At 56.7% G+C, this 52,721-nt stretch overlaps 6 protein-coding genes across 15 annotated transcripts; 3 read left to right on the top strand and 3 right to left on the bottom strand.

Moving 5' to 3' along the window:
* The first annotated feature begins 2,259 nt into the window (after positions 1–2,259).
* Positions 2,260–10,397, top strand: RARG (retinoic acid receptor gamma). Its single transcript, XM_058822027.1, has 8 exons — positions 2,260–2,434; positions 4,765–4,910; positions 5,496–5,637; positions 6,001–6,155; positions 6,953–7,129; positions 7,697–7,901; positions 8,583–8,741; positions 9,415–10,397. Exons 1-8 carry the CDS (start codon positions 2,314–2,316, stop codon positions 9,588–9,590), a joined length of 1,281 nt encoding a protein of 426 aa, XP_058678010.1. The 5' UTR covers positions 2,260–2,313; the 3' UTR covers positions 9,591–10,397.
* A 934-nt stretch (positions 10,398–11,331) lies between these two features.
* ZNF740 (zinc finger protein 740) lies at positions 11,332–16,269 on the bottom strand. Of its 4 annotated transcripts, XM_058822153.1 has the most exons (8): positions 16,026–16,269; positions 14,421–14,552; positions 13,161–13,247; positions 12,997–13,056; positions 12,737–12,851; positions 12,499–12,617; positions 12,296–12,417; positions 11,332–12,216 (listed from the first exon to the last, which is right to left on the bottom strand). In XM_058822153.1, the coding sequence occupies exons 1-7, from the start codon at positions 16,032–16,034 to the stop codon at positions 12,325–12,327; spliced, it is 615 nt and encodes a 204-aa protein (XP_058678136.1). In that variant the 5' UTR covers positions 16,035–16,269; the 3' UTR covers positions 11,332–12,216; positions 12,296–12,324. The 4 variants fall into 4 exon arrangements, with proteins under 4 accessions (XP_058678136.1, XP_058678135.1, XP_058678137.1 ...); XM_058822152.1 differs by having other exon boundaries at positions 11,332–12,417; XM_058822154.1 differs by lacking the exon at positions 12,997–13,056 and having other exon boundaries at positions 11,332–12,417.
* A 1,619-nt stretch (positions 16,270–17,888) lies between these two features.
* Positions 17,889–24,433, top strand: LOC131569689 (cysteine sulfinic acid decarboxylase-like). Its single transcript, XM_058821947.1, has 15 exons — positions 17,889–18,084; positions 18,170–18,633; positions 19,420–19,546; positions 20,191–20,281; positions 20,656–20,762; positions 20,865–20,980; positions 21,441–21,520; positions 21,597–21,651; positions 22,207–22,323; positions 22,396–22,460; positions 22,573–22,654; positions 22,739–22,938; positions 23,007–23,058; positions 23,569–23,658; positions 23,765–24,433. The coding sequence occupies exons 2-15, from the start codon at positions 18,490–18,492 to the stop codon at positions 23,936–23,938; spliced, it is 1,500 nt and encodes a 499-aa protein (XP_058677930.1). The 5' UTR covers positions 17,889–18,084; positions 18,170–18,489; the 3' UTR covers positions 23,939–24,433.
* LOC131569690 (uncharacterized) lies at positions 24,077–25,892 on the bottom strand. Of its 4 annotated transcripts, none has more exons than XM_058821948.1 (2): positions 25,775–25,892; positions 24,077–25,188 (listed from the first exon to the last, which is right to left on the bottom strand). In XM_058821948.1, the coding sequence occupies exon 2, from the start codon at positions 25,153–25,155 to the stop codon at positions 24,517–24,519; it is 639 nt and encodes a 212-aa protein (XP_058677931.1). In that variant the 5' UTR covers positions 25,156–25,188; positions 25,775–25,892; the 3' UTR covers positions 24,077–24,516. The 4 variants fall into 4 exon arrangements, with proteins under 4 accessions (XP_058677931.1, XP_058677933.1, XP_058677932.1 ...); XM_058821950.1 differs by having other exon boundaries at positions 24,077–25,191; positions 25,775–25,871; XM_058821949.1 differs by having other exon boundaries at positions 25,742–25,868.
* A 4,159-nt stretch (positions 25,893–30,051) lies between these two features.
* LOC131569685 (cysteine sulfinic acid decarboxylase-like) lies at positions 30,052–47,409 on the top strand. Its single transcript, XM_058821938.1, has 17 exons — positions 30,052–30,262; positions 30,564–30,748; positions 30,834–31,297; positions 32,114–32,240; positions 42,498–42,510; positions 43,185–43,259; positions 43,630–43,736; positions 43,839–43,954; positions 44,416–44,495; positions 44,572–44,626; positions 45,183–45,299; positions 45,372–45,436; positions 45,549–45,630; positions 45,715–45,914; positions 45,983–46,034; positions 46,545–46,634; positions 46,741–47,409. Exons 3-17 carry the CDS (start codon positions 31,154–31,156, stop codon positions 46,912–46,914), a joined length of 1,497 nt encoding a protein of 498 aa, XP_058677921.1. The 5' UTR covers positions 30,052–30,262; positions 30,564–30,748; positions 30,834–31,153; the 3' UTR covers positions 46,915–47,409.
* On the bottom strand, positions 47,066–48,960 carry LOC131569686 (uncharacterized). Of its 4 annotated transcripts, none has more exons than XM_058821940.1 (2): positions 48,718–48,960; positions 47,066–48,164 (listed from the first exon to the last, which is right to left on the bottom strand). In XM_058821940.1, the coding sequence occupies exon 2, from the start codon at positions 48,129–48,131 to the stop codon at positions 47,493–47,495; it is 639 nt and encodes a 212-aa protein (XP_058677923.1). In that variant the 5' UTR covers positions 48,132–48,164; positions 48,718–48,960; the 3' UTR covers positions 47,066–47,492. The 4 variants fall into 4 exon arrangements, with proteins under 4 accessions (XP_058677923.1, XP_058677924.1, XP_058677922.1 ...); XM_058821941.1 differs by having other exon boundaries at positions 47,066–48,167; positions 48,751–48,960; XM_058821939.1 differs by having other exon boundaries at positions 48,751–48,960.
* Positions 48,961–52,721: the final 3,761 nt, after the last annotated feature.

Below are 52,721 nucleotides of genomic sequence, written 5' to 3'. Positions count from 1 at the left end.
GGAGACATGGAGGCAATTGAGGGCAGGGAACATGAGTTTAGGGGCAATGTGGGGACACAGGGACATGGGGGACACACAGGACATGGGGGATGCTCGGGACATGGGGGACATGGGGATGTGCGGGGACATGGGGAACACGGCTGGGGGGACACAGGGGACATAGGGGTGCACAGGGGACATGGGGAACACGGCTGGGGGGAGGAAGGAGTTATGGGACATGCGGCAGCATAAGGGACACGGGGGCCATGGGGAGATACACGGGACACCGGGGACATGAGGAGGTCACAGGGGACACGAAAGACATGGGGCAACACGATTAGGTGGACCCAGAGTAATGGTGACTTGGGGGTCACGGGGATTACGGGGGGATGCTGCTGGGGGGACACGGGCTGAGGACATGTGGGACACGGGGGACACGATTGGGGTTCACAGGGAATTATGGGGGCTGTGGGGAGATGTGGGGGGACAAACGGGAGAGCAAACGGGGGGACACGGGGGTTGGCGAGACACACGGGGGGGTCCCAGCGTGGCAGGGGCAGGGCCGGGGTTGCACAAAGGGGCCATTGAGCTGCACTGGGGGAGGGGCGGGGAGAGGAATTTCCACCCAAAACTTTTTCCATGAGCCCATTCCTGCCCCTCCCCCACTCCAGCCCCTCCCCTCCCGTTTTCCCGGCACGGGGCGGGGGGGGAGAGGCGGGGTGGAGGGGGTTACACGCGTGTCCGGGCATGGGGACACGTGTGTGCATGTGTGTAACGTGCAGGTACACACCCTGCACACGTGTCCTCATGCCCAGACGTGTGTGCTCACTGGAGGCTGGGTAAAGGTGTGTGACACGTGCAGTGACTTGTGACCATCCTGTGTACAGGTGTGTGACACGTGCAGTGACGTGACCATCCCGTGTACAGATGTGTGACACATGCAGTGACATGTGACCATCCTGTGTACAGGTGTGTGACACATGCAGTGACACGTGATCATCCCATGTACAGATGTGTGACACATGCAGTGACATGTGACCATCCTGTGTACAGGTGTGTGACACATGCAGTGACACGTGATCATCCCATGTACAGATGTGTGACACATGTAGTGACACGTGATCATCCCATGTACAGGTGTGTGACATGCCTTTCTTTACATGTGATCAAGCTGTGTGCAGGTGTGTGACACATGCAGTGACCTGTGCAGTGATCCCGTGTACAGGTGTGTGAGCTGTACAATGATCCCGTGTGCAGGTGTGTTACTCCTGCAGAGCCCCAGAAATGCAGTCAGGCAGGCGGTGCTGGCACAGCCCTTGCACACCCAGACACAGCTTTGCACACTCACGCACATCTGTGCACACCTGGACATGCTGGCACACACCTGTCCGCAGTGCACACACTGGGGGAAGTGACAAGGAGATTGGAAGGGACTGGGAAGGACCGGGGAGATGGCGCGGGGGACTGGGAGAACTGGTAGGACTGGGAGGGACTGAGGGGTGACAAGGGGACTGGGAGGGACTGGGAAGGGCTGGGGTAGTGACAGGGAACTGGAAAGGACTGGAAGAACTGGGAGGACTGGGGAGACGGGTGATGACATGAGGACTGGGAGTGCACGGCGTGGAATTGGGAGGGACTGGGGAGGGTGTGACGACGCGGGGACTGGGAGGACTGGGAGGGGCTGGGAGAGACAGGGGGCGGGGCCTGGGTGCCCCCCAGGGAGGGAGAACACACGGAGGGGATAAACACGCCTGATACCGTGTGACACATGTGACACGTGTGTACGCCACACCGCGCGTCCGCGCCCCAGACCGCGCCCTCTGCTCCAGTCCCCGCCCATTCCCCATCCAGCCCCGCCCACCAGTTCCGCCCCTCGCTCAGACCACGCCCCCCTGCGGCGCCCGGGCCCCGCCTCCGCCCCGCCCATCCCTGGGGCCGCGCCTCGTTCCTGCTCAGCCCGGCCGCTCCAGGCCCCGCCCCTTCCAGGCTCCTCCATCTCAACCCCGGCCCTGTTCCCAATTTAACTCCGCCCATTTAAGCCCCGCCCATACTCCATCTCTCACATTCCAAACTACCCCGCCCCACCAGGCCCCGCCCCGTTTCCCCTCGCCGTTCACCACCTCCCACCGAAGCCTCGCCCTCCGCCCAGGCCCCGCCCCATCCCCGCGCGCCTTCCAGCCCCAGCGTGTTCAGGCCCCGCCCCTCGCGCAGGCCCCGCCCCCAGGCCCCGCCCCCGCAGCCGCACCCTCCGGGGCCGCTCGGGGCCGATCGCGACCGGGGCCGATCGCGACCGATCGCGGCGGGGACGGGGGGCCCGGGGGGGCCGGGGTCGCCATGTTCGGCTGCGTGGAGGCGGCGGCGGCGCCGCGGCGGCTGCACGACGTGACGAACCGCGGGGGCTGCGCCCTGCGCAGGGTCCCGGTGCCCGCCGGCTGCGGGGGCCCCGCCCGCAGAGGTACCGGGGGGGCCGGGGGCGAGGGGCGAGGGGGATCGGGAGTGCCCGAGGGGTGGGAGGGTTCGCGAGTGGGTGTGCGGCGGGGGGGGGGGCGGGGAAGCGCGGCCAGGTGTGAACTGAGCGTGCAAACGGGTGTGAGAGGGAATGCGGGCGTGCCGTGGGTGCGTGGGGAGTGTTCGCGTCGCGAGTGGGTGCGAGGGGTGCCGGGGAGACCCTCTGGGCGTGTGAGTGCGTGTGCAAATGAGCGTGAGCGTGCGCTGGCCGTGCCCCCGCGGGGGTGACTGCGCGGGAGGGGCGGGGGTGCGGCTGCGAGTGGGTGTGGGGAGCGTGGGGGGGGGGGTCGGGGCCGTGGGGAGGGGTCTCCGAGAGTGAGCCCGAGTGTGCCAGCGAGTGCCCGTGTGCGGGAGCCGGCGTGTCGGGGCGGGCGTGGGGTTGGCCCCGTGTCCGCGGGTGGGTGCGTGGGTTTGCCGGGAGCGGGGCTGCGAGCGTGTCCCGGGGTGTGAAGGCGCGGGAGGGGGGGTGAGGGTGGCCCGGGAGTGACGCGCGTGGGTGCCGGAGCGGCCTGGGCGTGTGCGGGAATGACGCGAGGGGGTGGCCAGGGGGCGTGCGCGCGGTGGGGGGCGAGTGAGTAAGGGGGGACATCCCCAAATTCCCCCGAGGAGGGACCCGGGGTGGGGGGCGCACAGGGACGCGGGGGGCGCGCTGGGGGAGCCCCTTTGGGGGCTTGAGGGACCTGGAGACTGTTTTTGGGGGAGCTCCGACGTCCCGGAGCCCTTTGGGGGGGCAGAAATGGGGAGCCGGTATTGGAGGGGCACAGGGACACGGACCACACAGGACACTTTTGGGGGCGTCGGGGTCTTGGACCCTGCTTTGGAGGGGCTTGGGGGCCCCGAACCTTGTTCTTTTCGGGGGGTCGCAGACCCCTTTATTAGGGTAGAAAGAGGCACCCGGTTTTGGGGTGGCCCACGAGGGAGGTCCTGGGGGCCCCACAGGAACCCTACCGTGTACATCTGGGCACAGACGGGGTGGGAGGGGACAGAATCCCCTAAAACGCCCCTAATTTCCCCCCTTCCACCTATGCCAGCGGTGCGCTGCCCCCTCCTGTGTCCTCCCCCCTCCCAGTTCCTCGGCCTAACTGGTTCCAGTCGTGGCCGCGCCCGCGTCCCCCCGCGTCCCCCCCGCGCTGCCAATGTGGCACTTTAACCCCTGCGGGGCTGCCCCAAACCCGCCCGAACCCCACTTGGCGCGGGGACGGGGGCGAGGGGGCTCCTCTCGGCAGGGCGAGGGGGGGCGTCACCCCCCGGGTTTTGGGGGGAGCCCCTGTGGCCCCCCCAAATTCCAGCCTGGGCGGAGGAACTTCACCCCCCACCTCCCCCCGTTTAAGGCCCGATGGGAGGCTGCCCCTTGGAGCGCGGAGACCCCAGAAAACCGGGGGGCCCCGCAGAGTCGTGGCCCCCGCCGATGTTTTTGGGGGGCTGTTTTTTGGGGTGTGGATGCTTTAATTTGGGTTCCTCCCCTTTCAAAAATCAAACTTTAAGAGAAAACACGCACGGTGGGGTCCCCCAAATGTGCACCCCGCAAATGAAACCCCCTCCCCACCTCAACCCTCCGCGGGGACTCCGCAGCATTGATGCGGGAAGGGGGTCAGAGCCAGCCCTCTCCAAACCCGGGGTGCGCCGGGGTGGGTCCCCGTGCCGGGGGCCGGAGTGTGCTCCCCAATTTCCGGCCTCGTTTTTAGGGTGGGGTCCTCCCCCGCCCCCTCCCCCGGGTTATTTTGGGGTGCCCGTGGCACGCGCTGGGCGGGGTCCCCCTCGCTCCCCCTTTCCCCCGCGGTTACAAACGCGCCGCTCGAGGCCGGAATTTCCTCAATTTCAGCAATTTTGGTTTTTTTTTAGAAAAACACACAAAACCTACCCAAAAAAAAAAAAAATCTGAAACCAGCCGGCCCTCCCCCTCTGCCGCCCGGGCTGCGCGTCGGGGGGCTCCTCCCTCCCCCCTGTATCACCCCCGGCACTGCGCGGGGGGATTGGAGCCCCCTCCCGGATTTTGGGGTTTGGGGAAGCTGGGTCCGTCCCCACGCCAGGTGTTGGGGATCAGAGGGGAGAGGGTGAACACTGATATGTCCCCCACCCGTGGTGGACCCCCGGATTCCAGCCCCGATTTTGGGGATTTGCAACTCAGATTTTAGGGTGGAGGTGACAGCGAGACCCCCAATATCACACCGAAGCCCCCTGTGCCTCAGTTTCCCCCACCCCCCGTTGTAGGCTGGTGTCTCTTTGGAGAGGGGTTGAGAGGGGCTGTTTAACTCCCAACACCTTTTTCCCCCCCAGCCCTGGAGCCCTCCCCTGGGCGGGTTTTGGGGGACACGGGCCCCCCCTCGCCACCGCCCCCCCCCCGCGTACACAAGCCGTGTTTCGTGTGCAGCGACCGCAGCTCCGGCTACCACTACGGAGTGAGCTCCTGCGAGGGCTGCAAGGTGCGGGGGAGCCGGGGGCACCGGGCAGGGGGACCCCCGAGACACTGGAAACCCTGGGGGGAGAGAATTGGGGACCCCCGAGACAGTGGAAACCCTGGGGGGGGCAGGGCGACCCCCTGAGACACTTGGAAATCTTGGGGGGGGCGCTGGGGACCCCTGAGACACTGGAAACCCTGGGGGTGGGGGCAGTGGGGAGCCTGTGATGGGAGGGGGGGGCAGTGGGGACCCAGCACTTGGAGGAGGGGGGGGGGTCCTGGGGACCTGCCCCAATGAAAGGGACTCGCCGCAGGCAGTGGGGATCCACCTGAGGAATGGTGACCCCTTGGGACAGTGGGAATCCCCCAAGCACTGGGGAGCTGTAATGGGGACACTTGGGGACGTCACGGACGCTGTGGGGTGAGTGCGACCATGCCTGGGGGATGGGGACTCCTTCCTAGGCCAGTGGGCACCCCTGGGGAAGTGGGAGTCCCCCAAGCCCTGTGCCCCACCCTGGGATACTGGGGAGCCTTACTGGGATCCCTGAGGGTGTGATAGTGGTGCCCCCAGTTTGGGGGTGCCCCCTGACCGCCCGTTTTCCCGCTGCAGGGCTTTTTCCGGAGGAGCATCCAGAAGAACATGGTGTACACGTGTCACCGGGAGCGCAACTGCCAGATCGACAAGGTCACCCGCAACCGCTGCCAGTTCTGCCGCCTCCAGAAGTGCTTCCAGGTCGGAATGTCCAAGGAAGGTGCGAGGGGGTCTGGGCTGGGGTCCCTGAAGTTGGGGACCCCCCCCCCCAAACTTTGCTGAGGGGCCCTGGTGGTGTTGTGGTGGGCCTGGGGATGTTCCTGTTCTTGGGAGGAATTGGGGAGGATTTGGGGCCGTGGAGGGGACTGTGGGTGTGAGGCTTTCCCTCCTTGGTCCTGCAGAGGAGTTGCCTAAAATTGAGACCCCCTTCCCCCAAGCTTTGCTGAGGGGTCCCAGGGTTCTGGGGATGCTCATGGTGGGGATGTTCCTGTCCCATGGGGGGATTTTTGGGGGAGGAAACCCCACCTGGGAGGGATCTGAGGGGGCACACCAATGCCCCCAACCCCCAATGCCACCCCCCCAGCTGTGCGGAACGACCGGAACAAGAGGAAGAAGGAGGTGAAGGAGGATTTGGGTGGGGATGAGCTGAGCCCCGAGCTGGCCGAGCTGGTGTGCAGGGTGAGCAGAGCCCACCAGGAGACCTTCCCCTCCCTGGGCCAGCTGGGCAAGTACACCACGGTGAGCAGGGCTGGGGGTCTGGGGGGACCAAGGGGGGGCCCCGACCCTCCCCCAGCCCTCGGATCTGGGGCAGGGTCGCTGCTCCCTCCTGATCCTCCCAAACATGAGCACTGGGGGCAGCTGGGGCTGGGACATGGTCATAGGGAGTGGGGCACCAGGTTTTTGTCCCCAGGGGGTTTTGGGGGTCCCTTTGGGGGTGACCCCAACCCCAGCCCTCACACCTACAGTTGGGTCCCTGTTCCCTCCTGATCCCTCCAAACCCTAAGTGCTGAGCACTGAGGGGGCTGGGTACAAGTTCAGGGGTAGGGGGGCACTGGGACAGCACTGGGGGTCGTGGGTGGTGTTTGGGGGGTTACTTATGGGAGGGACTCTAATGCTGGAGCTCAGAGCGGGGTCTCTGCACGTCCTGACGCCTGAAAACTCAACTGTTGAGTAAGGGGGGCAGCTGGACCTGGGGCTGGGGGTCACTGAGTGCCAGCACTTTCCAGGGAGTCCCAGCAGCTCCTGAACCCCCATAACTGAGCCTATGTCCCTCATAAATTGGGCACTGACCACATGGTGCAGCTGGATCTGGGGCTGGGTTCACTGAGATTGGGGCCTCAGGGAGTCCCAATCCACCCTGAACCCCCATAACTGAGCCCATCCCCCCCCAAAACCTGAGTGCTGACCACTGGGTGCAACTGGACCTGGGGCTGTGGGACAAGTTCAGGGTGCTGGGGTTGGGGTTCCAGAGGTTCCAGGGGGTCCCAGGGGCTCCTGAACATCCCCTAACAGCCGTGGCCCCCCCATGCCCCCAGAACTCAAGCGCTGACCACCGGGTGCAGCTGGACCTGGGGCTGTGGGACAAGTTCAGTGAATTGGCCACCAAGTGCATCATCAAGATCGTGGAGTTTGCCAAGAGGCTCCCGGGCTTCACGGGGCTCAGCATGGCTGACCAGATCACTCTGCTCAAGGCCGCCTGCCTCGACATCCTGGTGAGGCTTGCGGAGGGCTCTGCAGGGGGGTTAGGGGCTGCTTGAAGGGGCTTGGGGTGGCCCACGATGGTCCTGACCTTGCCACCCCACAGACAGATGTCCTGGAGAGGGGCTGGGAGGTCTCCTGGGAGGGCCTGGCTGGGTTTGAGGATCCCTTGGTGGGAAACTTTGGGGGTCCCTTAGGTGCTTTTTGGGACCTTGGGCTATTTTGGGGTGTCCCTGACCCCGACCCCCACCCAGTGCTGTGTCTGTCCTGTGGCAGAGCCAGACCAGGACACGACAATGCTCCAGGATGGGCAGATCCTGGGTGGATTTTGGGGTGTCTGCCTTGCAGATGCTGTGGATCTGCACCTGCTTCATTCCGGGGCAGGACACAGTAATGGGATGGGCTGACCCTGGGTGGATTTTTGGTGTCCCTGGAGGTGTTTTCAGGCCCTTCTGTGGATTTTTGGTGTTCTTCTGTGGATTCTATTGCCCTTGGGTGATTTCGCTGACCCTGGATGGATTTTTGGTGTTCCTGGATGTATTGTGGTGCCCCTTGGTGATTCTGGGGTCCTTGCCCTGCAGATGCTGCGGATCTGCACCCGCTACACACCGGAGCAGGACACGATGACGTTCTCGGACGGGCTGACGCTGACCCGGACCCAGATGCACAATGCGGGGTTTGGGCCCCTCACCGACCTCGTGTTTGCCTTTGCGGGGCAGCTGCTGCCGCTGCAGCTCGATGACACCGAGACCGGGCTGCTCAGTGCCATCTGCCTCATCTGCGGGGGTGGGGACATGGGGGACATCGGGAAATGGGGGGGACAGGGGACTGAGCCAGGGCTGTTCATCTGTGGGGGTGGGGACATTGGGAAATGGGGAGGACAGGGGACTGAGCCAGGCTGCTCAGTGCCATCTGCCTCATCTGTAGGGGTGGGGACATAGGGGACATTGCAGGGACATTTTGTGGGGGACGGGACTGAGCCAGGGCTGAGGGGTGGGGACATGGGGAACATTGCAGGACGTGGGAGGGACAGGGGACTGAGCCAGGGCTGCTCAGTGCCATCTGCCTCATCTGTGGTGGTGGGGACATGGGGGACATTGCAGGGATGTTGGAGGGGACAGGGGACTGAGCCAGGGCTGTTCATCTGTAGGGGTGGGGACATGGGGGACATCGGGAAATGCGGGGGACAGGGGACTGAGCCAGGGCTGCTCAGTGCCATCTGCCTCATCTGTGGGGGTGAGGTTTTGGGGGACATTGCAGAGAGGTTGGGAGCGTATCAGGGCTATGGCAGACATGGGGACTGGGACTGAGTTGTGGCCGCTCAACCGCAGAGATGGGGACATGAGGGGATACTGGGGGGACATGGGGATCTCTAGGACAGAAGATGGGCATGTGGGGACATGGGGACACAGGGTTGGGGGAAATGGGGACAATGTCTATGTGGGTGGTGTCTCTGTCTCTCCCCAGACCGGATGGAGCTGGAGCAGCCCCGGCGTGTGGAGCGGCTGCAGGAGCCGCTGCTCGAGGCTCTCCGGGTCTATGCCCGGCGCCGGCGCCCATGGCAGCCTCAGCGTTTCCCCCGGATGCTGCTCAAAATCACTGACCTGCGCGGCATCAGCACCAAGGGTGAGCAACCCCCAGATCCCCGGGGCCCCCCAAACTGCAGCAACCCTGCCAGGACCCCAGAACCCCCCAAACGCCCTTAGGGATCCCCCCAAAACCCCCTAGCCACAGTGATCTTCCCAAACGCTGTTCAAAGTCACCACCAAAGGGGGCAACCCACAAACCTTCCCAGAACCCCTCCAGGACCCCAAAACCCATCAGGACACCCCCAAACCTGCCCCTGGCACCACAGGATTTGAAGCTCTCAGGGAGGCACAGTTGAAGGTCCTGGGGATGTTTCAAGGTTTTTGGGGGGTGGGGGGGGGCGTTTGAAGCTCCTTTTGGGGTTGTTCAGGGTATCTGGGGAGGTTCAAGGTTTTGAAGGCGTTGAAGCTTTTGTGGGGTTTTGAAAGTTGGGGACTGTTGACGTTTGGGAGGGCGTTGAAGTTCATTTTTGGGTGGGATTCAAAGCCTCGGGGAGAGTCAATCTCTTGTGCGGCTTGTCAAGGCTTTGCAGCAATTGAAGCTCATTTTGGAGGTGTTCAAGGTCTTGGAGGGGTCCAAGCTTTTGGGGGTTCAGAGTTTTGGGTGGGAATTGAAATCTGAGAGGGTGTTGAAGCTCATTTTTTGGAAGGGGGTTCCATCTCTCAGGAGGGGCCCAAGGCCTTCAGGGGTGTTGACATTTTGGCTCCCCCAGGGGCAGAACGAGCCATCACCCTGCGCACGGAGATCCCGGGGCCGATGCCCCCCCTGATTCGGGAAATGCTGGAGAACCCCGAAATCTTCACCGAAGTGGGGGGGGATGCGCCCCCTCCACCCCCAGACCCTCCTGCCGCCCAGGACAGTCCCCCTGGCCCCCCCACATCCCCATAGCCCCCCCCCAGCTCGGGGGGGGATCTCCAAAACCCGTCCGCAGTGGGGTGGGACATTCAGAGCTGCCTTCCAGGGAAGCTGCTTTCCTCCTCCCTTTTGCTCTGGGGAGGGGGAGCTCCCCAAAGTGCCCCCCCCTGAATTTGGGGAAGGGGGCAGAGACTGACAGAGCAAAGCTATTGCCTTAAGCTGGGGGCGTCTGGGGGCACCCCTCAAACCTCAGCTTCACGCCGAAGCCCCCTCAGACCCTGCTGCCACCTCCCCTTGTACTGGGGGGGCTGTGAGGAGGGGGAGAGTTGGGGGCCCCAGCACCTCCCCACCAAATTAATGCCTGACACTCCCACGGTGCCCCCCCATGGTTTATTTATTGGACACAGGGTGGATTTGCGAGGGGGTACACACCCCCATTGTCCCCCAGGACATCCTGCCCCCAAATCTGGGGGGAAAATGTTTCTATTGGCGGGGGGCTGCTTGTGGGTTTTGCTTTTTGATGCCGTTGGGGTGAGGAGGGAAACCCCAAAACTGCCTTCCCCTGGTGCCCCCCCCAAACACTACAGAGACCAAAGATGGGGGACACAAGGTGACCCCCACAACCCCCCCCCCCCCATTTTGGGGTGGGCTTAAGCCATAGGGTGACCCCAAAATCCTGGGGGTCCCCCCAGACCCAACTGCCCTCCCAAATCTGTTACCCCCAGCCTGGCTGGATTGTAGGGTCTGGCCTTACTGGCCCCTCTACAACTGCCCCCCCAAATGTGGGGGTGCAGAGCCCTCAGGGGGAGCCTGTTACACTACACAGAAGCCCCCCCCCCCCCCCCCGGGGGCTGCACTTTCACCCCTATTTATTCCTCTGCGTTTACATCGGGCCCCCTCAGAACAGGGCCCCCCCCCGCTGCTGCACCCTGCTAATTCCCCCCTTTTTGGGGGGTCCCCCTGCCATGTTTACAGCCCACCCACCCCCTCTCGCGCTCAGGGGGGACACGGGACTTTTCTATTTTTGCAAAATAAAGTTATGGAAATTTTGGGAGGGGTCATGAATTTGGGTGGGGGGCTGTAAAGGGGATTTGGGGGGAGAGGGGAACCTTGGGAACCCCCCATGAGGTGAGGGGGCATCCCTGGGGTATGGGGGGGGCACCTGGGGTCCCTTCTGACTTAGAGACTCCTCCAGGGGCAAAGGACCCCTCCCCAATTGGGGGGAGACGTCCACAATAAGAGGGTCACCCGGGGGCTCCCCCTAGCTATAAGGAGGGGACACCTCTGTCCCCCTCCCCAGTTTAAATCCCCATAGTCCCAATGTAACCTCCCCTGACTTTGGCATGAGTGGGTTCTGGGGTCCCCCCTCACTCCCCCAAAGGACTTAAATTTGGGGTTAAAAAAAGCAAAAACCCAAGTTTTTATTTAAATAAACCCTAAAGGAGGAGGGAGGACACACAGTGGAGGGGGAAACTGGGGGGACACAGTGGAAAGGGGGGGACACAAAATTTGGGGACCCTTAGAAAAATCTACAGTTTAAAAGTGACACCCCCCCCACCCTCCCCCAGGGCTGCACCCCGCTTCCCCCCCCCCATAGCAAAATAACTGTATTAAACCCTAAATCCCAACAAAGCACCCCAAAAATGAAGCTGGGGGGTGTGAGGGGGCTGGGAGCCATCACAGGTGGGGGGCCCTGGAGTCGTCCCTGTCCCCCCCCCCCCCCCCACCTCTCCCACCAGAATCCCCCAACCTCCCCCAGCACCCCAACCCTGCCAGAGCCCCCAAACTGCCCCCCCTGGGCCCCACAAATTTGGGGGAATGGGCTCAGCAGAGCCAAAGTCCTTCTTGAAGTGTCATTGGGGGAGGTCCGCAAAGTTTGGGCCCCTGCCAAAACTCCTGAAGGCCCAGGGGGTTCAGGGCATGAAAATGGGGGGGCGCAATCTCATCTCTCTTGCCCCTTGGAGCAGTCTGTGATGGGGGGACAGGGACCCCCCCCAAAATGGGGGGGAAGAGCAGGGCCCACCTTGTGGTCTTTGGGGGCTGCTCCTGCCCCCCTCACCTTGCCCCTGATCCGGGGGTTTTCCCTTCCCTTGGAGCAGGGTTTCCCCAGAAACTGGGGTCCCCTTGCCCCCCCTTCCTCGCCCTCACCTAGGGCGCAGACCTCCCAGCATGGGGGGACATAGGCAGCACCCCAAAACTATGTGGAAGTAGGGGAAGCCCCCCAAAATCTGAAGGAGTTCCAGAGGAAATGGGAAGTGCTGCTGAGTGTCCCACAGGATGCGCCACTCAAGGGGGGGGGGCCCCAAATTCTTTTTTTTTTCCTATTTTCCAAAAAAAAAAAGGGGGTGCACGCCCCCCCAAGCTGAGGCCCCCCCAACATGTTCAGTTTTCCTCCTTTTCCCAAAGAAGAGAGGGATTGATGCTGCTGTTCCCAGTGGGACCCTCCTACCTGTGCACAGGCATCCCAGGATTTCAGGCAGTTTGGGGGTTCCCAGTCTTTCCTAAGAGGGGGAGGGATGGATTCAGGGCTATAACGATGGCCAGGGGGCCACTTGAAGATTCCAGGAGGATTTTTGGGATCATAATCCAAGTTTTTAGGCCGGAGGGCAGGAACGATCCAAGTTTTTTCATGCTGGCAGCGCTCGCGTTCTTCCCCACCCTTAGAGGGGTGAGAAATCCAGGTGAGGCAGAGCATGGTGATGTGGGGGGGTGGAGGAAGAAACACCCCCCTCCCGCACCCCCTGAATTTCCCGGCATTCCCAGATTTTCACAGCAGGAGCTGCGAGTCGGGCGGGGTCTTGGTCTGGCAGCCTTGGCACATGCGCTTGTGTCGGAGCAGCCGGTCCGTGCGGGAGAAGCTCTGCGGGGACAAGGCGGGCTCAGCTCTGGCGGTGGCGCTGGGGATGCCCCGCCCGTTCCCACGGGAATTCTCCGGGAATACCTGCATGCAGCGCTCGCACTGGTACGGCTTCTCCCCGCTGTGCACGCGCTTGTGCCGCTCCAGGTGGTACTTCTGGATGAAGCGCATGTCGCACATGTCACACTCGAACGGCTTCTCCCCTGCAATTCCGGCCGCGAATTAGCAAGGGAAGGGCCGGGGGGGACTGCTCATTAACGAGAGTTCATTAGCGGTGGAGGGAGGGGGTGGGGGGGGCTGCTCATTAACGAGGGCTCATTACCGGTGTGGATGAGGATGTGCCGTTTGAGGTGGTAGCTGCTCCGGAAGGCGCCGAAACAGTGGTCGCAGATGAAGTTCTTGAGCTGGAAGGAGCCGTTTTGCTCAATCACCACCATCTGAAATGGGGGGCATTTGGGGGTTCAGAGCCGGGGGGACCCCCAGCAGCCCCCCCCCAAATCCCCCCCCCCGGCCGTCCTGCGCCTGCCGGAGTTTGGGAGATTGTCTTCCTCCTCCTCCTCCTCGTGCGGCGCGGCGGCAAACCTGGGATCCTCGGCGGGAGGAGCTCGGGGGTCCCTCGGCGCCGGGAACCCGCTTGCGGCGCTGCCGGGGGGGCGAGGGGGTGTCAGCGGCCCCCGAGATGGCCCCCGACCCCCCCCCGGACCCAAAAATCGAGGGGGGACCCCCCGCTGGGGGAGGGGACCTGCCTTTTTCATGGATTTCTTGGGGTTGGAGGCCTCAGGAGCATCATCGTCCTTGCGGGCACGGGGCTTGTCGGGGTCCTGGCGGAGGGACTGGGGGGGCAGGAATTGGGGTGGGGGTTGGAAAGGGGGTGTTGGGGGGCAGAAATTTGGAACAGGGCAGGAATTGGAGAGAGGGGATTGGGAAGAGGGGATCCAGGAATTGGCAGGGAGGGGTTTGGGAAGGGGTGATTGGGGGGCAGGAATTGGGATGGGGGGAAGGAATCAGGGGGCATTTGGGAAAGGGAGATGGAGGGAGCAGGGTTTGGGAAGGGGGCAGGAATTGGAGAGGATGGATTGGGCAAGCAGGAATTGGGGGAGCAGGAATTGGGGGACAGGAATAGGTATGGGGGAATTAGGGAGGGTAAATCGGGGCAGGAAATTGAGGAGGGGGGGTTCAGGATGAGGAGAGAATGGGGAGGTTGGGGGATAATGGAATTGAAGGGGAAACAATGGAATTAGAGCAGGAAAATCCGAGGCAGGAAAAGACCAAATAAAAGAGGAAAAATCCAAATGAAGGAGAAAAAGTCCAATAAAAGAAAGCAAAGGGCAAGTGAAGGAAGGAAAATCAAGGAAGGGCCGGAAATAGGAAATGAAAGGATGAAAAACTCAATTGAAGCAGAAAAAGTGGGAAAATGAAACTAAAGCAGGAAAACTAGAGGAAAAAGCCAAATAAAGGCAGGAAAAAGCCAAATTAGAAGTGAAAAAGGTCAAATAAAATATAGAAAAGGATGACTAAAGGGAGAAAACCTCAAATTTGAGGAGAAAAAAATTCAGATTCAAGGAGGAAGAGGCAAATTAAAGGTGAAAAATGCCAAATTTGGGGCAGAATAGCCCAAATTAAAGCAGGAAAAAAAATAAGTTGGAAACCCCCACAAAAAGCCAGAAAAAAGAAATTAAACATAGAAAAAGCAAATTAAAAGTGGGAACCTCCTAATTAAGTGCAAAAATACCCAAATTAAAGGTGGAAAACTCCAAATTAAAGCAGGAAACCCCCAAATCAAAGATGGGAAAAGCCAAACAGAGTGTGGAAATACAGAAATTAAAGACGGAAATCCCCGAATTAAGTGCAAAAATGCCCAAATGAAAGCAGGAAAGCCCCAAATCAAAGGTGGGAAAAGCCAGACTGACGGCATAAACCCCCAAATGAAGGGTGAAATCCCCCAGTCAAAGGTGGGATCCCCCATGGAAGGTGCCAGATCCCAGCCAGGGCGTCCCAGTCCGTACCAGGAGGTCAGGGCTGGAGCCCCGTTCCCGGTTCCCGTCCTGTTTCCCGCCGGATTTGGGCATCATCTTCTTGCTGGCGACGGTGGGGACGAGGCAGACGCCCGAGAGCCCCTCGCAGGCCAGGAGACTCGCCTGGAACAGGGAGGGACCCCCAGCATCAGCCCCCAGCCCTGGAACACCCTGGAGGAGGGGTGAGGCAGCAGCCCCCAGTTCTGGGCCCTGATGGGAGCTTTGGGATAATGTGGGGAAACTCCGGGATGATCTCGAGGGAAGTTTAGGATGATCTCGAGGGAAACTTTGGGATAATCATGAGGGAAAATTGGGAGAATCCTGGGGAAACTTTGGGATGATCACGAGGGAAAATTGGGATGATCGCGAGGGAAGTTCTGGGGAAACTTTGGGATGATGTCAAGGGAAGTTTGAGAAAATCTGGGGAAGATTTGGGGATGATCCCAGAATAGTTCTGGGAAGACCCCAAAGTGGAACAGAGGGGGTTGAACCCTCTTCTTTCAGCCCAATGAGGATTTAAGATCAAATGGGAAAATTCAAGGGAATTTTGCAGAAACTTTGGGATAATCCTGTGAAAAAGTGGGATAAACTCATGGAAAATGAGAAGACCCCAAAACTGGGAATGGAGGAGGATGAACCCCCTTTTTTGAGGCCTGTTGGGACCTAAGGGTTAATGGGAAATTAGGGGATAATCCCAGGGAAAAAATGGGGAATTATGGGGAAAATCTGGGGTAATTCCTGAATAATTCTGTTAACAGCCCCAGAGATGGAGGGTTTGGGGAGGCTGAACTCTAAATTTGAAGCCTGACAGGACCTAAAGGCTACCAGGGAAATTTGGGAAATCCTGGAGAAAACTGGGATAATCACAAGGAAATTTCAGGATAAATGTAAGGAAATTTTGAGAGAATACCAAGGATAACTGGGATAATCCTGGGGTAACTCTAGGAAGATCCCAGGGTGTGTTTGGGTTTGGAAAATCTTCTTCCAGCCTAGAGAGGATCTAATGGATAACAGGAAATTTCAAGATAATCCTGGGGAAAATTTGGATTATCCCATGGAAAACTTGAGACAATTCCAGCAGAAACTGGGAGAATTCAGGAATAACGCTGGAAAAACCCCAAAAGTGGGGAGGGAAAGGTGGGGGGAGGCAAAGACACCTCCAAACCATCAACTGAATGACTGACCTGCCTTTATTGGGGCCCTAAAGGCTACTGAGGAAATTGGGGAAATCCTAGGGAAAACTGGGATAATCAGGGGAAAAATTTGGGATAATACTGTGGAAGTTTGGGGAGAGTCCACGTGTGGAGGGGCAGCTTGAACCTCCTTTTTTGAGGCCTCACAGGCCCTCAGGGCTAAGGGGAAAATTCAGGGTATTTCTGGGGAAAATCAGGATAATCTTGAGGAAAACAGGGATAATCCTGTGATATGCCCTGAAGCAGGATGGGGGGATGGGGAGGCACCCCCCACCCTGGCGCAGGGGGAGGGAAGCTCCAGCTCTCTCCCCTCTTCTTTCCCTTTTCCCGTTTTTTGGGGCCGTTGTTCCCCCAAATTCCTGGGCCTGGGGGTGTCAGGATGCAGGGGGTGGGGGCTCATTACCTGAGCCATGCTGTGGGAGCCTTTGGCCTTACTTCTCGCCCAGGTAAAGCTCGTTTGGGGAAAGAAAAGGTGGGATCAGTAAATTTTTATGGATTTTTGGGCGGGCTCCAGTACCCGCCACGGCGCCGCCATTCCTTCTTCTCCTCCTCCTCCTCCTCCTCCTCCTCCTCCTCCTCCTCTTCCTCCTCCTGAAGGGGCCACTGGGGCAGGAAGGGGGGGGAGACAGGGCCGGGCTTGCCCCCAAATTCGGGACCCCCCGAGCTGGGCGGGTGCTGGATCTGCAGGGATGGAGCTGAATCCAGAGGGATCCGCCTGGGGGAACAGCAGGAAAAGGGGTCAGAGCGGGGACAGAGAGGGGACAGAGGAGGGACAGAGGGGGGACAGAGAAAGGCCTGAAGAGGACCTCGGGGTGGGAACCAGGGGGGGAACAGGGACACCCCGCGAGGAATGTGGGGGGGTCTCCCAGGTTAGGTTGGCGCTGGGGGGGAAATCCCTGAAACAGGGGGCGTCCCAAGGGAAGGGGGAAAATGGGGATCCCTGGGGAGCGGGGGGTGGGCGTGGGGACGGTTCCGGGGGATCATGAGGGTGTCTGTAACCTGCGGGGGGTGACACAGGGGGGGATCACTGAATCTGGGGAGGGGAAGGGCACGGAGGGGGTGGGACACACCCGGAGACCGGGGACAGCAGGGCAGAGATACCGGGGGGGGGGGGGTCACGCCGGGAGGGGCCGCACCGGGGATCGGGGCCGCCTCCCTCGTTAGGGACCTCCCCCCAAACCCTCCCCATCCCCCTCCCACCCCGAGCCCGTTCCCCTCCCCCCATCACCCGTGGGAACGGCCCCCCGGTGCCGGGCGCAGTCCGGGCGGCCCTGGGGGTGCCGGGGAGTCTCGCAGGGGGTGTCACGGGGGGGTCCATCCGTACCTGCCGCGGCCCCTCCGCGCTCCGACCGCCCGAGCCCGGCCCCGCCGCCCCCCCGCCGCCGCCACCCGGAACCGGAAGCCCCCGCCCCCGCTTCCAGGGCGCCCAGGGCGCCTGGCGGAAGTGCGGGCGATCGTGCGCATGCGCAGAGCGGCGCCGTAATGGCGAGTACTGCGCCGCCATAGTGGGGAGTAACCATGGCAACTGCGCGGCCTGGACCCCTCCGAGAGCCCCCGACTCTGCCCAGGGGACCCAGCCGGGGAGGGTCGCACCCCCCGTCGATCCCCCCTGGCCCACCGCGAGTGGGACCCACTAACGCGCGACCCCACCCCCGACCCCGCAGTCGCGGGACCGACTCCCTCCCACCCGCCAATCCTCCGCCGGCGCGCCGCCCCGCGGCCCTCACTCGCGACAAACCCTTGGGGACCCCCTACTACAACCCGGTTAGGGCTGCCCCCGTCACTCCCACCGCTTCCCTTGGGGAGTCCCCTGTGACTCCTTTTGGGGGCTGGTACGCCCCATTCCTCTGCTCCAATTTTTGCCCCTCCGCACCGCCCCGGGGGCGGTGATGGCTCTCCCCGTGGCGTCTGGGAAATGAGCGCGATACTGGAAATGGAGCACTGAGATTTTGGGTACACGGGAAATGAAGGGCATCGGGAATGGTTGTGGGGACACCAAACACTGGTGGGGGAACACACTGCAAGTAATGGGGGGACACTAGGGACAGGTGGGCTATACACTGGGGACAATGAGAATAAGTTTGGGGACCCTGGGAATGGGTGGGGGCCACACTGGGAATGGGTTGTGGGGACACTGGGAGTGGGAGGCCACATGGGGTCACCACTCTTCCCACAGATCCGGGGGCACAGTCCTAACCCTTCCCCCTGTCCCCAGAACCCTCCGGGGCTCCTTCCCGAGTCCTGGACTTTGCTCCTTGCCCCCGGCGACGTGACCAGAGGAAAATTCCATCTGGGGAGGGAGGAGAGAGGAGCTGGGAAAGCCTGATCCAGGAGAGCCTGATGCCAGGAAAAGCTTCTCCTGGCAGCACCTAATTCGAGGATCACCTGGTCCCAGGATCATCTAATCCCAGGAGAACCTGTTCCTGGCAGCACCTGATCTTGGAAAATTGCAGCTGGCAGAGGTGAGAGGAGAGGTGAGTCCAGAGAGCCTGATGCCAGGAGAAACCCATCCTGGGAACACCTAATATTGTGATCATCCTGTTACAGAACTACGTCATTCCAGAAGAACATCATTCTGTAATCGCCGTATCCCAGGAGAATTTCACCCTGAGAGAGCCTTATTCCAGGAGCACCTCATCACAGGGGGAAGCTCAGCCTGGGATCACCTTATCCCAGGAGATCCTTATCCCACAATCACCTCATTCTGGGACCACCTTATCCCAGGAGATCCTTGTCCCAGGATCGCTTTATCCCAAGGTTATCTGCTTCCAGGAGGAGCTCATCCTGGGATCCCCCACTCCTGCCGACTGCTGCCAATTCCAGGGTCCCTCCTGCTGCACTTCGGGGTCTCCCTGTGTTCTCCTGCCATGGCTGAGCCCTCTGGAGCTGGGGACAGCATCCCATTGGAATGTCCTGGCCTGGACACGGCCGCTGGGGAGGAATTCCTGCAGGAAGTGTTCCAGATCCTGCTGGAGGAGGGCGTGCGGAAGAGCACAGATGTGACACAGAAGGTTGGGACACTGGGGCACTCGAGAGGGAGGGTCCCCAGTTCCATTGCATCCTATTCCTGTTTCCAGTACCATTCTCAATCCCAATCCCATTCCTGTCCCCACAGGTAGGTGACTGGAAGGAGCCCCCTGGCAGGGGATGGGGTTCCCGATTTGTCCCTATTGCTTGTCCTGCTCCCAGGCATTCCCTGTCCCAGTCCCTATCCCATTCTCATTCCCAGTCATCCCCAATCCTATTCCCAGTTATTCCCAGGCGTGTGCCTGGAAGCAGACATGCAAGGGGGTGAGGGTCACAATATTGCTCCTTTCCCAGTCCTATTCCCATTCTGAAACCCAGTTCCAGTCCCATTCCCAATCCTGTTCCTAATACAAGTCCCGCTCCCAGCCCTGTTCCAACAGCTAGTCCCATTCCCAATCCCATTCTCAGTCCCGGTCGCGTTTCCAGTCCTGTTCCCATTCTGAGTCCCCTTCCCAATCTTATACTCGGAACAGGACTGGGAGTGGCAGTGGGGTTGGGAATGAGAGTAAGTCCCAGTTGCAATCTCATTCTCATTTCCAGTCTTGTTCCCCATCTTGTTTCCATTTCTAGTCCTATTTGCAGTCCCACTTCCAGCCCCATTGTCATTCCCATTCCCCATTCTGTTTGCAGTTCTGGTGCCAGTCCCATTCCCATTCTGATTCCTGGTTCCAGTCCCATTCCCATTGTCAACATCATTCCCAGCCCATTCCCCCTGCGGTTCCCAGTCCCATTCCCAGTCTCGTTCCCAGTCATTCCCAGTGCTTTCCCAGGTGTGTGACTGGAAGGAGCCGCAGGAGCTGCGGGACCTGCTGGATCTGGAGCTGAGGAGCGACGGGGAGGGGCGGGAGCGGCTCCTGCAGCGCTGCCGGGATGTGCTGCGCTTCAGCGTCCGCACCGGTGCGCTCCCAGTACACACCAGTGCACACCAGTTCAGCCCCAGGGCAGGCCCAGTGCCTCCCAGTTTAGCCGTGCACAAACTGCATTGGGCACGGCCGCTCTCACTCCGGCCCAGCGGTTCCCAGTGTGGCCCCTGGTGCCTGACAGTGTCAAACATTGTGGCCCCTGCCATGTTATCCTCCATGTCCCCCCGATCTTCTGTGTCTCGCTTGACTGCCCCCCTGCCCCCATTTCCCCCTGCATCCACTCCCTGACCCTCCCCATGTACCCCTGACTCCCTCCAAGCCCCTTCTGTTCCCTGCCTACCCACCCCCAATCCTTCCTGTCCCCCCATGCTCCATGTCTCTCTTGTGTCTCACGTGATTCCCCTATATCCCCCTTGCCCACCCATTTTCCGATTTCCTCACACCCCCTCATTCTGCCCTTCGTGTCCTCCTCCTGTCTCCCCACTCTCCTTCTGACCCTGCCATGACTCCTCTGAACCTCCCAGGTCCTTCCCTTATCTTCCCGTGTACCACCTTCCATGTGCCATCCCAAACTCACTCATGTTCCCCCCCATTGCCGCCTATCCCCTCCCATATCTCATTCTGTCCCTCACCCCTGTCATCCCCTGACCAACCTCTGTCCCCAACGTGTTCCCCTAGGTCACCCCCGGTTCTTTAACCAGCTTTTCTCAGGGCTGGACCACCACGCCCTGGCTGGCCGGTTCCTCACCGAGACCCTCAACACGAGCCCGTGAGCCCCCGACACACCCAAAGGGGAACTGGCGCGTGGGGAGACCCCTCAAAAAGCTGCCATGACCCTCCCCTCCCCCAGATCCACCTGCAAGGAGCCCCTGCTGCTGATGGAGGGGGAGGTGCTGGCGGGAGGATTTTGGGCTGCTCAAGGTTGGAGGGAGGGTTTTGGGGGTGTTGAGGAGCCCAAATGAGAAAGGACCTGCCAAAACCCTATGCTGACTGCCCTGATCTAGGCCCAGTGTTGGTGCTGATGGAGGGGGGCTTCTGCGGGGAGGGGGATTTTTTGGGGTGCTGAGGCTCTGGGGAAGTTGTTTGGGGTTCTGAGGTTTCAGGGGGAGGGGAACCCCCCCGACTGCTGCTGGGCCCTTCCAGGTACACATACGAAGTGGCCCCAGTGCTGGTGCTGATGGAGGAGCAGGTCCTGGCCAAGCTCCGGGAGCTCGTGGGGTGGAGCAGCGGCGATGGCATCTTCGCTCCCGGTATCCCGGACCCTTCCCGAGGGGTATCCCTGTCCCCCCTCTGCCCCTGGCAGCCTGTCCGTGGTGCCCTGGGGGTGAAACGGAGGTCCCTGTCCTGGGCAGGGGGCTCTATGTCCAACATGTTGGCCATGAACGTGGCGCGATTCCGGCGTTTCCCGGAGAGCCGCAGCAGAGGGAACTGGGACCTGCCTCGCCTGGGCCTGTTTGCATCCCAGGAGGTAGGACTGGGGGCTCGAGGTCACCCCAAAACCTAATCCTCAGAGTCATCCCAATTCTAATCCATTGGGTCATTCCAAACCCTATTCCTGGGGTCACCCCAAAACCTGATTCCTGGAGTGGCCCCCTGTGGTCACCACAAACCTGATCCCCTGGGTCACTCCAAATCTCATCCCTTGGACCCCCACAAAACATGATCCAGGGGCTCACCTGGGGCCATCCCAAAACCTGATCCTGGTGTCACCTCAAAGCTGATCCTTGGAGGTTGCCCTAAACCTGATCCATGGGGTCACTCCAAAACCTGGTGTCACTGAGGCTACCCCAAAACCTGGCCTGTGGGGTCACCCCAAGTCTGGTCCCTGAGATTACCCAAAATCTGGGGTTATCCCAAGTCTGGTCCCTGAGGTGACCCCGAATCTGATCCTGGGGTCCTCCCAATCCCGGTCCTCTTTTCCTGCCCAGAGCCATTACTCCATCCTAAAAGGAGCTGCTCTCCTGGGAATTGGCACAGACAACGTTCACCTGGTGCGGACAGATGAGAGGTGAGTGCTGGGAGGTCCCGAGGGACCCCAGGTCAGGGGATTCCTGCAGGTATCCATCCCTATCCCTTCCCTTCAGGGGGAAGATGATCCCGGAAGAGCTGGAGAAGGAGATCCAGAGGGTGAAAGCTGAGGTCAGGAGAGGCTGCACACCCCAAAGGCCCTCAAACTCCCCAATGGCTCCGCCGTATTCCCAACGGCCTTCCCAGTGTTCCCAAAGCTCCCTCAAAGTCCGTGTGTCCCCCTCTAAGTCCCCAAAGCCTCTCCAATGTTCCCAAAGCCCTTCCCATGTCCACAAACCACCCTCCATGTCCCCCAATGTCCCCCCAAAAACCCTGAATGTCTTCCAATGTCCCCCCACTGTCTCTTCAATTCTTCAGTGCACCCAATGTCCCCTGTCCTCCCCAGACCTCCTGCCCTCCCATAAAGTCAGTTGCCTGTCTGCCCCAAATCCCTCTGTAGCCAATTTCCTGCACCCCCAAAGTCCCCCTGTATCCTCCAGCCCCCCACAGCTTTCCTCCTGAGCCCCCTCAAAGTCCCCCCAAATGCCCACCCAGGGCTCAGAGCCCGTTCTTTTTCTGTGCCACCATCTTGGCTACCTTTGACTCCCTGTGCTCCCCTGCCCTCTACCCCCTTCCATGCCCCCAGCACCCTCCAATACACCCAGACCCCTCCCTAATCCCCTCCAGGGCTCAGAGCCCCTCTTTGTGTGTGCCACGAGTGGCACCACTGTCCTGGGCGCCTTCGACCCGCTGGACGCCATCGCCGACGTCTGTGCCCGCCACGGGCTGTGGCTGCATGTGGACGTGAGTTCGGGGTGCTTGGCTGGGGGGGGCTTGGGGGTCCCCCTGTGCGTGCTGATCCCCCTTTTCCTGCAGGCAGCATGGGGGGGCAGCGCCCTCCTGTCCCCCCAACTCCGTCATCTCCTTGCCGGCATCCACAGGTGTGTCCCTCCCCCTACCCCCGCAAAAGACTCCCACCTGCCCTCTGAGCTTTTGGGGATACCCTTTTTCCCCAGAGGGCCCCCCCCAAACTCTGCTGTTCCCCCCCACCAGAGCTGACTCAGTGACCTGGAACCCCCACAAGCTGTTGATGGTGGGGTTGCAGTGCTCAGCATTCCTGCTCCGTGACAGCTCCGTAGGTGCCCCCCATCCTGAATTTGTGCCCCTAGGATGCCTCCTGGGCCCCCTCATTAATTCTGGTGCCCCCTGCCCATCCCAGGGGCTCCTGCAGCGCTGCCATGGCCTGGGGGCCTCGTACCTGTTCCAGCGGGACAAGTTCTACGACGTGTCCCTGGACACAGGGGACAAGAGCCCCCAGTGCGGCCGCCGCGCCGACGGCCTCAAGCTCTGGATCCTCTGGAAAGCCGTGGGGACCCGGGGGCTGGCACAGCGTGTGGAGCGGGCGTTCGGTGCCTCTCGGTGAGCCCCAGGATCAGGGGGAACCCTCCACCCTCCCAAACTTGGCTTCACCCCTTTGCTGTCCCCAGGTATCTGTTGGAGCAGGTGAAGAGGAGGGAGGGATTCCAGCTGGTGATGGAGGTAAGGGTGATGGTGGAATGGAGAATGGGGGACATGGACACCTAAGAGTCCTGGAGGTTGGAATGCCACAGGTTTAAATTATACTGGAGCTTTAACTCCCTGGGGGTTAATCCCAAAGTTATGAATCCCCAAAGTTTAAATTCCAGAGTTTTCAATCCCAGAGGCTGAAATCTCAGAGGTTTGAATTGTCCCAGAAGTTTAAGTCTTGGAGGTTTAAATCCCTGAGGACAAATCCCACAGGTTTGAATCCCAGAATCTGAAATCCTGCAATTTGGAATTCCACAGATTTAAATCACCCCAGGGGTTGAAATCCCAGAGGTTGAAATCCTGGAGTTTAATCATCCTGGAAGTTTCCATTTTGGAGGTTTAAATCCCGGAGGATTAAATCCTGCAGGTTCCAACCCCAGACAATTAAATACACATGGCTGAATTCCTGGAAGTGTGAATCCCTATCAGATTCTGGGAATTGGGTGAATGGCCATGATCTCCTTCTGCTTCCTCTTCCTGCAGCCAGAATTTATCAACCTCTGCTTCTGGTTCATCCCACCCAGCCTGCGGGGCCAGGAGAACTGCCCGCAATTCTGGGACAAACTGGGAAAGGTGAGCCCAGAATTCCAAATTCCCCCCACCACCACCAGCATTCCAAGTCCCCAGAAATCACCCAAAAAGAAAAACAAAATCCTCCTGAAATGGTGTTTCCCCCTAGGTGGCCCCAGCCATCAAGGAAAAGATGATCCGGAGGGGCTCCATGATGGTGGGGTACCAACCCCAAGGATCCCACGTCAACTTCTTCCGGCAGATTATCACCAATCCTGCTGTCACCCGCCAGGACCTGGACTTCTTCCTGGATGAGATACAGGAATTGGGATGGGATCTGTGAGCACTCCCAAAAACCCCAGTGAAAGACCCCAAAACCTTCCCCCCATCCCTGAGGTAGAGGAGCAGATCCTTGATTTCCTCCCCTCATCCCAAATTGGAAATGACCCCAAAACTCCACACTCATGGAATAAAACTCCATTTAATGGTCTTGATCTGATAATAATTTGATATAACCCCACCCTCAAAATAGGGTTTGGGGTGTAGGGGGTCCCATAATTCCCCTGGAAGCTCCAGAGGAGGTTGTGGATTCTGGGATCAGCATGTAGTAGCCTTGTGACTCTCCTGACATTGCCATGGCTTCTTGAAGCTCCAGAGGCTGGAATTTGTAGGGAAGAGGATCTGTCAGCACGCAAAAAACTCTTGGGAAAGTACTGCAAAACCTGCTGTGTCCATCCCTGAGGAAGTGGAGCAGAGCCTGGACTTCCTTCTGGGATCTTTAAATCAGGAGTAAAGATGGATGTTCTCGGCACTTGATCCTAAAACTCAGCACTCATGGAATAAAAGAGCATTTAATGGTCTCAATTTTATATGAATTTGATATCACACTCCCCTCCCCCAGGAAGGGAGTTTGGGGGTCCCTCAATTCCCCTGGAGGCTCCGGAGGAAGTTGAGGATTTCGGGATCAAGGTGGGCATCCTCAAGGCAGGCTAGGAGCTGGGACGCCGTGGCTTCCTCTCGCTGACGCCGCTGCCAATCCCGCAGCATCTCGAAACTCCTCATAGTGGAATTGTTCGGATTTTCCTCCTGGATCTGGTCCAGCCTGCTCTGCTCCAGCCCTAGATGCAGAATTCCCACCTCCTGCCACTCTTTTCCCAATCTTTTGGCAACTCTCATCAAATCCTTCTCTGTCAAGCGTCGGGGATTCACGGGTGGAGCTGGAATCCCTCCAGGATGCTGTTCTGAAGTGGGATCCCTGGTCCCGTTGGGGGTGTCCCTATTAGGTTCCCTGGGGTTTTCCTCCGGGATTTGCTCTTCCAGGGGCAGCTGGAAGCGCTGGATGAGGTCGGAGCGGCCAATCTGCCCCAGGATCCTGGCGATCTCACGCAGGGAATTCCCCGGGAAGCGCTGGAGGAGGATCAGGCACAACTCAGGGCGCGATGCCTGGAGCACAAGCCCGGCAGGAATTTTGCTTCCCAGAAGGTACTTCAGGTTCTGGAATTGTTCTTCCGAGAGCGCCTGGTGCACCTCCAGCAGCGTTGCCCGCTCGTCTTTCGCCATCGGGGCAGAAAATCCCACGGGGAAATGGGGTCACTGCTGGGACACAAGGGCTGGGCTAGAGGAAGAACCACGCAGCCCACAGAGTGGCGGACAAAGGGGGCACCGCTGGGCCCAAAAAATTCGGGGTGTGGGTGGAAAGGGGCCACGCTGTGCTCCATAAATTGGGGGTAGATGGGTCACCGCCCGCCCCGAGGGTTTTCCTGGTGCCCCCGTTGTCCTCTCTAGGGGGACGCTAGGGGCTGAACGCTGCCAGCATCCCCCTAGAGCACCCACCCTGCCCTGGGCCTGAGACCGCCGAGTCTCCCCGCAGTGGCCCCCCAGCCCTGGGGCTGGGACCCCCAGTGTCACCCCAATGGCCCCACTCCTTCCTGGCTCCTCCCGATGTCCCCGCCGTGTGCCAGGTGCCCTTTCTTCCGGGTCCCCACGATCTCGCGGCGCCCTCGGTACTTCCCTAGTCCGGATTCGCACCGTTCTCTCCCTCAAGCCTCTCGTTCTCCCCCCGCCACCGCCCCGCTCTCACCGTGCTCTGTTCCCGCCACCGCCCCGCTCTCACCGCGCTCTGTTCCCGCCACCGCCCCGCTCTCACCGCGCTCTGTTCCCGCCACCGCCCCGCTCTCACCGCGCTCTGTTCCCGCCACCTTTGTTCCGTATGTAAGGAGCGGAAGCGTGGCCTCCTGTCCCGCCAGCAGTTGCCGCGGTAAGGCAGCGCGGCCGCTTTGAGCGGACGGGGCGCGTCCTGCCCGGGGCGCGTCCTGCCCGGGGACAGCCTGGGGCCGTCCCGAGCGGAGTCCGCAGCGTCGTTTGGGCGCTCCGGGGCGGTTCAGGGGTGCTGCGAGTGAATTTTGGGCTCAGTGTCCAGCCCCGAGGGCCCCAAGTGCTTCCGTTATCTCTCAATAATCCTCCATCCCCCCAGTGCTTCAGTCACTTCCAGTACCACCAGTAACATCCAATCCCTCAAACCCCCGGTGTCCTGCAGTTCCCCAGTCTCTCCCGTAAACCTCCAGTCCCCTGGTACGCCCAGTCCCCCAAGTCTTTCCAATGGTCCAGTCCCCCCAGTATTCTCCAGCCCCTCCATGCCCCCAGTTCCCCCCAGTAACCCTGAGTAAGCCCTCAGTAGTCCCTGCAATTCCTTAGTCCCTCCAGTATCCCCCAACTCACCCCAGTCCACCGCAGTCCTCCAGCACCCTCCAGTGGTCCCCAGGCGCACTAGTATCCCCCCAATTTCCCAGTTTCCCCAGCTCCCCAGTTTCCCAGTCTGCCCAGTATTCCCCAATCCCCCCAGTTACCCCCAGTTCCCACAGAATCCCCCAATTCCCCATTCTCTCCATTATCCCTGACACCCCAGTGTCCCCCAGGCTCCGCAGTCACCCCAGTGTATCCCAATCCCCCCAGTCAGTAGTGCCCATATCCCCGTGTATCCCCCACATCGCCCAGCGCCCCCAAAGTGTCCCCCCAGTGCCTCCCCCAGCCAGGCTGACCTGGCCACCCCTTCCCCGACTGCCCCGAGTCCATCCCACCACCGATGGTGGGAGGGTCCGTATTGTTCCTCCCTCTTTTCTTTTTTTTTTTTTTTTTTTTTTGGTGGGAGGTTGGCTCCCGTTTCCTGGGGGTCGCCCTGGGCGGATTTGGGGGTGTCGGAGGCCTCCCGCCCCCAGCACGCTGCGGCACTGGCGGCCGCGCGGGAGCGCTTCCCTTCGCCCGGCCTCGTCCGGTGCCCCTGAGCCCCCCGTGCTCCCCAACAGCGGTGAGTGCCACCGGGGACATCCCCCCCAAACGGAGAGTGGGCAATTCCCCTCGCCCCCGCCGTGTCCTTTCTTTTTTCCGCTTCCCCTTCCGAGACCTCACCCGCGATTGCTGAGTTGAGGGAGGAGGGGCGAGAGGGAGCGACCCCCCCCCCAGATACAGGGGCTCCTCCATGGGGGAATGGGAGGGGCTGTGGGGTGGGACGAGGGCAGTGCCATCATGTCACTGTGTGTGTGACCCCAGCGTCAGGAGGGGCACGGAGGGGCTTCGGGCAGACCGAACCCTCCCTTGGGGGCGGCAGCGGCCCCCCCGTGGGGTGTCCTCGGGTCACCCCGGTTCTCTCCCTGCCCCCTCTCTCCCCCCCGGCAGGGTCCTTCCCTCCAGGGGACGGCGGCAGTGGACGCTGGGGAGGGAGGGCCCCCCGAGACCCCCCCGGCCCCACGGATGCCCGGGAAACCGCACTGCTCGAGGCCCCCCCCACAGATGAGACCTCTCCACCTCCTGCCAAAGAGGCCTCTGGCCACGGTAAGAGGTTCTGAGGGGGCCCCCTGGAATGGTGGAGGGGGGGTGGGTGCTTTTTCTGGGCTCCCTTAGGGACCTGCAATGGGGGAGACCCTGCCCTTGTGGTACAGGGAGACCTCAAACCTCAGGGAGGGACCCGGGTCTCGGGCGGTCCCAGGGATGGGGGGGGGGGGGGGGGATTTGGTCCCACAGTGTGGAGGGACCCCGATCCCAGAGTATGGAGGTGACCCCATCCCAGGGTAAGGGAATCTTGGGAATGTTGGGGTGGCCCATTCCCATGGCACAGGGGTACCTCAATTCCAGGGTAAGGGGGGACAGAGATGTGACAGTATCCTGCACCCACCGTGTGGGGGTACCCCAGTTCCAATATATTCCCCTTTTCCATGCCCCAGGATACAGGGGTGTCACATTCCTGTGGCCTGGAGGTACGCCAGTTCCAGGGTCTGTGGGTGCTCCAGGGATGCGGAGGTGTCCCAGTGCTATGGAATGGGGTACCCTGATCCTGGAGTTTGGGGGTTCCTCAATCCCAGGATATGGGAATCTCAGGAATGTGGGGTTGTCCTATGCCCATGGTTTAGGGTGCCCTGTTCCCATGGTATGGGACTGTGGCAATTCCAGGGTAAGATGGTGCCCTGATCCCACAGCCCAGGGAGCCACAGAACTGGGGTGCAGCGATGTCTTGTTCCCATGGAATCTGGGTGTCCCAGGGTTGGGGTACAGGAATGGGGTACCCCAATCCCAGGGCATGGGGGTGCCCTGATCCCCGGGTATGGCAGCACCACAATCCCAGAGTTAAAGGTCAGTATCACCTGATTTGAGGGTGCAGGGTTCTAATCTCATGGCACGGGAATGCCCTAATATTGGGATGCAGGGATATCCAGTCCCATGGGATGGGAGTGTGCTGATTTTGGGGTGTGAGAATGTCCTAGTCTCACGTATCGGGATGTCCCAGTGTTGGGGTGCAGGGTTACCCCAAACCCATGGCATGAGGGTGTCCTGATTTTGGGGTACAGGGATTTTTCTGGGTACCCCAAGTTCATCCCTGTGTTCCAGAGGGATTTTGTCTGTTCCAGTCCCTGTCCCCCCTTGCACCCCAATCCCAGATCCTTGTCTATGTGCAGTGGGGAGCTGGGGGAAGTGAACTCTGGCTTTGGAATACGATAGGGATAGGGGTAGGAAAGGGGAGGGAGGAGGTGGCAGCCGGGATGGGGAAGAGGGAAAAGGGATGGAGAAGGCTTAGAGGAGGTGGAGAAGGGGAAGAGGGGATGGAGAATGTGAGAGGGGATGGAGCAGACGAGGATGGGAAAAGGAAAGAGAAAAGAGGATGGGAAAAGGGGAAGAGGAGCAGGAGAAAGGTGAGAAAGAGGATGGGTAAAGGACAGTGGGAATAGAGCAGGTACAAATAGGATGGAGAATGTGGGAAAGGAAAGGAAAAGGGGAAGAGAGGATGGAAAATGGAAAGAAGGATGAAGGTACCAGTGGGAGCAAGCTGAGACAGAGGGCCTGGAGCAGGTGCCAGTTGGAAAGGGCCGGTGTCATTGGGATGGAGCAGTGGCTGTGGGCCCCAGTTCCTGTCCTTGCCCTACCAGCGCCCACCCTCTTCTTGCACAGCCCATCCTGGCCCGGCCTGGCGATGTCGGAAGCCCCTCAGGCCCCCTGTGGGGGGACCAAGTCCCGTGAAGGAGCTGCTGAGGCCAGAAGGGGCCGGGCTGCACCCCACTATCTGCGGGGAATGTGGGAAGGGCTTCAGCTGGAGCTCGGGCCTGGCACGGCACCGCATCCCCCTCACTGGGGCGCAACCGTTCAGCTGCAGCGCCTGCGGGAAGGGCTTCAGCCAGAATTCCAACCTTGCCACTCACCGGCGCATCCACGCCGGGGAGAAGCCCTTCGGCTGCCGGGACTGCGGGAAGCGCTGCGGGGAGAGCTCGGCGCTGGCGCAGCACCGGCGGATGCACACCTGGGAGTGGCCGTACACATGCAGGGAATGCAGGAAGAGCTTCAGCGTCGGCTCCAACCTGCGACAACACTACCGTACCCATGGCCGAGAGCGGCTCCACCTCTGCCCTGAGTGTGGGAACTTTCTGGAACCCTGGCCAGCTCTGGAGGCACCGCAGGGGGCATGGGTACAGTGACACCTGGAGGGGCATCAGGACAGCTGGATGGGTTGGGACACATGAATGGTGATAGTGCCATTGTGATGGGGACACTAGGATGATGATAGGGAGGAGGGGATGGGATGGGAACAAGGATGGAGATGTGTTGGTTTGGCACAGCCTGGATTTTGGCGGGGGTGGTGGTGGTGCCACAGGTGTGGCTTCTATGAGAAGCACCTGGAAGCTTCCACCATGTCTGACATAGGCAATCTCTGATGACTGTGAAGATGGACATGCTGCTGGCCCAATTGGAGAGGTTGGTAACACCTCTGTGATGACATATTTAAGAAGGAAATCAAATACGTGTTTGCACGGCTTTTTCCCGGGGTGGCGAAGCTCTGCTGCCGGGGCCATCCTCGTGCAGCCTGCAGCGATGCGCTGCAGCCACCGCCATCTCAGCAAGGCCTGTGGCGAGTCTTGCCTGCCCGGCTGCCCCGATCCAGCTGCACTGCCGGCGGAAAGGGCAGGGACAGTGGCAGCAGCGTCCCCTTCCCAGCACCCTGCACGAGGAGAGGCATTAAATAGCATCAGCACTGCGGCGGCCGCCACTGCCCTGCAATGGCAGCAGGGCTGTATGGCCAACAGTGGAAGGACAACGAGAAGCTCCCTGATGCAGAACCTAGACAAAATCAACATAGTGCTGCGGGATCCTGCAGGAATCTTCGGACTGGTGGAACTTGTTGACACTGGTACTGGGATTTGGGGTACACGGGAAATGAAGGGCACTGGGAATGGGTGTGGGGACACAGGACATGGGGGACACCAAACACTGGTGGGGGAACACACTGCAAGTAATGGGGGGACACCAGGGACAGGTGGGGGTACACTGGGGACAGGGGGGACAATGAGAATAAGTTTGGGGACCCTGGGAATGGGTGGGGGCCACACTGGGAATGGGTTGTGGGGACACTGGGAGTGGGAGGCCACATGGGGTCACCACTCTTCCCACAGATCCGGGGGCACAGTCCTAACCCTTCCCCCTGTCCCCAGAACCCTCCGGGGCTCCTTCCCGAGTCCTGGACTTTGCTCCTTGCCCCTGGCGATGTGACCAGAGGAAAATTCCATCCTGGGGAGGGAAGAGAGAGGAGCTGGGAAAGCCTGGTCCCAGGATCATCTAATCCCAGGAGAACCTGTTCCTGGCAGCACCTGATCTTGGAAAATTGCAGCTGGCAGAGGTGAGAGGAGAGGTGAGTCCAGAGAGCCTGATGCCAGGAGAAACCCATCCTGGGAACACCTAATATTGTGATCATCCTGTTACAGAACTACGTCATTCCAGAAGAACATCATTCTGTAATCGCCGTATCCCAGGAGAATTTCATCCTGAGAGAGCCTTATTCCTGGAGCACCTCATCACAGGGGGAAGCTCAGCCTGGGATCACCTTATCCCAGGAGATCCTTATCCCACAATCACCTCATTCTGGGACCACCTTATCCCAGGAGATCCTTGTCCCAGGATCGCTTTATCCCAAGGTTATCTGCTTCCAGGAGGAGCTCATCCTGGGATCCCCCACTCCTGCCGACTGCTGCCAATTCCAGGGTCCCTCCTGCTGCACTTCGGGGTCTCCCTGTGTTCTCCTGCCATGGCTGAGCCCTCTGGAGCTGGGGACAGCATCCCATTGGAATGTCCTGGCCTGGACACGGCCGCTGGGGAGGAATTCCTGCAGGAAGTGTTCCAGATCCTGCTGGAGGAGGGCGTGCGGAAGAGCACAGATGTGACACAGAAGGTTGGGACACTGGGGCACTCGAGAGTGAGGGTCCCCAGTTCCATTGCATCCTATTCCTGTTTCCAGTACCATTCTCAATCCCAATCCCATTCCTGTCCCCACAGGTAGGTGACTGGAAGGAGCCCCCTGGCAGGGGATGGGGTTCCCGATTTGTCCCTATTGCTTGTCCTGTTCCCAGGCATTCCCTGTCCCCATCCCTATCCCATTCTCCTTCCCAGTCATTCCCAATCCTATTCCCAGTCATTCCCAGGCATGTGCCTGGAAGCAGACATGCAAGGGGGTGAGGGTCACAATATTGCTCCTTTCCCAGTCCTATTCCCATTCTGAAACCCAGTTCCATTCCCATTCCCAATCCTGTTCTTAATACAAGTCCCGCTTCCAGCCCTGTTCCAACAGCTAGTCCCATTCCCAATCTCATTCTCAGTCCCGTTCGCGTTTTCAGTCCTGTTCCCATTCTGAGTCCCCTTCCCAATCTTATACTCGGAATAGGACTGGGAGTGGCACTGGGGCTGGAAATGAGAGTAAGTCCCAGTTGCAGTCTCATTCTCATTTCCAGTCTTGTTCCCCATCTTGTTTCCATTTCTAGTCCTATTTGCAGTCCCACTTCCAGCCTCATTGTCATTCCCATTCCCCATTCTGTTTGCAGTTCTGGTGCCAGTCCCATTCCCATTCTGGTTCCTGGTTCCAGTCCCATTCCCATTCTGGTTCCTGGTTCCAATCCCATTCCCATTGTCAACATCATTCCCAGCTCGTTCCCCCTGCGGTTCCCAGTCCCATTCCCAGTCTCGTTCCCAGTCATTCCCAGTGCTTTCCCAGGTGTGTGACTGGAAGGAGCCGCAGGAGCTGCGGGACCTGCTGGATCTGGAGCTGCGGAGCGATGGGGAGGGGCGGGAGCGGCTCCTGAAGCGCTGCCGGGATGTGCTGCGCTTCAGCATCCGCACCGGTGCGCTCCCAGTACACACCAGTGCACACCAGTTCAGCCCCCGGGCAGGCCCAGTGCCTCCCAGTTTAGCCCTGCACAAACTGCATTGGGCACGGCAGCTCTCACTCCGGCCCAGCGGTTCCCAGTGTGGCCCCTGGTGCCTGACAGTGTCAAACATTGTGGCCCCTGCCATGTTCCCCTCCATGTCTCCCCTGTTATAAATGGTGTTCAATTTGTGTTGAATTGGGGCTGGGTTGGAATTGCTCTTTTGGGATGATTTGATGGGTGTTTGTTGTGGGTCCTGGGGAGGGCAGGTCCAGGGTTTGGTGGGGGTGATAGTCGAAGGGAGGCGGGAGGTGATTGGACAGGGGACTTGACCAATCATTCGATGCCCCAAGAAAATGATTGGTCCAGAATGAATATCGATATGGACCAATGAGAACACCGGAAAACACAGGGACCAATCAACACACAGTTCCTTCTGAGGGACCTACATTTTTTGGGGAGAACTCAGTGTGTTTGGGAGACATTGTTATCTTTGGGTTGTTGCATGGGAGTTTGGGCTTATGTCAAACTCCTGTCCTCTGTGGTTTGTTTTAATGAACAATAGCCTTTTTCCTTCTCAAAATCTGGCCTCGTTCGAATCCATAACATCTTCTGGGGACTCATCAGGGATAGGCCCACGCCCCAAACTGGTCTGGGGTAGCTCAGGACCTGGGAGATACGTCCAGCCACCTTTTTTGGCTGCCAGAGATTTGACTACGTCGGACTGCAGAAGGGATTGCTGCCTATACCCAAGGCTGCAGAGGACACAACAGCCCAAAAAGGTGAGAGCCCTTCGAGAGGGAGTGGGCCTCACACTGCCCCTGAGCAGTGCGAGTGGGGTTTAAGGTGCGAGGGGGTGCGAAGTGAATGTGCGTGATTGAGACAGGGACTGTGAGCGCTGACTCCCGAAGCAAGTGTGTGGGGGAAGCGAGTGTTGCAGCCGTTGAGTGAGTGTACCTCTAGGGACCCCTAGAGTAGGGGAGACGAGGAGTACCCTCCTCTAGCCACCCTTACCTGCTCAGGCGCCCGTTCCTCCAGTGAGTGGAGGCTCCAAGGGGTGATTTGGGCCCTTGGCCTTGAGAGGAGGGTGTTAGTGGGCTGGACTGCCCAGAGTAAGGGGCAAAAGCTCTGACCACTAGCCCAAATCACCTGGAGGGTTGTTCCTCAGAGATAGAGCAGGGGAGTCTAATCTCTGAGGAACTAGGACCTTAGGGGTGGGAGAAAAACTCCTATACAGAGACTGCCAGACAAAGTAGCCACTGTATAGGGGAGTGCCCCTTTCTGAGACAGGGGAAGGGGAGGGTGCCCAGCCTAAGAGAGTTAGGGAGCCCTTGAGCTAGGATCCCACTGGGGGGGTTGCAGAGGGGGACAGACTCAGGACCCTGAGCTGGGATCCCATCAGGGGGTCGTAGGGGTAACTGAGGGGCCTAAACTTCACAGGTGCAGTGACCCTCAAGCAGGCAGGTGGGCCCCCTGCTATGGAAGGGCCCTTTCAGCCACTAGGGCTGAAGGGGATGTTAGAACCTGTCTAAGCTAAGGCAAAATTCAAGAGGCAGAGCCTCTCCAGTGGAAGCCCATTGTACATGAGTTGTCGAGATCTCTGCAGAGTGAGGTTTGGAGGTGAGGACAAGCTGAAAGTCCTCCGACTGCTACTCAGGGAGGGCAAGTATAAGACCCCGCTGAGGCCATTTTGTATTTGGTTGAGCGGGCGGTTCGTTTCACTGTAGCCATTTTGTCTTTTGTTGAGCAAGTGGCTCGCTGTGGTCATTTGGTATTCGGGTGAGCAGGTGGTTTATTTCAGAGTGGCCATTTTGTCTTCTGTTGAGTAAGTGGCTCGCTGCGTCTATTTTGTATTTGGTTAAGCAAGTGGTTGTAAGTTGCTTAATTTCTTGAAATAGCCATCGTTATTGTTTAGTTTTCCAGCTAAGACAATAGCTATTACATTTCTTTTTTGAATTAATTTGGATATTTCACTATTCTTAGGTTATAAATGTTCATTTCAATTGACATTTTTATTCCGAAACCCTTGTTAAACTGCAATATTTATTCTGTTTCCCATACAAAATATTTCTTTGAGTCACCATTTTTTTGTTTTGTTTCCCACCAAAGCTACCACATTTATTTCGTTTCCCAGGTCAAACATTTCTTTAAAAGTTGCCATCTTTGTCTTGCCTCTTACGATAAGGAACTTTTAAAAGTAACCGTTATTAATACATTTTCCACAATAATTAATATTTGTTTTCTCTTCCTCATTAATAACTAATACTTACCCCTTATTAAAAAAAATTAAAATAAATAAATAAATTAAAAAAATAATTAACAAAATAATATATATCTTTTAAATTGTAATTGGATACCAATTGCTAGTTAAAGATGGGACAGTGTGCTGGAAAAAGTGCTAGCAGGAAGAGAAAAGGGAAGGAAGTTTTTAAGTAAATACCTCCTAGTAGTCCTTTAGGTGAACTTTTAATAAACTGGGATACTTATGAGGGAATGAAGGATCTAGATAAAATAAAAATTATGAGATACTGTACAGAAATATGGCCTAAAGAGAGTATTGCTGAAGGACCTGTCCTGGTACGGGACAAAAGAAAGATGGCTATGTACAGCTTTAAATAGATATGTCAATACCTGGGTAGAACCTTGCAAGGAAGAGATTAGTTATGCTAAATGTTGGTTAGAAAGGGAGAAACAGGAAGAGGAAATAAAAGGTTATAAGGTATCCAGAGAAGAAGAAAAAGAAGAAACTAAGCTACCAGAAAGGAGGTGGGATCCTTTAGACCATCTTCCTCTGCCTCCCCCTCCTGATGCCTTAGATTACACTCAGAGTATCCATCCCCCTTAGATTACCTCCCGTTACCTCCTCCTCTGACTCCTCCTATAGACCACCTTCCTCCTCCCCCTCCAACCTTGTACCCCCTCAGTACCATCTCATGAGGTGGATGCAATTTCAGGATCTACTCCCACAGGAGTTTTAAAATCACCTCAACCTTTTAATTCAAGTTGTCCTGCTCCCAGCATCCCTTCTTCTGTATCATCTCCTTTCCCAAATATACCAGAACCTGCCCATTCTAGTACTCCTTCAGTTTTGCAGATTCCCTCCAGTTCCTCAAGTTCCCAGACACCGGTCTCTAGTACCACTCAGAGTGTCCATACCCCAGTCTTGGCTCCCAAAACTTTCCAAAATACCCCTCTTTATTTTTCCTCCATATTTCAACCGACAACCCAAAGTACCTCTTCCTCTATTCTTATTTCTGGAACATACACAAAACATTCCTTTTTATTTATCCCCCATACCCCAACATACTGAGAGTCAAAAGCAGGAGAAAAGTTTGCAAACAAAAGGTCAGGGAGTGAAAAGGGCCTGTTGTTGTAAAGATATAGAGGAAAAGAAGTTAATTGAACCAGATAAGCATGTAGAAAGCCATCAATATAATACAAGGTTCCAAGCAAAGAGAATTCAAGATGAAGGTGGGAGAACTGAAAAGTTGTTTCCTCTAAGGGAAGTGCCTATGGGGAGGGCCAGAGGTGGTATTGGTTTTGTGAATGCCCCATTCACGGCCTCTGAGGTTAGAAATTTTAAGAAAGAAATTAAACCTTTATTAGAAGATCCCATAGGCATCTCACAGCAACTAGATCAATTTCTAGGATCCAATATTTACACATGGGAAGAATTAAATTCAATTTTAGAAATACTCTTTTCCTCAGAGGAAATACAAATGATTAGTGCAGCAGGCATGAAAATTTGGGAGAGGGAGAATTGAGGTGGTCCCAGAGGGGAAGAGAAGATGCCTCTCAATCCACCCAACTGGGACCCAAATCAGGAGGAGGGAAGAGCAAGTATGAGACAATATAGAACCCTAATTATAAGAAGGATAAGAGAGGCTGTCCGTAAAACAAATAACGCTAAACTGGCATTTGATAGCCATCAGGAACGGGATGAGTCACCTAGTGCCTGGTTAGAGACATTTAAAAGAAATTTTGAATTGTATTCTAGTATTCTAGTGTTGATCCGGACAGTCCAGAAGGACAAGTCCTAGTCAAAATTCAATTTGTAACAAAGGCTTGGGTAGACATCAGGAGAAAATTAGAAAAGCTGGAATGAACGAGTTATTACGGAAGGCACAAAAAGTATATTTAAGGAGGGAGGAGGAAAAGACCAGGACAAAAGCAAAAATCATGGTAGCAGTGGCTAGGGAAAGTGCAGGGTTCAGAAGTAGTGAATTGACAGGAGTGAGAAAAGGCGAGTACGCAGGGCCTCGAGGAGGTGAATTCAAAGTACAACCAAGTAGCAAGAAAGAGCCAAATAGAGATAGCAGAACATCTTGGGTGGAAGGAAGACCACCTTGGGCCGATATCATATGTTTTTATTGTGGAGAAAGGGGACACACCAGGAATTTTTGTAGAAAAGAAAGAATAGATGAAGCCATCGCACAAGAACAGGACACTCTCGGATGGAGGCAAACAGGAGATGACTAGGGGTGTCAGGGGCTCTACGCTCTGAGGGATGATATTGGTCATCAAAAGGAGCCTCTGGTAAACTTAGAAATTAGCCCTCAGAGTGAAGAAATTGAATTTCTAGTTGACACTGGGGCAGATCGTTCAAGTGTTTCAAAAATCCCTAAGGATGCAAACTAAGTAACGGAACATGTAAAGTTAGAGGGGCTGAAAACAACCCTTTGGAAGTACCCATCATTGAAGAAGTGTCTATAAAAGGAAGTTTCAGAGAAGGCTCTGCAGACCTGCTATACTTGCCAGAATTAGATTCTAACCTTCTAGGCCGGGATTTGCAGGTGCAATTAAAGATAGTAGTACCTGAGGGAGAACATATGGTAGTAAAGATGATGGTTTTGAGGGAGGAAGATGAAAAGGCCATAAATCCGAGGGTGTGGGCAGAAGAGGGTGGACTGTTAAGCATTCCACCTGCAGAAGTAAAAATGAAACCCAGCCTTCCTCCAATAAAAATTAAACAGTACCCAATTTCTATAGAAGGGAAACAAGGACTGACACCTGTCATTAAAAACCTGATTGAAGAAGGAATTCTAGAACCATGTATGTCCCCACATAACACTCTTATATTGCCTCTAAAGAAACCAAATGGTACATATCAGTTAGTCCAAGACCTATGAGAAGTAAATAAGTAAACAATTACCTGATACCCAGTGGTAGCCAACCCATACAATTTATTAAGCAAAGTACCATCAAAACATGCATGGTTTAGTGTTATAGATCTGAAAGATGCTTTTTGGTCCTGCCCACTTGAAAAAGAAAGTAGAAAATGGTTTGCATACAAATGGGAGGATGAGGAAACTGGGAGGAAACAACAGCTGCAATGGACAAGTTTACCTCAGGGATTCACAGAGTCACCAAATTTGTTTGGCCAAACTCTAGAAGAAATCATAAAACAATTTACACCCGAAGGAAATTCCCAGGTTCTACAGTATGTAGATGATTTGTTGATTTCTGGGGAACAAAGAGAGGAAGTACAAGCAACAACGGTTAATCTACTGAACTTCCTGGGGGGAAAAGGGTTAAAAGTATCCAAAAAGAAGTTACAGTTTGTTGAACCTGAAGTAAAAGATCTGGGTCACATAACTGGGAAAGGATACAAGAAATTAGATGCTGATTGAATTCAGGGCATACTATCCTTACCAGCACCTACAACAAAAACAGATGTAAGGAAATTACTTGGATTAACTGGATACTGTAAATGATGGATAGATGGACACACAAAATTAGTTAAATTCCTATATAACAAAATGGTTGAAGATGAGCCTATAAATAGGAGTGAAGATGATGAGAAGCAGCTGGAAGAATTAAAGGAAAAATTAGCAAATGCCCCAGCGTTAAGTTTACCGGATTTGAATAGACTGTTTGAACTGTTTGCTAATGTAGAAGAAGGAATAGCTTATGGTGTCGTTGTACAAGAATGGTGTGGAGTGCGGAAGCCCATTGCCCACATCTCAAAATTATCAGACTCGGTTGTCAGAGGTTGGCCTATTGTGGAAGAATGGCTGGATAAACAGGGCCATGGGTCCCTTGAAATGTTGTACAAGCAAACCCCATGTTGGCTTGACATAACTAGGCTGCACGCCATGATAAGGAGATTGCAAAGTGTGCTGTGTTATGCTGACAAGGTCGAAAGGGCAAGGACAGCAGTAAAAATGAAGAAGAAAAGAGGTTTTGCAATATAAAAATTGAAAGTAAAAGCAACGAGAATGAGGAAGAACCCTGTGTTAGAAACCACAAAGGAAGAGGAGTATGTAATGTAACTTTTTGCTTTAAACCAATGAACTAACGATGAGTACGCATAATGAATAGAAACATATAAAAGTTCCGTTGTACTCAAAATAAGCTGAAGCTTGCTTTACCAATCATATTAACTGATTGCTTGTCTTCCCTCGCCGCTGTCAGCCTCCTTGTCTCCAAGCGGTAGCTGCCACTGTAGTTCTCCTAGAAGAAGGTTATAGGTTAACATTAGGTAACAAAATCATACTCCCCATGATTTAAAAAATATCGTAAGTAGGAGAGCATGTCAGTGGATTTCAGACAGTAGACTTTTAAAGTATGAATTGATTTTAAACAACAGTGAAAATATAGAATTAGCTACAACAAGAATTCAGAACCCCGTGCAGTTCTTATATGGAGAACCAAAGGAAGAATTGCCACATCACTGTCTCGAAACTATAGATTTGAAGATAAAAGTCAGAGAGGATCTATTAGAACAACCTTTATCTGAGGGAGAAATACTTTTTATAGATGGTTCATCACAAGTAGTTGATGGGAAAAGAGTATCAGGATATGCCATAGTAGAGGGATATACAATGACAGTTGTGGAAAAAGGAAAGCTTCCTGTGAATTGGTCTGCAGAGTGTTGTGAGATTGATGCACTATTAAAAGGAGTGAAATGGTTGGACAAAAAGAATGGCACTATATTCACTGATTCTAAATATGCTTATGGGGTAGTACATACCTTTGGGAAAATCTGGGCGGAGAGAGGATTTGTTACTGAAAAGGAAAAACCTTGATTCATGAAGGCCTCATAAGAGCAGTGCTAGAAGCTTTGAAAGGGCCTAAAGAAATTGCAGTGGTGCATACAAAAGGACACCAAAAAGGTGATACTAGAGAAATAAAAGGGAACAACTTGGCAGATATAACTGCAAAGAGGGCCACAGTGGAGAATTCAGAAAAGGTCCTCAAACTAAATGAAATAGGAGATGAGAATGATGATGATGATAGAGGAAAGGAGGAGATCCCTACATTTAATGAGAAAGAACAAGAAGAGTTACTAAAACATGGTGCAGACCAAAATGAAAAAGGAGAATGGAGGATGCCAGAGGGTAGACAAGTATTAGAGCATTAACTAGGAAGATATTAGAGGACCTACATGTCTCAACCCATCGGCGCACTCAAGCTTTGTGCGATCATTTTATGAGAACTTATGTATGTATCGGGGTATGGGAAATTGCCAAAATAATAACCAGAGAATGTATGACATGTCAGAAGATAAATAGAAAAATAATGAGAAAATTACCTCCAGTGGGAAGCGAGTTAGCAAAAAGACCATTTCAATGTATACAAACAGACTTTACGGAATTACCACAGTTACAAAGGTATAGGTATTTACTAGTAATGATAGACCATCTGACTCATTGGCTGCAGGTATATCCAACAACGAAAGGAACTGCAGAGACTGTAAGCAAAATTTTATTAGAACAAATCATACCCCGATATGGAATAATTGATACTATTGACTCCAATAGAGGTCCTCATTTTACAGCTAAGATATTACAACAACTAATGAATGCTCTAAATATCATCTGGAAATTTCACACTCCATGGAGACCCCAAAGTTCTGGGAGGGTAGAAAGAATGAATCAGATTCTTAAGATAACTCTTACAAAATTAACAGAAGAAACAAAGAAGAATTGGTTGAAATGTCTCCCTCTGGCACTAATGAGGATAAGGACTAAACCAAGGGCAAATATAGGAGTGCCACCATATGAAATTATGTTTTGTTTACCGTTCTTAACAACTTCAGGAGATGTGAGAACATATGAAGAAGGAGAATGGGGTGTGAGAAAATATATCAAGACTACAACCTGCATTTTAGAAGAATTAAGGGATATCTTCCTCAAGCTACTCCCATTGATTTCAAAATCCACAAATTCCAACCTGGTGACTGGGTATTTATCAAGACCTGGAGAGAACAACCATTAATCCCAAAGTGGGAAGGTCCATTCCAAGTTTTACCGAAACAGTTATTCAAACACAGGAGCAGGATGGACACTTGTCACCCGAGTGAAAGGGCCAGTTTCAGCACCCGAGGGGCTATCTCTGACCTCAGCTAAGTAACACCAAGCTGATTCTAAGGAAGAAGACATCAGAAACACCATAAGAAGACAAATAAGTTATGAGTTATAATAGAACTTTGTTAGATTTATTGTAAAATAACTAATTGAAAGTTGTAACTTTTTTTTCTCTATTTAGGGGGGGTGAAATGATATGAGTTGTGAAGGAAGTATTTTAATCTCTGGTATTTATTAATACAGATCCTGAGATCCAGGAAAAGATAGAGCATTCTCCCATGCCTCTAGCAATCTGCCCCTAAAAGACGGAAGGAACAGGTTGATACAAAAGGAAAGGTAGACTCCTGCAGCAGTAATTGGTAAGAATCTCACAGAAATAAACAAGGAAAGCGGGGGGGCAAGACTGGATCAGGTTATATTCTTACCACAGAGTCGCTGATCCTCTGTGGAGGGGAGACATGGCTGGGAGAGTAGCTTGTACCGGACCCCCACTGCCATTTCAGAAATGCCACTATCCTCTGTGTGCAGGAGATTCTTGGACTGCTGTCCCTAGAACCCGCACGAATCCGAGTCCCAATTGCTTCAACTCTTTGTCATTCACCAGCTGTATAGAAGATGGAAAAACACATTGGCTATATGAAAATATAGGGAATTTCAAACAGAAGTTAATGGGGGAATGCCCTATGAAAGAAAAATTAATCTGTTCAGGAAAGAGACTGATTGAAAGAAAGATAAGACATGGGGTTTATGAACCATGTTTAATGAAAGAAAGCTGCTACTACAAGAAAATGGAGTGGAAATAGCGGAGAACTCAGAGATTGCCAAGTCAGCCCCTGAGATGTGCAAGCAATACCAGAAATTGAGACAACTATACACCATTGAAGAAGAAACTAATTAAGAAAATGTTGGACATGCTGATGCGGGCTAAAGCCCAATCAAAGTTTTAGGGGGGAAGTTGTTATAAATGGTGTTCAATTTGTGTTGAATTGGGGCTGGGTTGGAATTGCTCTTTTGGGGTGATTTGATGGGTGTTTGTTGTGGGTCCTGGGGAGGGCAGGTCCAGGGTTTGGTGGGGGTGATAGTCGAAGGGAGGCGGGAGGTGATTGGACAGGGGACTTGACCAATCATTCGATGCCCCAAGAAAATGATTGGTCCAGAATGAATATCGATATGGACCAATGAGAACAAGGGAAAACAATCAATCAACGTGCAGATCCAACACCCACCAATCCTGGACCTGAGAGAGGTTATAAAGTGAGGGTTTCGGTTGGGTTTGGGGTTCTTCTCCTTCTGAGGGACCTACTTTTGGGGGAGAACCCAGCGTGTTTGGGACACGTTATCTTTGGGTTGTTGCATGGGAGTTTGGGCTTATGTCAAACTCCCCGTCCTCTGTAGTTTGTTTTAATAAACGAGAGCCTTTTTCCTTCTCAAAATCTGGCCTCGTTCAAACTCATAACACCCCAATCTTCTGCATCTCGCTTGACTGCCCCCATGCCCCCCCATTTCCCCCTGCATCCACTCCCTGACCCTCCCCATATACCTCCAACTCCTTCCAAGTCCCATCTGATCTCTGCCTACCCACCCCCAATCCTTCCTGTCCCCCCATCCTCCATGTCCCTCTTGTGCATCCCCTGATTCCCCTGTATCCCCTCTGCCCACCCATTTTCCCATTTCCTCACACCCCCTCATTCCGTCCTCCATATCCTCCTCCTGTCTCCCCAGTCTCCTTCTGACCCTGCCATGACTCCTCGGAACCTCCCAGGTCCTCCCCTTATCTTCCCGTGTCCCACCCTCCACGTGCCATCCTTAACCCTCTCATGTTCCCCCCCATTTGCCCCTATCCCCTCCCATATCTCTCCCTGCCTCTCCCTGCCCCCGCCATGTCCTCCCCTGACCACCCTCTGTTCCCTCTGTGTTCCCCCAGGTCACCCCCTGTTGCGCATCCCGGCTGGATGGTGACGGGGGTGGGCTACAGTCCCCCTCTTTTGGGCTCCACACTATCCCAGCTACCACTGGAGGCGCAGCGTGGAACAAAAGGGCCACAGCACGGGCCTGGGGTAGAACTCTGGGTAACGTTTTTAGATAGCAAAAACCCCCTCCCCAAGGTCCCAGGACCACAAACGGGGCAAACAACAGCTTATAAAGGGGGGCAGGTCTCAGGGGAGGATAGAATCTCTAGCTAATCAGGAGAATTGGGGGTGGAACACAAGGTGGGGAATACAAGGTATATAAACCAATGAAGGACTTCAAGGGAAGGGAACAGTTTGGGATAGGAGGGGTTAACAACACGATGGGAGGGGACAGGGATTTGAAACTTGGCCAGAAAATAGCTAAGTAACAAACAGATAAACCCACACCTGGCCCAATAAAATAACAAAGGCAGGTCTCTGTCCCTGAACCCTGAACAAGGGTTGTGAGCCCTAGTCGCTAATATCCTCATTCTAACCTTAGTAGGCAGTCAGCCAGTAGAACACCCGTTCATCATCATGGGCCAACTAGCCTCATTCACCTACTTCACTCTAAAAACAGGGGGAGAAAAAACCCAAAAGGACCACCAAACCACAAATCAAGCAGTAAACATGCCAAATAAATAAACTGGTTCTTCAACAAGCTTTTCTTGGGGCTGGACTGTGGACCACCATGCCCTGGCTGGCCGGTTCCTCACCGAGACCCTCAACACGAGCCCGTGAGCCCCCAACACTCCCAAAGGGCAGCTGGCGCATGGGGAGACCCCTCAAAAAGCTGCCATGACCCTCCCCTCCCCCAGATCCACCTGCAAGGAGCCCCTGCTGCTGATGGAGGGGGAGGTGCTGGCGGGAGGATTTTGGGCTGCTCAAGGTTGGAGGGAGGGTTTTGGGGGTGTTGAGGAGCCCAAATGAGAAAGGACCTGCCAAAACCCTGTGCTGACTGCCCTGATCTAGCCCCCAGTGTTGGTGCTGATGGAGGGGGGCTTCTGCGGGGAGGGTTTTGGGGTGCTGAGGCTCTGGGAAAGTTGTTTGGGGTTCTGAGGTTTCAGGGGGAGGGGAACCCCCCCGACTGCTGCTGGGCCCTTCCAGGTACACATACGAAGTGGCCCCAGTGCTGGTGCTGATGGAGGAGCAGGTCCTGGCCAAGCTCCGGGAGCTCGTGGGGTGGAGCAGCGGCGATGGCATCTTTGCTCCCGGTATCCCGGACCCTTCCCGAGGGGTATCCCTGTCCCCCCTCTGCCCCTGGCAGCCTGTCCGTGGTGCCCTGGGGGTGAAACGGAGGTCCCTGTCCTGGGCAGGGGGCTCTATGTCCAACATGTTGGCCATGAACGTGGCGCGATTCCGGCGTTTCCCGGAGAGCCGCAGCAGAGGGAACTGGGACCTGCCTCGCCTGGGCCTGTTTGCATCCCAGGAGGTGGGACTGGGGACTCGAGGTCACCCCAAAACCTAATCCTCAGAGTCATCCCAATTCTAATCCATTGGGTCATTCCAAACCCTATTCCTGGGGTCACCCCAAAACCTGATTCCTGGAGTGGCCCCCTGTGGTCACCACAAACCTGATCCCCTGGGTCACTCCAAATCTCATCCCTTGGACCCCCACAAAACATGATCCAGGGGCTCACCTGGGGCCATCCCAAAACCTGATCCTGGTGTCACCTCAAAGCTGATCCTTGGAGGTTGCCCTAAACCTGATCCATGGGGTCACTCCAAAACCTGGTGTCACTGAGGCTACCCCAAAACCTGGCCCGTGGGGTCACCCCAAGTCTGGTCCCTGAGATTACCCAAAATCTGGGGTTACCACAAGTCTGGTCCCTGAGGTGACCCCAGATCTGATTCCTGGGGTCCTCCCAATCCCGGTCCTGTTTTCCTGCCCAGAGCCATTACTCCATCCTAAAAGGAGCTGCTCTCCTGGGAATTGGCACGGACAATGTTCACCTGGTGCGGACAGATGAGAGGTGAGTGCTGGGAGGTCCCGAGGGACCCCAGGTCAGGGGATTCCTGCAGGTATCCATCCCTATCCCTTCCCTTCAGGGGGAAGATGATCCCGGAAGAGCTGGAGAAGGAGATCCAGAGGGTGAAAGCTGAGGTCAGGAGAGGCTGCACACCCCAAAGGCCCTCAAACTCCCCAATGGCTCCGCAGTAACCCCAACGGCCTTCCCAGTGTTCTCAAAGCTCCCTCGAAGTCCGTGTGTCCCCCTCTAAGTCCCCAAAGCCTCTCCAATGTTCCCAAAGCCCTTCCCATGTCCACAAACCACCCTCCATGTCCCCCAATGTCCCCCCAAAAACCCTGAATGTCTTCCAATGTCCCCCCACTGTCTCTTCAATTCTTCAGTGCACCCAATGTCCCCTGTCCTCCCCAGACCTCCTGCCCTCCCATAAAGTCAGTTGCCTGTCTGCCCCAAATCCCTCTGTAGCCAATTTCCTGCACCCCCAAAGTCCCCCTGTATCCTCCAGCCCCCCACAGCTTTCCTCCTGAGCCCCCTCCAAGTCCCCCCAAATGCCCACCCAGGGCTCAGAGCCCGTTCTTTTTCTGTGCCACCATCTTGGCCACCTTTGACTCCCTGTGCTCCCCTGCCCTCTACCCCCTTCCATGCCCCCAGCACCCTCCAATACACCCAGACCCCTCCCTAATCCCCCTCCAGGGCTCAGAGCCCCTCTTTGTGTGTGCCACGAGTGGCACCACTGTCCTGGGCGCCTTCAACCCGCTGGACGCCATCGCCGACGTCTGTGCCCGCCACGGGCTGTGGCTGCATGTGGACGTGAGTTCGGGGTGCTTGGCTGGGGGGGGCTTGGGGGTCCCCCTGTGCGTGCTGATCCCCCTTTTCCTGCAGGCAGCATGGGGGGGCAGCGCCCTCCTGTCCCCCCAACTCCGTCATCTCCTTGCCGGCATCCACAGGTGTGTCCCTCCCCCTACCCCCGCAAAAGACTCCCACCTGCCCTCTGAGCTTTTGGGGATACCCTTTTTCCCCAGAGGGCCCCCCCCAAACTCTGCTGTTCCCCCCCACCAGAGCTGACTCAGTGACCTGGAACCCCCACAAGCTGTTGATGGTGGGGTTGCAGTGCTCAGCATTCCTGCTCCGTGACAGCTCCGTAGGTGCCCCCCATCCTGAATTTGTGCCCCTAGGATGCCTCCTGGGCCCTCTCATTAATTCTGGTGCCCCCTGCCCATCCCAGGGGCTCCTGCAGCGCTGCCATGGCCTGGGGGCCTCGTACCTGTTCCAGCGGGACAAGTTCTACGACGTGTCCCTGGACACAGGGGACAAGAGCCCCCAGTGCGGCCGCCGCGCCGACGGCCTCAAGCTCTGGATCCTCTGGAAAGCCGTGGGGACCCGGGGGCTGGCACAGCGTGTGGAGCGGGCGTTCGGTGCCTCTCGGTGAGCCCCAGGATCAGGGGGAACCCTCCACCCTCCCAAACTTGGCTTCACCCCTTTGCTGTCCCCAGGTATCTGTTGGAGCAGGTGAAGAGGAGGGAGGGATTCCAGCTGGTGATGGAGGTAAGGGTGATGGTGGAATGGAGAATGGGGGACATGGACACCTAAGAGTCCTGGAGGTTGGAATGCCACGGGTTTAAATCATCCTGGAGCTTTAACTGACTGGCGGTTAATCCCAAAGGTTTGAATCCCCAAAGTTTAAATTCCAGAGTTTTCAATCCCAGAGGCTGAAATCTCAGAGGTTTGAATTGTCCCAGAAGTTTAAGTCTTGGAGGTTTAAATCCCTGAGGACAAATCCCACAGGTTTGAATCCCAGAATCTGAAATCCTGCAGTTTGGAATTCCACAGATTTAAATCACCCCAGGGGTTGAAATCCCAGAGGTTGAAATCCTGGAGTTTAATCATCCTGGAAGTTTCCATTTTGGAGGTTTAAATCCCGGAGGATTAAATCCTGCAGGTTCCAACCCCAGACAATTAAATACACATGGCTGAATTCCTGGAAGTGCGAATCCCTATCAGATTCTGGGAATTGGGTGAATGGTCATGATCTCCTTCTGCTTCCTCTTCCTGCAGCCAGAATTTATCAACCTCTGCTTCTGGTTCATCCCACCCAGCCTGCGGGGCCAGGAGAACTGCCTGCAATTCTGGGACAAACTGGGAAAGGTGAGCCCAGAATTCCAAATTCCCCCCACCACCACCAGCATTCCAAGTCCCCAGAAATCACCCAAAAAGAAAAACAAAATCCTCCTGAAATGGTGTGTCCCCCTAGGTGGCCCCAGCCATCAAGGAAAAGATGATCCGGAGGGGCTCCATGATGGTGGGGTACCAACCCCAAGGATCCCACGTCAACTTCTTCCGGCAGATTATCACCAATCCTGCTGTCACCCGCCAGGACCTGGACTTCTTCCTGGATGAGATACAGGAATTGGGATGGGATCTGTGAGCACTCCCAAAAACCCCAGTGAAAGACCCCAAAACCTTCCCCCCATCCCTGAGGTAGAGGAGCAGATCCTTGATTTCCTCCCCTCATCCCATATTGGAAATGACCCCAAAACTCCACACTCATGGAATAAAACTCCATTTAATGGTCTTGATCTGATAATAATTTGATATAACCCCACCCTCAAAATAGGCTTTGGGGTGTAGGGGGTCCCATAATTCCCCTGGAAGCTCCAGAGGAGGTTGTGGATTCTGGGATCAGCATGTAGTAGCCTTGTGACTCTCCTGACATTGCCATGGCTTCTTGAAGCTCCAGAGGCTGGAATTTGTAGGGAAGAGGATCTGTCAGCACGCAAAAAACTCTTGGGAAAGTACTGCAAAACCTGCTGTGTCCATCCCTGAGGAAGTGGAGCAGAGCCTGGACTTCCTTCTGGGATCTTTAAATCAGGAGTAAAGATGGATGTTCTCGGCACTTGATCCTAAAACTCAGCACTCATGGAATAAAAGAGCATTTAATGGTCTCAATTTTATATGAATTTGATATCACACTCCCCTCCCCCAGGAAGGGAGTTTGGGGGTCCCTCAATTCCCCTGGAGGCTCCGGAGGAAGTTGAGGATTTCGGGATCAAGGTGGGCATCCTCAAGGCAGGCTAGGAGCTGGGACGCCGTGGCTTCCTCTCGCTGACGCCGCTGCCAATCCCGCAGCATCTCGAAACTCCTCATAGTGGAATTGTTCGGATTTTCCTCCTGGATCTGGTCCAGCCTGCTCTGCTCCAGCCCTAGATGCAGAATTCCCACCTCCTGCCACTCTTTTCCCAATCTTTTGGCAACTCTCATCAAATCCTTCTCTGTCAAGCGTCGGGGATTCACGGGTGGAGCTGGAATCCCTCCAGGATGCTGTTCTGAAGTGGGATCCCTGGTCCCGTTGGGGGTGTCCCTATTAGGTTCCCTGGGGTTTTCCTCCGGGATTTGCTCTTCCAGGGGCAGCTGGAAGCGCTGGATGAGGTCGGAGCGGCCAATCTGCCCCAGGATCCTGGCGATCTCACGCAGGGAATTCCCCGGGAAGCGCTGGAGGAGGATCAGGCACAACTCAGGGCGCGATGCCTGGAGCACAAGCCCGGCAGGAATTTTGCTTCCCAGAAGGTACTTCAGGTTCTGGAATTGTTCTTCCGAGAGCGCCTGGTGCACCTCCAGCAGCGTTGCCCGCTCGTCTTTCGCCATCGGGGCAGAAAATCCCACGGGGAAATGGGGTCACTGCTGGGACACAAGGGCTGGGCTAGAGGAAGAACCACGCAGCCCACAGAGTGGCGGACAAAGGGGGCACCGCTGGGCCCAAAAAATTCGGGGTGTGGGTGGAAAGGGGCCACGCTGTGCTCCATAAATTGGGGGTAGATGGGTCACCGCCCGCCCCGAGGGTTTTCCTGGTGCCCCCGTTGTCCTCTCTAGGGGGACGCTAGGGGCTGAACGCTGCCAGCATCCCCCTAGAGCACCCACCCTGCCCTGGGCCTGAGACCGCCGAGTCTCCCCGCAGTGGCCCCCCAGCCCTGGGGCTGGGACCCCCAGTGTCACCCCAATGGCCCCACTCCTTCCTGGCTCCTCCCGATGTCCCCGCCGTGTGCCAGGTGCCCTTTCTTCCGGGTCCCCACGATCTCGCGGCGCCCTCGGTACTTCCCTAGTCCGGATTCGCACCGTTCTCTCCCTCAAGCCTCTCGTTCTCCCCCCGCCACCGCCCCGCTCTCACCGCGCTCTGTTCCCGCCACCGCCCCGCTCTCACCGCGCTCTGTTCCCGCCACCGCCCCGCTCTCACCGCGCTCTGTTCCCGCCACCGCCCCGCTCTCACCGCGCTCTGTTCCCGCCACCTTTGTTCCGTATGTAAGGAGCGGAAGCGTGGCCTCCTGTCCCGCCAGCAGTTGCCGCGGTAAGGCAGCGCGGCCGCTTTGAGCGGACGGGGCGCGTCCTGCCCGGGGCGCGTCCTGCCCGGGGGCAGCCTGGGGCCGTCCCGAGCGGAGTCCGCAGCGTCGTTTGGGCGCTCCGGGGCGGTTCAGGGGTGCTGCGAGTGAATTTTGGGCTCAGTGTCCAGCCCCGAGGGCCCCAAGTGCTTCCGTTATCTCTCAATAATCCTCCATCCCCCCAGTGCTTCAGTCACTTCCAGTACCACCAGTAACATCCAATCCCTCAAACCCCCGGTGTCCTGCAGTTCCCCAGTCTCTCCCGTAAACCTCCAGTCCCCTGGTACGCCCAGTCCCCCAAGTCTTTCCAATGGTCCAGTCCCCCCAGTATTCTCCAGCCCCTCCATGCCCCCAGTTCCCCCCAGTAACCCTGAGTAAGCCCTCAGTAGTCCCTGCAATTCCTTAGTCCCTCCAGTATCCCCCAACTCACCCCAGTCCACCGCAGTCCTCCAGCACCCTCCAGTGGTCCCCAGGCGCACTAGTATCCCCCCAATTTCCCAGTTTCCCCAGCTCCCCAGTTTCCCAGTCTGCCCAGTATTCCCCAATCCCCCCAGTTACCCCCAGTTCCCACAGAATCCCCCAATTCCCCATTCTCTCCATTATCCCTGACACCCCAGTGTCCCCCAGGCTCCGCAGTCACCCCAGTGTATCCCAATCCCCCCAGTCAGTAGTGCCCATATCCCCGTGTATCCCCCACATCGCCCAGCGCCCCCAAAGTGTCCCCCCAGTGCCTCCCCCAGCCAGGCTGACCTGGCCACCCCTTCCCCGACTGCCCCGAGTCCATCCCACCACCGATGGTGGGAGGGTCCGTATTGTTCCTCCCTCTTTTCTTTTTTTTTTTTTTTTTTTTTTTTTGGTGGGAGGTTGGCTCCCGTTTCCTGGGGGTCGCCCTGGGCGGATTTGGGGGTGTCGGAGGCCTCCCGCCCCCAGCACGCTGCGGCACTGGCGGCCGCGCGGGAGCGCTTCCCTTCGCCCGGCCTCGTCCGGTGCCCCTGAGCCCCCCGTGCTCCCCAACAGCGGTGAGTGCCACCGGGGACATCCCCCCCAAACGGAGAGTGGGCAATTCCCCTCGCCCCCGCCGTGTCCTTTCTTTTTTCCGCTTCCCCTTCCGAGACCTCACCCGCGATTGCTGAGTTGAGGGAGGAGGGGCGAGAGGGAGCGACCCCCCCCCCAGATACAGGGGCTCCTCCATGGGGGAATGGGAGGGGCTGTGGGGTGGGACGAGGGCAGTGCCATCATGTCACTGTGTGTGTGACCCCAGCGTCAGGAGGGGCACGGAGGGGCTTCGGGCAGACCGAACCCTCCCTTGGGGGCGGCAGCGGCCCCCCCGTGGGGTGTCCTCGGGTCACCCCGGTTCTCTCCCTGCCCCCTCTCTCCCCCCCGGCAGGGTCCTTCCCTCCAGGGGACGGCGGCAGTGGACGCTGGGGAGGGAGGGCCCCCCGAGACCCCCCCGGCCCCACGGATGCCCGGGAAACCGCACTGCTCGAGGCCCCCCCCACAGATGAGACCTCTCCACCTCCTGCCAAAGAGGCCTCTGGCCACGGTAAGAGGTTCTGAGGGGGCCCCCTGGAATGGTGGAGGGGGGGTGGGTGCTTTTTCTGGGCTCCCTTAGGGACCTGCAATGGGGGAGACCCTGCCCTTGTGGTACAGGGAGACCTCAAACCTCAGGGAGGGACCCGGGTCTCGGGCGGTCCCAGGGATGGGGGGGGGGGGGGGATTTGGTCCCACAGTGTGGAGGGACCCCGATCCCAGAGTATGGAGGTGACCCCATCCCAGGGTAAGGGAATCTTGGGAATGTTGGGGTGGCCCATTCCCATGGCACAGGGGTACCTCAATTCCAGGGTAAGGGGGGACAGAGATGTGACAGTATCCTGCACCCACCGTGTGGGGGTACCCCAGTTCCAATATATTCCCCTTTTCCATGCCCCAGGATACAGGGGTGTCACATTCCTGTGGCCTGGAGGTACGCCAGTTCCAGGGTCTGTGGGTGCTCCAGGGATGCGGAGGTGTCCCAGTGCTATGGAATGGGGTACCCTGATCCTGGAGTTTGGGGGTTCCTCAATCCCAGGATATGGGAATCTCAGGAATGTGGGGTTGTCCTGTGCCCATGGTTTAGGGTGCCCTGTTCCCATGGTATGGGACTGTGGCAATTCCAGGGTAAGATGGTGCCCTGATCCCACAGCCCAGGGAGCCACAGAACTGGGGTGCAGCGATGTCTTGTTCCCATGGAATCTGGGTGTCCCAGGGTTGGGGTACAGGAATGGGGTACCCCAATCCCAGGGCATGGGGGTGCCCTGATCCCCGGGTATGGCAGCACCACAATCCCAGAGTTAAAGGTCAGTATCACCTGATTTGAGGGTGCAGGGTTCTAATCTCATGGCACGGGAATGCCCTAATATTGGGATGCAGGGATATCCAGTCCCATGGGATGGGAGTGTGCTGATTTTGGGGTGTGAGAATGTCCTAGTCTCACGTATCGGGATGTCCCAGTGTTGGGGTGCAGGGTTACCCCAAACCCATGGCATGAGGGTGTCCTGATTTTGGGGTACAGGGATTTTTCTGGGTACCCCAAGTTCATCCCTGTGTTCCAGAGGGATTTTGTCTGTTCCAGTCCCTGTCCCCCCTTGCACCCCAATCCCAGATCCTTGTCTATGTGCAGTGGGGAGCTGGGGGAAGTGAACTCTGGCTTTGGAATACGATAGGGATAGGGGTAGGAAAGGGGAGGGAGGAGGTGGCAGCCGGGATGGGGAAGAGGGAAAAGGGATGGAGAAGGCTTAGAGGAGGTGGAGAAGGGGAAGAGGGGATGGAGAATGTGAGAGGGGATGGAGCAGACGAGGATGGGAAAAGGAAAGAGAAAAGAGGATGGGAAAAGGGGAAGAGGAGCAGGAGAAAGGTGAGAAAGAGGATGGGTAAAGGACAGTGGGAATAGAGCAGGTACAAATAGGATGGAGAATGTGGGAAAGGAAAGGAAAAGGGGAAGAGAGGATGGAAAATGGAAAGAAGGATGAAGGTACCAGTGGGAGCAAGCTGAGACAGAGGGCCTGGAGCAGGTGCCAGTTGGAAAGGGCCGGTGTCATTGGGATGGAGCAGTGGCTGTGGGCCCCAGTTCCTGTCCTTGCCCTACCAGCGCCCACCCTCTTCTTGCACAGCCCATCCTGGCCCGGCCTGGCGATGTCGGAAGCCCCTCAGGCCCCCTGTGGGGGGACCAAGTCCCGTGAAGGAGCTGCTGAGGCCAGAAGGGGCCGGGCTGCACCCCACTATCTGCGGGGAATGTGGGAAGGGCTTCAGCTGGAGCTCGGGCCTGGCACGGCACCGCATCCCCCTCACTGGGGCGCAACCGTTCAGCTGCAGCGCCTGCGGGAAGGGCTTCAGCCAGAATTCCAACCTTGCCACTCACCGGCGCATCCACGCCGGGGAGAAGCCCTTCGGCTGCCGGGACTGCGGGAAGCGCTGCGGGGAGAGCTCGGCGCTGGCGCAGCACCGGCGGATGCACACCTGGGAGTGGCCGTACACATGCAGGGAATGCAGGAAGAGCTTCAGCGTCGGCTCCAACCTGCGACAACACTACCGTACCCATGGCCGAGAGCGGCTCCACCTCTGCCCTGAGTGTGGGAACTTTCTGGAACCCTGGCCAGCTCTGGAGGCACCGCAGGGGGCATGGGTACAGTGACGCCTGGAGGGGCATCAGGACAGCTGGATGGGTTGGGACACATGAATGGTGATAGTGCCATTGTGATGGGGACACTAGGATGATGATAGGGAGGAGGGGATGGGATGGGAACAAGGATGGAGATGTGTTGGTTTGGCACAGCCTGGTTTTTGGCGGGGGTGATGGTGGTGCCACAGGTGTGGCTTCTATGAG

This window comes from Ammospiza caudacuta, chromosome 31, assembly GCF_027887145.1.
Source record: "Ammospiza caudacuta isolate bAmmCau1 chromosome 31, bAmmCau1.pri, whole genome shotgun sequence".
Taxonomy (NCBI): domain Eukaryota; kingdom Metazoa; phylum Chordata; class Aves; order Passeriformes; family Passerellidae; genus Ammospiza; species Ammospiza caudacuta.
This window is presented reverse-complemented; position numbering and strand designations above follow the sequence as displayed.

Excerpts from the sequence above, each read along its gene's own strand:
- RARG (XM_058822027.1), top strand. The coding sequence starts at position 2,314 with ATGTTCGGCTGCGTGGAGGCGGCGGCGGCGCCGCGGCGGCTGCACGAC. Across the intron at positions 6,156-6,952 it reads AGCTGGGCAAGTACACCACG|AACTCAAGCGCTGACCACCG; the intron begins GTGAGCAGGGCT and ends CCATGCCCCCAG. Across the intron at positions 7,130-7,696 it reads CCGCCTGCCTCGACATCCTG|ATGCTGCGGATCTGCACCCG; the intron begins GTGAGGCTTGCG and ends CTTGCCCTGCAG.
- ZNF740 (XM_058822152.1), bottom strand. Across the intron at positions 13,057-13,160 it reads CCAAGAAATCCATGAAAAAG|CGCCGCAAGCGGGTTCCCGG; the intron begins GCAGGTCCCCTC and ends CCCCCCCGGCAG. Across the intron at positions 12,618-12,736 it reads GCACATCCTCATCCACACCG|GGGAGAAGCCGTTCGAGTGT; the intron begins GTAATGAGCCCT and ends CCGGAATTGCAG.
- LOC131569690 (XM_058821948.1), bottom strand. The coding sequence starts at position 25,155 with ATGGCGAAAGACGAGCGGGCAACGCTGCTGGAGGTGCACCAGGCGCTC.
- LOC131569686 (XM_058821940.1), bottom strand. The coding sequence starts at position 48,131 with ATGGCGAAAGACGAGCGGGCAACGCTGCTGGAGGTGCACCAGGCGCTC.
- LOC131569685 (XM_058821938.1), top strand. The coding sequence starts at position 31,154 with ATGGCTGAGCCCTCTGGAGCTGGGGACAGCATCCCATTGGAATGTCCT. Across the intron at positions 44,496-44,571 it reads CTGGTGCGGACAGATGAGAG|GGGGAAGATGATCCCGGAAG; the intron begins GTGAGTGCTGGG and ends CCTTCCCTTCAG. Across the intron at positions 44,627-45,182 it reads TCCAGAGGGTGAAAGCTGAG|GGCTCAGAGCCCCTCTTTGT; the intron begins GTCAGGAGAGGC and ends ATCCCCCTCCAG.
- LOC131569689 (XM_058821947.1), top strand. The coding sequence starts at position 18,490 with ATGGCTGAGCCCTCTGGAGCTGGGGACAGCATCCCATTGGAATGTCCT. Across the intron at positions 20,763-20,864 it reads CGATGGCATCTTCGCTCCCG|GGGGCTCTATGTCCAACATG; the intron begins GTATCCCGGACC and ends TGTCCTGGGCAG. Across the intron at positions 22,939-23,006 it reads CGGGCGTTCGGTGCCTCTCG|GTATCTGTTGGAGCAGGTGA; the intron begins GTGAGCCCCAGG and ends TGCTGTCCCCAG.